The following is a 72,089-nucleotide window of genomic DNA, read 5'->3' as shown; positions in this document are numbered from 1 at the left end:
CCAAATCTACATGAAAGCTCATTACTCATCCCAATCACAACAATACAAGGAATTCTTTTGAACATAGCGCTTGGAACTCCTACTTTGCGATATGCGATGGCTCTACACATATTAAAACAATACAATCTCTAATCGCAAAATCACAAAATTGTGACACCTATTCTAAAAGACCATTGGAAAACTTGCGATGCGACATATATTAATTTGGCATTAAAGTTCACATTATGAGGATACGGTAATGCATTTAGAGGCAGTTATGGTTACAATCCTTTAAGGATATCATCCTTTGTGACTATGTACTATATGAGATCTTTTGATGCACATAACTACTTTTAGTCTGTAATTAGTGGTATTGGTTCTTCTCAAAGTTTTTCACCTATGTCACTCCTCTTTCTCATTTTTCAGTGTAAATCTAGAAATCACCTAGGCAGTTAAGATGTGTAAGAGAAATTGAAAGGCAAAGGTTCCCCTTACAGTGGAAGAAGGACAAGGAAAATTGGCGTTAATCTCAGACACCACCTATCTAGGCTTTGGCAAGACCTCATGGGAAGGCATATATACTTTTCTTGAAAATGAAGATCCGAAAGAGATAGAGGAAGAAGCAACAACTGATCGAACTGATAAATTAGAAAACATGCTCAATGATTTGGCCAGCTCTTTCCTCCATCGAATAACAGCCCATGCAAATATTTCACCATATAATGATATGGTAAGATGGGTAATTGAGAGAATTAACATAAAAGATAGAGCTTTCTTCAGAGTTGATGGAAGGATCTTTGGATCCTTCAAACTAGAAGATATCAAGAGAATGTATCACCTGCTAGATCCCCAGCAACACTACAACAAAGAATTCCTGGAAGCTTTCGCCAAGGAGAATGACATTGAATCAGATCCTATTAAGCAATGGAGACATTTTCCTAACAAGCACAAACATGAATCATCTGGTATGTATTCCATGTACTCCTTGGCATCCCCATATTGTTATGCTGCTGCTATGATGTGTAAACTCTTCGGAAGCCCTGATTCTACTAGATTTTCTATTAAGATGGTTCCATTGATAGAAGCAGTGATAAACTCCTTTTGTCATGGACTAGGCAACTATCCTATCGGACAAAATAGCTAGTCAAACATTGGATTATAGAAAGAACAGATTTGTCACTACTTGAGTCATGCCCCCATTCCATATGAGTGCTTACATAGTTGACACAATTTGTTCTAATTCTGACTTTCCCATACTAGGTTGGAAATGGATTGTTCAAGACCCAACCCCCATTCATATTTACCATAAATACTTATGGAAGTCTGAATACAAGAATCATTTATACAAGATTTTCCATGGTTTTATTTTACCCATCCATCAAGCAATCTTTAATAAACCTACTCCTCGGTTATCTAACGAGGCTAGGATTGATTTGACCTCAATCAACAGTTGGTTTAGGGAAGAGACGTTTACCTATGTTAGGGTTTTTGGCAGTATTACAAATCCTCATGTCCTTCCACTTTACATTCCAGATAAGATTTTAGCCAGGGAGGTAACCTACCAGATAGTAGAAAAAGGGATGAATAGAAATCTTAAAGACTCCAAGAAATAATTATGGCCTGCCTTTCCCATTCGCTGCGGCACTTACTCATTACATGATTTTAAACATGCCAAGAAAGAAGAAAACAAGACAAAGGATCTAAGTCTAGCCGTTATCCCTAAAAGAAAATATGACCCAAAGAAGGTTGCTTTCAATTTCACCACTTGGATGAAAGTAAATTCTTGCATGAGTAAGATGAGTTTGATGTCTTGTTTGCTTCAGCAAAATTATTCTCAAAAGTAAGTCATTTGGAAAAATTCAAATTGAGTGCTGAGAAAATAGGGAAATTCATTGAATACAGGACACAGAGGTTACTTACAGTACCTCTGGATTTGTTTGTACTACACCAATCATTCAACAGGAAGAACAGAGTGGAGAGCAGGAAATTGAGAAGGTTTCTGAAGAAATTGAGTTAAGTGATAAGGCCAGTGAACAACTAAACATTGATGTTCACATTGATCCCATATTGGTTAAAGAGTGGGAGAAATTTTATCAACAGATCAAAAGTCAGAATGATCCTCGAAACATTATCACATCTGTGCCTACTGAAACACAACAGCCCATTATTCCTGATATTGTGATCGAAGAGACACCCAACAAAGAAACAAATAGAAAAGAGATAGAAATAATCACTGAAAATCCTTTAGGGAGATTACATTGAATATTGAGGAGATTCCACCCTTGGATGTGTTTTACAACCCAAAACACAGGGTTGTAGTCAAGAGGCAAGGAAAATGAGGAAAATAGATCAAACATCATCCATAGCTCCTCAATCTGAATTTATGAATGTCATATGGAAAGATTCAGAGGTCAATCCTTTTGAGGATTTGACTAAGTTATCTCAATTTGCAGGTGCATACACAATTGCTACAATTGATAAGGCAACTGAAGTGAATCAATTGATCAAAGAAAAGGATCAAAAGATTAATCAGCTTGAAGAACAGTTGGCAGCAGAGCAGCAAAAGGTTAATCGGCTTGAGGAACAGTTAACAGTAGAGAAACAGAAGAATGAGCAGCTCAAAGAACAATTAAATCTAGAAAAGTAGAAAATTGACCAGTAGGCCATTCAGAGACAACAACAGTTGTCTCAAGAGCTCGAGTAGCTTAAATTTATGCATCAGCAAGAGATTAAATCTAAAGAAGAGCAAATCACACAGCTACAATTCTCCTTGGGACAATTCAAAGATTATCCCAAGGTTGAAGAGTTCAAAAAGGAAGCCTTAGAGGCAAATAAGGCTTTATCTCAACAGCTGAATCTACTCTGCCAGAAAATATCTTTTATTGATCCATTATGCATCATAATGACATCACTGATTGACCAAAAAGTTAATACCGGGTTAGAATGTTAAGATGCGGATGATAAAGTCACAAGTTTTCTCTCCTGGAAAAGCACAGAAGATGGAAGATCTGCTAACTTACCTAAAATTGAAGAGTCTCATAAAGAGATATTGTTTTCGGAATGAGAAACACAGTTGATAAAAGTAGAAAGAGCTACCTCCAGGGCTAGGACTATAATGAATAATTTTATTGAGTTGGTAAATGATAACTTATATAGTGCCAATTTAATTTCTGATTGTTTGCAGGAAAACTTCCAAAGGCGAAAGTTTTAGAGAAGCAATGGAAGAAATATTTCGACACCAAGAGCGGCTTAATAGAGTACAAGGTCTTAACTGGGATGCACATTGGTCCTTTCTGGTCAAGCTACACAACTAATAGATGACTATCAAGTGCCTTGTTGATGTCATTCATCGCATGATGCCCGAGCTCTCAGATGCCACATATGCAAGAAAGTTACACTCCGGGATGAGTCATCCTCCAGAGATCCAAAGCATGCTCTCAATTTGTCGGTTAAAGATGCAATAGAAAGCCTAGATGCGATGAATCTCTTCAAAGCTTATCGTAATTCTATTTTTGAAATCCAAATCCCATATTTTGATAAAGGCAGTTCCAATAGCTCTCAACAATTTTTATGGACATTTTGTTTTAATTTTACTATAAAGACCCTTTCATGTCACTTTAGAAAGGGTCCTTAATTTGTATAAAACTAGACTTGAGAAGTTTTCACTTTTGCACTTCTTAATTTTTTTTTATAAGCCATGGATCGAGGTTTAGACTTTTTGTAAAATAGCTTCATAAAGACTCACACTTTTGTATCTCCTTGGAGTTTCCAGAATAAGAATATTAAACCAGACTGCTACTTGCATAAATGAGACTCAAATGCATTTGGTACTTCTATCATTGATATTTTGTCTTGTTTTATATAATTAACATTCCATTGATTTGCTATTGTTGATGTATTCTTTTAGACAACTCTGTGTTATTTCACTTCTAAATGATTTAGAGTTGTTATATTTTATACATATGTTAGTGATAAATATTAGTATGTTATGCGATATGTTTTCATGTTACTTTGTTTAATTTCTTAAACAAAGTAATCATTATTTAAATGCATATTTCTGTAGATAAGTAAATAATCTACATTATTATTTGTCTACTAGGAATCATCAAGAATCACATTATTATGAGATCACTCGGGTTATATAAATATATTTGTATATTTTAGAGCTTATAGATTAAACCACCTATCATCTTTTTTATATATTTAAAACACCCATTCATCAAATCATACTTTATTAGGAAACTGGTCCCATAATATCCAGTCTGAGCCGCCATACCAAACAGATAAGGAGCTACACTAAGGTCCAGACAGGGTGGTTATCCCCCAATGTTGGTGGTATAATTTTAGAGGCATTAACAGAACCATAATTCTGGAAAAACATAGGCAGAACCATGATTGAGCCAAATTCTTAGGAGGGTGAAATTTTGCCAGTGTCCAAATTGGACAAACTTTATGTCAATCCTACACCTCTCAGCGACATGAACCTGATGGTGCAATTAGAATTTTGATATGAGCAGCAGATTTTTAGGTGACCCAGAGGAGGGAATCTTTGAGGAATCTAGGGGGAATCTAAAAGATTCCTGGAGCCCCAAATTTCCACTTTATCAGAATTCAAAATTGGGATAGTCGATTTTACATTATTCGATGCCACAAATCTGATGGTGGATTTAGATTTTCCATTTGATCATTTAATGTTGGAAATAATACTGAGAGGGGGGGTGAATCAGTATTATCAGATCAATCAAACTTTTTCAATGCTCAGAAACATATACGCTACTTCAGTTAGGTGAACCAGCGTGTACACGCTACTGTGACTAAATAAAACAGCGTATAAGAAGAAAACTCATAATTTAGTTGGCTTATTCTTCAGTTAAATTCATCAGGACATTATTCAGCACATTAACAGTAAGCAGGTGCAGAATAATAGAACAGATCAAAAAGCTACACACATGAACACCAAGATATAAGGTGGAAACCCAATGTGGGTGAAAACCACCTGCTGCAAGTTGTCTCTATCTTTCTTTAATATGAAACTTCAGTTTACAATCTTTTGTACTGGTGCAGCCTTATACCAGTACGCAGGCTACAACCTGCAGAAGGCTACAACCTTCTCTCGTTCTCCAAACTTCCTTGGAAGGGAGCTCCAACCCCCTTTGCTCTTGTACTAGCCAAGATACTAGTACGTAGGTGCTGACCTACAATCTTCTTTCCTTCATGTACCACCTTTCATACATTTTCAGACTGGATATTCCTGAATCACAACATTCAATCTGTAGAACCCAATTCATTCAACTTTCATAACAGATCCATGAAGCATAAAACAACCAATGCTAGAATTATCAAATTTTGAATCACTGAACCACTGAACCCTGTCAATCACCAGATACTAGAACCCAGAGCAGTCTACAGAACTCTGTAATAACAGTCAGATCCAACTGCAAACCCAAAAATCAAGCTTTAAGAGATATACGCTACTTCAATGAGCGAAACCCGCGTGTACACGCGTTTTTACTTAAGCCAACCTGCGTACAGATCTAAAAATAGATTCACTCAACTTGCAGCTGTACCAGACATCAGTTAGATCCAGAACATAATATTGCGACAATATGCAGATCTAGAAATACGCATAATCAACCATATCATGATAGTGCATTTCAAACCATTAGATCCCGATCTATCCTTAGATCTAGTCTTCCATCAACCGATGTGATCTCTCCTTGGCTTAGATCAAGCACCTCAGAACCTGCATATCAGATCTCCTTCTCTCTTAGATATTCAAGCCTTGTCGAAAGATGATATTGCCTAATGATCTTCTTCTCCTTATATAGTCTTAGGCCCTTTACAATACCACGGCCAAAACCATAGTAACACAATACCATCAACTTCAAAACTAGGGATCGACACGTTCGTCGAGACACCATGGTCCAAAACCATAGGCACAACTTCCAAGGACTAACCACCATGGACCAAAGGTACGTTTTCACATACACGCGCTTTTACTGAAGCCAACTTGCGTGTACACGCGATTGGGCTTAACGAACCTGCGTATATCTCTTTCTTGTCCTGCTGTACTGAGATCTGTCTTCTGATTAAGTTGCCATCACCTGTACCAACCTCTGAGCACCTGTACCAGCCTCTGAGTGAGTTGCCATCAAGGACAACACTTGAAACATAATGCCAACAATCTCCACCTTTGGACTTGATGGCAGCCACCACACCAAGTCACTCTCCCCCTTTGACATCAAGGGCAAAGGGGTGTGCTCCCCCTGAGGACATGCTGATACCTCTGCTTGCTGTGCTGACTGATGCTCCCCCTGACAGTAGGCCAGATCTGCAAAAGATGTTCTTCAACAAGAACCAAGACTTAGACACTATAAGGGACCTTCCTATCACCAAAAGACTCAACACATACATCCATACTCCCTACCAAGAGGGGACATATCAGAAACAACCAATTATATTACAGCATTCATCCCAGGCATAGTGGGGAAACCAACATAGGCCGTTACATGACCTTGACACCATAAAAGAGATATCACAAGAGAGATACATGACATAGAGACAACAGATCTAGACCAAGACTTATGAAAGTCACCAGCAGCATATGATAAACATCTTTTTAGATCAGCAACCAGGATTTCTTTCTGAGCTCCTTTTCCTGAAATCAACAACCAAAACATCTGAATGCCAACAATGCTTTATGAGACTTTTAAGCTGCTCCCCCTGAACCTGTGCCTGCTGCACCCCCTGAAACCGTGCCTGAAGAATTCTGACATACCCATTGCTGTTCAGAACTCCAGAGTTTGCCCTTGCTGTTCAGAACTTCATATACGCGATTTATCCTGTATAAAACAGCGTATGTACGCGGATATTCTTACTGCAACAAGCGTCCAGTATACACGCGACTTACCCAGTATGAATCCGCGTATATACGCGCATATCCCTTCAGTAACATGCGTATACCAACTTTTTGTAGAACAAACAAACTTTAACAACAAGATGAAGCATCAACTACTCCCAGCTTTTGTCTGAGATATTCAAAAGTTTCCCTGGGCAGTGGTTTTGTGAAAATATCAGCAACTTGTTCCTTAGAAGGAACATACTCCAACTTGACCTTCTGCTCAAGCACTTGTTCCCGAAGAAAATGGTACTTGATTGGTATGTGCTTGGTCTTTGAGTGCATGACTGGATTCTTTGAAATGCTGATTGCACTTGTATTATCACATAAGATAGAGACGGGTGGAGTGCAAGTGATTTGAAAGTCCTGCAAGGTCTGCATCATCCAAAGAAGTTGTGTGCAACAAGATGCTGCAGCCACATATTCTGCTTCAGCTGTAGATAAGGCAATCGAACTCTGTTTCTTGCTGAACCAAGATACTAATCTGGAACCCATGAAGAAAGCACCACCACTTGTGCTTTTCCTATCATCCACACTTCCAGCCCAATCTGCATCTGTGTAAGCATGAAGAGTGAGATCTGTATTTCTAGGATACCATAAGCCATAGTTTTGGGTCCCTTGAAGATATTTGAAGATTCTTTTGACTGCCTGAAGATGAGTTTCCTTTGGGTTGGCTTGAAATCTTCCAACCATTCCTACTGCATGTGTAATATCTGGTCGAGTACCTGTCAAATAAAGCAAACTCCCAATCATGGATCTATAAGTGGGTTGGTGAACTGCTGCTGATTCATCATTTGCACTGAGGCTGCATCCTGTAACCATGGGTGTACATACTGGCTTTGACTCTTCCATGCCATACTTCTTCAAGATCTGCTTGAGGTATTTGGTTTGAGACAAGAAGATACCTCCTTCATTTTGTTGGATTTGCAATCCAAGAAAATATGTCAATTCTCCAAGAAGTGACATTTCGAATTCTTTCTGCATAACCAAGGCAAAGTTTTGACTCATAGTCTCTTCATTGCTGCCAAAAATAATATCATCTACATAAACAACAAGAATTAGCAATTTGTTATTTTCAACTTTTATATAGAGATTGCTATCTGCTGATCCTTTTGAAAAGCCTTGTTGGTGAAGATATTTGTCCAACCGATAGTACCAAGCCCTTGGAGCTTGTTTGAGTCCATAGAGTGCCTTTTTCAATCTGCATACAAGGTTTGGATCATTCCCAAGAATGAAACCATCTGGCTGCTCAATATATACTTCTTCTTCTAAGTCTCCATTCAGGAAGGCTGATTTCACGTCCATTTGAAATACCTTGAAGTTTTGAAAGCTTGAGAGAGCAAGGAACATTCGGATAGCCTCAAGTCTTGCCACAGGAGCAAAGGTCTCTTCAAAATCTATTCCTTCTTGCTGTGCATACCCTTTACAAACAAGTCTGGCCTTGTTTCTAATTACTTCTCCATTTTCATTTAATTTATTCTTGAAGACCCATTTTGTTCCTATTACATTCTTATCTTTTGGTCTAGGAACTAATTCCCAAGTGTTGTTCCTTTCGATTTGCTCAAGTTCTTCATCCATTGCTTTGACCCAACATTCATCTTTGCATGCCTCTTTCACATTTTGTGGTTCAGTGGAGGAGAGTAATGCCAAGTAGCTTGAAGCTTCTGCAAGTGTCCTTCTTGTTTGTACTCCTGCTTCTTTCTGCCCCACAATCTGAGTTTCTGGATGATTCTTTTGAACATATCTGGATGGAGTCTTCTCTTCTATTCTTGTCTGCTCCTCTGGTTCTTCTTGAGATTCTTCTTCTTCTTGAGGTTCTTCTTCTTCATCATTTCGCCTTTGAGAGTAACCTTCATCTTCTTCAATGTCTTCATGATGAACTTGCCTAGGAATATATCCCTTCTCATCAACCACTATATCAATACTGTCAACAATTCTGCCAAGTCTTTTATTGTAGCACTTGTATGCTTTGCTATGTGGAGAATAACCAAGAAGAATGCCCTCATCTGCTCTAGGTTCAAGTTTGCCAAGTTGCTCATCAGTATTCTTAATATAACATTTGCTCCCAAAGATTTTGAAATGCTTCACGGAAGGAGTTTTACCACTCCAAAGCTCATGAGGTGTTTGAGTGCTGTTTACTCGGACATTTGTTTTGTTAAGAATGATAACAGCAGCATGTGCAGCTTCACCCCAGAAGGTTGCAGGAGTACCTGATTCATCGAGCATAGCACGAGCCATTTGTTGGATAGTTCTGTTCATTCTTTCCACAACCCCATTTTGCTGAGGAGTTCTAGCTGTAGAGAATTCTCTTCTTATCCCATGTTCATCGCAGAAATCGAAAAATTCATTTGATGTGAACTCCCCACCTCTGTCAGATCTGAGGCACTTAATTTTGTGTCCTGATTCATTTTCAGCCAATGCTTTGAAGGATTTGAATTTTTCGAATGCTTCATCTTTGTGCTTCATAAGCCCTAACCAAACAAACCTTGAGAAATCATCAATGAATAATATCAGATATTCTTCTCCTCGAGGTGTCCTTTTCCTAAATGGACCACATACATCTGTATGGACTAGCTCAAGAGGCAAGCTAGCTGATCCTTCCTTCTCTGGAAAGTTAGTTCTGGTTTGCTTTCCAAACTGACAAGATTTGCATATGGTGTTGTCTGGAATTTTGATATCTGGAAGATCGCGAACTGCCTGATATTTGCATGCTTTCCTTATTTGTGAGAAGCTTAGATGTCCCAACCTTCGATGCCATAACCAGTGCTCTTCATCCTTGCTAAGATAGCATTGTTGTTGTCCTTCTTCAAATATGTACAGATTATTTGGAGTTCTTTTGCCTTTGAGAACTGTTTTACCTGTATCAAGATCACGAACAAGACATCCATTCGATCTGAAAATAACCTCGGTTTTTTGATCACACATCTGGCTGACACTTAGAAGATTATGCTTCAATCCATCAACATACAAAACATTTCCAGCCTTGACCTTTTCTTTCAAAGGAGCAATACCTTTTCCTTTTATAGTTGCAGGAGTATCATTTCCAAAAGAAACTTTCTTTCCCTTTTCTAAAGTAGAATAAGATTCAAGTTTTTCTTTATCACCTGTCATATGTTTCGAACATCCACTGTCAATGTACCATAGATTTTCCTGTCCTTCTGCATAAAATGCTATCCCACATCTTTCTGTTTGAGGTTCCTTTATTCTCCATGTTTTGGTGCTCGTGGCTTGTTCCTTTTTCTCCTGAAACCTGCTCCTGCATTCAGAGTCTTTATGACCAAAATTATTGCAAATAGAACATTCAACTTCATTTTCAAGAACCGAAAAGTTGTTATAGGTCCTTTTTGTAATCCCTGTCATACTTCTTTGTTTTTGAGCTTCCCTAGTCATGATTGTTTTATATGCAACACATTGAGCTGCTTTGTGACCAAAGTTATGGCAAGAAAAGCATTGTCCATTGAAGAAGCTTCTGCGGTTATTGAATCTACCAGCCAACTGATTGTAATTTCTATTTTCATCTATTCTTGAGCCAAACTGAGAAGATTTTACCTGTGGTTGGTTGTAGCTTTTGTTCACCCTTAAGAAGGATTGTCCCTGATAGTTTCTGTTTGTAATTCGTCCCTGCTTTACCTGATTATCTTCATTGTTCTTCTGCTCATTTCTTCTTGCTGCATCAAGATAACTTTTTGAGGTGGATGCTTGAGAGGTTTCTCCATTATAGCCCAAACCTGTCTTGTTTAGAGGAGACCGCTGCACATTGATAATCTCATCCAAAGTTTCAGATCCTTTGACAAACTTAAGATTAATAGCTTTTGTTTTCTCAATTTCTTTTCTGAGACCAACAATTTCACCTTCTAGTTTTTCAAGATGTTTTTCCTTTTCATCAATTTGAAATTGCAAAGTATCAATGATCACACTCTTTTCTTCTATGCATCTCTTGAGTCTAGTAATTTCATTATAGAGATTATCCACATCTACAGCATCCTCATAATCATCATCTTCAAATGCCATTAACAGCTTATATTTATTACCTTGTTCATCTTCATCACTGTTTGATAAGCCATCACTATCTTCATGGGTGTAGTAGCTTTTCTTATTTGCACTTTGTTTCTTGTTCCATCTAGCAGGTTCTTTTCCTTTATCCTTATAAGGACATTTTGCAGCATAATGACCTACTCTTCCACAAGCAAAGCATTTGAAAGGTAGCTTACCTCTGAACCTTCCAGAACCCCTTTGAAGATTTCTGACAAAATTTGATTCTTCTTCCTCTTCTTCTGGAACATGGCTTGCTTCATAGTAATCTTCTTTTCCTGATGCCTTAAAAGCAGCTTCCCTTCTGTCAGATGGACCTCCCTTTCTCATTTCATAAGCAGTTAGAATTCCATGTAGCTGAGACATAGTGAGAACACGGAGATTTTCTTTTTCTTCTATTGCAGATACTTTAGATTCAAACTTGGGGGATAATGATCTTAGAATCTTTTGAACTACTATAGTCTCTTTTATTTCTTCACCCAAATTTTTCATACAATTAACAATCTCATCTACCCGAAGAAAATAATTAGCCACACTTTCATCATTATACATCTTGAGAGTCTCATATTGAATCCTGAGAGTTTGAAGTTTAGCTTGCTTTACCTGTTCATCTCCTTCATAGCTAGTGATCATTTTGTCCCATATCTCTTTTGCTGATTTGAAGTGCATGACCTTCATGAATTCTGTTTGAGATATACTTCCTAATAGAGTACTGACTGCTTTTGCATTTGTTTCATATGCCTTTTTCTCAGCTGGATCTGTAGGAGTAGCTGAAGGAAAAGCATAGCCTGTTTCTACAATGTCCCAAACTTCTGTACCAAGAGATTGAAGATATGCAGTAACTCTTACCTTCCAATAATTGAAATTTGTCCCATCAAAAATCGGTGGCCTGATTGATGCTTCTTTCTCGTAGTTGCTCATGATGAATGATCTTCCTTCAAGCGATCAAGCTTCTCTGAAGGACCTGCTCTGATACCAATTGTTGGAAATAATACTGAGAGGGGGGGTGAATCAGTATTATCAGATCAATCAAACTTTTTCAATGCTCAGAAACATATACGCTACTTCAGTTAAGTGAACCAGCGTGTACACGCTACTGTGACTAAATAAAACAGCGTATAAGAAGAAAACTCATAATTTAGTTAGCTTATTCTTCAGTTAAAGTCATCAGGACATTATTCACCACATTAACAGTAAACAGGTGCAGTATAACAGAACAGATCAAAAAGCCACACACATGAACACCAAGATATAAGGTGGAAACCCAATGTGGGTGAAAACCACCTGCTGCAAGTTGTCTCTATCTTTCTTTAATATGAAACTTCAGTTTACAATCTTTTGTACTGGTGCAGCCTTATACCAGTACGCAGGCTACAACCTGCAGAAGGCTACAACCTTCTCTCGTTCTCCAAACTTCCTTGGAAGGGAGCTCCAACCCCCTTTGCTCTTGTACTAGCCAAGATACTAGTACGTAGGTGCTGACCTACAATCTTCTTTCCTTCAGGTACCACCTTTCATACATTTTCAGACTGGATATTCCTAAAGCACAACATTCAATCTGTAGAACCCAATTCATTCAACTTTCACAACAGATCATGAAGCATAAAACAACCAATGCTAGAATTATCAAATTTTGAATCACTGAACCACTGAACCCTGTCAATCACCAGATACCAGAACACAGAGCAGTCTACAGAACTCTGTAATAACAGTCAGATCCAACTGCAAACCCAAAAATCAAGCTTTAAGAGATATACGCTACTTCAATGAGCGAAACCCGCGTGTACACGCGTTTTTACTTAAGCCAACCTGCGTACAGATCTAAAAATAGATTCACTCAACTTGCAGCTGTACCAAACATCAGTTAGATCCAGAACATAATATTGCGACAATATGCAGATCTAGAAATACGCATAATCAACCATATCATGATAGTGCATTTCAAACCATTAGATCCCGATCTATCCTTAGATCTAGTCTTCCATCAACCGATGTGATCTCTCCTTGGCTTAGATCAAGCACCTCAGAACCTGCATATCAGATCTCTTTCTCTCTTAGATATTCAAGCCTTGTCGAAAGATGATATTGCCTAATGATCTTCTTCTCCTTATATAGTCTTAGGCCCTTTACAATACCACGGTCCAAAACCATAGTAACACAATACCATCAACTTCAAAACTAGGGATCAACACGTTCGTCGAGATGCCATGGTCCAAAACCATAGGCACAACTTCCAAGGACTAACCGCCATGGACCAAAGGTACGTTTTCACATACACGCGCTTTTACTGAAGCCAACCTGCGTGTACACGCTGATTCTCCTTGCTGAACCTGCGTATATCTCTTTCTTGTCCTGCTGTACTGAGATCTGTCCACTAGTTAAGTTGCCATCACCTGTACCAACCTCTGAGCACCTGTACCAGCCTCTGAGTGAGTTGCCATCAAGGACAACACTTGAAACATAATGCCAACATTTAATTTTTGGCCACTTTTCAAAGTGAAATGCAGGTGTCAGCATTCAACATGGGAGCAGTCATTCCATGAGATTCGATGCCGCGAGATTGATGGTACGGCCAACTTCAATAGTTTGACATTCTTTTCATTAGATAGCCCCAGGATGTGAGGTATATGCAGTGTGTTCTTGTACTTCTTTTTACTATGAGATGCATTGTGCTGCATAGATCCATGTTTGATGTTTGATGTGGGATCTTGTTTCCTTACTTGTTTCATGGTTCCTGCTTGATGCGATGCAGAATCATCTGTGGGATGTGCTTTTTCTCATGATTCGTCATGTTTTGTTTGAGATCCCTTTGTTGTTATGTTGATGGGATACTCATGTGTCGCCATGTATGTTTGCATTGAGATCCCTTTTATGCCATGTTGGTGGGATGCTCATTATCATCATGATGAGTTTAGGTCATACTGGTAGGAGTCATTTTTGAATGAGAGTTCCTACAATGGAACATCTCTTGGAGCCACTCCTACGTAAGGGAATTTTCCTTGTATGATAGTGACATCACCACCTATGTACATCATCATTATTGACAACGCTTAATGTAGCGGCCTACGCCATCTTGACACCGGGGCCTGGAGACGTAGTTCCTCCTCGACGAACTCTGTTATCAATGTCTTGTTATTTTATGTTGTTGATGATTGTCATGATCCTTCTTCTTTACAACATGCATATATGTTCAATTATGTTATTTTAAATGCAATTGTAATCACATCACGAAAGTAAGAGATCTTGGTTAGAGTTGAGTCAACTCGGATCAATAAATAATGAATGCAAGACCTAATCGATGCTATGATAACTAATGTGAGAAGGTAGATACCCTTCTTGTTAAACCTCAAATAATTTTCTAGTCCCTCATGTTCAGACTTGCATTCATGACCTGTAGGTGGCATATCTACTAAGTGTTCGACAAAATATCAATCTCGGTTAGGGATAGTCAGGTGAAGTCCTAGTTCTTGTTTTGGTTTACAATAATTATTTTCATGTATTTTATGAGTTCTAAAGTTTCATAAATATCTAGGGAGAGGCTAAGCCCTAACCTTAGAAAGTAGCCTTAATTCTCATAGTCGTTGGCACAACATTGGTACAAAAAGGTCACAGTCGCACTTATACAGTCGTATGGGAGCGACTAGGAACCCATAGTCACATGGAGGCCTTAGAAAGGAAGCAATTGGGGGTCTAGGTCACGGAAAAGGTAAGTTGTCTCAAGGATTGGACACCTAGAGGGGTTGGGTTACTACTGAGAGTTCTGTGGGACCTGAGGGAAGTCAATAAGGTTTAGTTGTGTTGACCCCATTTCCTTAAGGTCATCTATGAAGTTAAGTCATATCATAGTAACCCCTCATCTCATGTTTACACTGGGTAAGCCAATGAAAGTGGGTAGATGTGACAGGAGGAGATACCACAGGGTGGTATCAAAGCAGGTTGCACTCTCTTGGGTCATACACTAGTACAAAATAACTAATTAGTCACAAAAAAAATGACTAAAATTTGCATACAAATGACCAATTTTTAGTTGGTGACCAATAGTGGCTAACTTAGAGTATCTTATAACTCGACCAACATCTATTCGTATTTAGCTTAACCATTAATTGGTTGTCTCAATTTTATCATCTAGTAGTATATTTAGTCATAAACTTAGTCATGATTTGTAATCACAAATTTATCATTTATAATATCCATTTATCTTTTTTTAATAATTTCATATTCATTATATAAATGACTAATTTAGTATTTTATATTAATTTCATTTGCTTTCATTAATAATCATTATAAACAACTAATTTAGTCACTATATATTCATTTTATTTGTGTTCATTATTAATCAATATAAACTACTAATTTAGTAGTTTGAGATTGATTTTATGTTTTCATTATTAATCAACATAAATTAATTAGTATGATTTTGAGACAATTAAAAACATGTCATATAATGTGCATGTTCATCTAATATAAAAAAACAAAGTTGCATATGTTAATTACAATACTAAACAATATCAAGTATAACTATAAATAATTTCAACCACATAAATTATATTATATGAAATGTCAAATATTACAATATGAGTTTCCAACATAATATTGGTTGGACTACAATTTACACATCAAATATTGTTTCATCGCTTCAAAACATTATCATTGTGTTGCCAAAGCATTGCAAGTGAATTCACCAACTCTAAAGACTTGACCATCAGTTTGCATGTGTATGTCTCATGTGGGATATTAAATTTAAGGGTATCACTAGACCAATTCTCTTCTCTCTTTTTCTGCATTTTTCGATCCTTTAAGTATTAATATTCCAATCAATGGAAGTAATACAAGATTTCACACAGATAAGAAGTCAATAATCACAAGTCTTAGCTTTGAAGAGATTAAACATGCAAAGATAGCGATGCATTTGATTATACATCATTTAAAAATGAAAAGTAAAAGAATATATATTACTGCCCATCATAACACATTATTAAGATAAGGAAAATCAAAAGCTTTCACATCTAGACTAAACATAAATGTTACATTATGACTAGAAACATCTTCAAGACAAATATAGAGTACCTTTGACTATATTTCATATCAATACAAGGGTGATGCATGGGATGGTTCCATCTCTACACCAAAGAAACAAAGACAATAAAAAATTTAGTTGTGTAAATGCCTACTTCTAGCATTTCATGTTGGTTCCCAACAACCAAATATCAATAGATTCTAAATTGGCTAGAAACAAATAGACTTGAAGGAAAAGTTAGGAAAAAGGAAATTAAGTTGATTCAAGAACCAAATGCTCATGTTTTTCAACAACATACGTTTAACCATGACCAAATCGAGTTAGAAACTATAATGTTCACTTATTATTATAAAGATAAAATTCACCATTAATCATGGACTACTAAAGATTTATCATAGAGATGCATACCCTAGTAAAGAAATGGAGTCACAGAAAGAATAGAAGATACACTAACAAGTAAAGCCTTTTCTTGTGGGATTGATCCAATGATAAATACCGCAACCTACAATAACCAATAGAATATCATACTAGAACACAAATATATGAATCAACTTTTATTTGAAGCATATGTATGATAGTTGTTCATTGTGGGCCTCATACTATGATATGACAGTTGGGGTTCTTGGCCTCATGTTATATTCAGAGATGGTTGGTAGGTACTTTTATGTACTTTTTATGGAGAGTGTTGGTTGATGCTCATGTGAAAATTGTTGCATGTTGTTGTTGATTATGATGTTGCTCATTGATGATTGTATGGTTCTGTTATGTTGGCATATTGTTGCTTGCTCCTAGAAGTTGTTGGATAGTATGATGCTCTGGATGATGATTGGTATATTTTTTACTTGTTGCTAGTAATATGAAAGGCAAGGATGTTGGTTGATATGCATTATTTTTCAAACATGTAGAGATAATTTGTTCAAGTGCATGTGCTTCAGTTCTTGCTACCTTATCAAATGGATTTGACAATTTTTTATTGATGTCAAAGGGGGAGTGATAGAGGAGATTGGTCTAGAGGTTGTGTATGGTTTCCATTAATGCCGAAGAGAAAAATTATTGTCATTATCATGTGCATGGTTCTAGGTAGCTTATGTTGGCATTGGTTCATAATGGAAGCTAGCTCATGTCGGCATTGATTTCAATCCTATGTAGACTAGTTGATGTTTGGATGCCTTACTTGTAGCATGGTTGCATCTAGTCGAGTTAGCATTCAAATGATTGTGCTGTCCCTGATGTCAACTGTATGATGTCAGACTTGATGATATAGCTTGTTGGTTGTATGGTGTTCATGGATGGAGTTTCCAAACTTGATGAGTTTCCATACTAGGTCTTCATCTAGTTAGTCATGCTTATGCTCATGAGGATGAATTGTTCCAACCATGTGCTAAATTGATGATGATTTTTTAGAGATGCTTCAGTAATGTTTGCAGCTTGTGCAGATGTTTCTTAAAGAGTGGAGGACTCGTTGGCACTCTTGCCAACCTTGTTTGTTAGCTTCTAGATCAAATTGGCATTGAAAATTGGGAAACATGTTTGATCCATTTGAAGAGGTGTCATAGAGCTTATTTTTGGGTTAAGGGGGCCTGACCCAAGTTCAAAGTTGTTCAATCCAACCAAAAAAACCCTAACTGCTAGCCCTTTCAGCAACAACTTGCATAGCGCAAGCTACAGTCTCACCTAAAGCAGTATTGATGGATGCTAGAACCAGGTTTCTGGATCTAGAGATAGTGTGATAAGCGGTCTTAAGATCTTATAACTTAGATCTACCTTCACGTAGATCGATATCCTTCTGGGGCTCATCATTGTAACTTGGGTAAAACAACCTCTAGACCTTCGTGAAGGTCCACGATCAGTCTTTATAGACCCTAAGGAAGCAGTCTATCTACTTTTGCACGCTAATCAATAACCCTATATCTACCTTTGCACAGATCTATCCAACCCCTCATTAATCCTTAACTTTGCGAACACAGCTAATTACTTAAGACATGCATAAATATTATAGATTCATTAGATTCACGTAGCATTTATAAAAATTTCCATAGAAAACATATTATAAAGCGACAGATCGTAACATAAATAGAAAAAACATTAATACTAAGATGCATGATATTGCTTCAAAATCAGTCTTTATTAAGCTTCAACATTCAGATTATAGACTCCTTTACCCTACGCACTCAACTGCAGGGGTCCATGCACTTAGTTGCGGACTTTCCAAGGCCTCCTGCGTACTCAACTGCAAGATTCTTCCCCTTTTTCCTAAGTACAAGAAGTAGAGCCTTCCTACCTTAACACTTGCCCAAAACAATATTTATCTTTACCCCAAGTTATCCACTACTATTAATTCCCTTCACTATGACTAAATATATAGCATTTCCAATACAATATCATGGTTTTCGAACCATGGGTGAGTCTCAAAACCAACCTATTTTCTTATCCAAACAAGGGGCTAAACCCCTTTGACTACTATCTAGATGTGTGCTCCACATCCACATTTTGTAGAGACTTTACATCTTTTTACAAAACTTTTACAAAAATTTGTGTTGACTAACACCAAAACTAACCCTAGGGACACTATCCCAACATGCCTGCAGCACAAATATTGTGACTCACCCTCAAGTCACTCAGCTGACTCCTCGATCTTGCTGCAGAGACCACCGAGCTCAACATGTAATGTTGTAACTTCGGCAATGCTCTGCACCGTGGCCTGCTTCACTTCTTCCAGCAACTTCTCTATTGTTAAGCCTTCTACTGCTAGGCACATTGTCCTCTGTGTCTGCTACAACACCTTAAGATTTTCCTAGAGTGATAGAGTAAGCCGGTAGGATTCCTCTAGCCATGACTATAATATGGCCTTTATAAGGGCCTCTTTTCTCTGTAATTCTTTTGTTTGTGCTTGCATCTACTTGCTTTCCTGTAACTTCGTGAGGCATTGCACTAGCACCGAAGTGCACACAATCACTCGGACCTCATCATAATTGCGCTGTGTCTCCCTGACATTTGTGTTCAGCCTCTATAAGTTCGAATCCTCCTGCAATTTCATCCACAACTCCATTGCTTGGTCAAACATCATTGCACAGTCTGTGATTGTGGTATCCAATGTGTTCATATTCTCCTTGATTACTGCTCTGCATTTCTCCCGAACCTCTGGTAGAGTAGTGGGTTGCAACTTTAGCTGTAGCTCTGATATCTTCATTTGAAAATCAAAGGTAACCTTGTTTTTCTCATCCTTGATGTGCATACCGCAACAACGAATTTTCTTACTTTTGTTGAAGCTGCGACATCCTTCAGGATGTTCAATTCTAGAACTATATTAGAGGCTTACTCTATGGTTGTTTCCAGGCTCTGACTTCGTGTCTACAACTCCTCCTTTTCTTTCAGAGCCTAAGCTTTCTCTGTGAACATTTGCTCACTATTCACCTCAAACTCACTCATTACTATGAGGGTGCGTTGCTCTCTGATCCTTAGCTTGTCCGAGACCCCCTGATGCAACGCATGGAGCATCTATAGCAGAAATGTGCCCAAGTTGACTCCCACGTCCTTCACCGCACCTAGCATAGCGTGGTCCTCCTATGAATCCATGTGAACATACCCTTTTCGTAAAGGTATCACTCTGAGATCCAGAGTTTGTTCTAATTATGCTATTGTTCTGCTCCCTTGCACCAGGATTTCTTGCACCCTGCTCGCTTGCCCAACGCTCACTTGAATCCTGCTAGTATGGATCTGCAACTCAAGTAGATCCTTTTGGATGCTCCCCAACATCTGCATATACTGTTGCTCGAACTACTGCAACAACTCTGTTGTGGTATCACAGACCTTATCACTAATCTCATCGAGATCACCTTCTCTAAGGACCATCGGGTCGATGTGCATCTGCTTATCTGGCTTATGATTTTTCCGTTGTCTAACATTCTACTCCTTTCCACACCTCTTTAAGGTGAAGGGAGTTCTCTTCTCCTCTCCACCGCCTCCTTCCTACCTTGAGAGTTCCTGCTCATCTGTGTGTTGCGAAGTCAATTCTTCGACCTCTTCATTATCTGGGCATTCTCTCTCAGCTTGTTCTTTTGCAACGTGCTCTTTCTCATCGCATTCCTTCGAAGCACATTCTTTTTCCGTATCTCCCTTGTCAGTGGCTTCTTTCTTCTTTTTCTCAGCCAGAGCTCGTGCAGCCATTTGAGCTTCCTCCTTATGCTTCTACATAGTGGTCGACTATGCAGCAGAGCTCTTCACACCTTTTCTTGTACGTACACTAACCTCCATAGGTTGACACCACTCTTTTGGCCAACTCCCCACGATCTCCTGAACATCCATCTTAGAGACCGAATATGGCAGTGTGTGCCATAGGTTCTTTGGGTCCTTGCACGCCCTGATTGAAACATTATGGAAATCGACCTTGAACTCTACGAAGGCCATTAATTGCACAAACAAGGTTGGGGACAACCTTGGCCTCTAACTGATAACCATTCGAAGGTCCATCTCCATCAAGATCCAGAAAATTTTCGACTCCTTGATCCTTTCTGGATCCTTTGTTGCCCACAGCAAAGCGAACCTCACTACCTCGAGTAAATATTTCGTCTGCATGGGAAACTGACTGTCCTCCGGCAATCTCCAAGTTAATAAAACAATATACAATAACAACCACTCATAGTGGAAGGGCTTGCTCTCCTCTTGAGCTTTGCGTCAGTTTGTGAGGAACTCCTTGCATAGATACTTCGCCTAGTTGTATTGAAATCCCTTCACACATTGGGCAGCTAGTGATACCACTGGCGCAAGAACTTTGTCCGCGCGACATTTCCTCATGATTTTACCTGTAAGAATCTAGGGAGTAAACTGCACTGCCAGGTCTTGAATAGAGTGGATAGAATATCTAAGCGACTTCTTATCGATCCCATATTCGGCCTTCATCTTGTCTTCTAACTCTTTCTCACCACTTTTCCCTCCATACTCCTTGGCAGGGTCCACCCCTTTACAACCATTGCCCATTCTGACATCAATTTGGACGGAGGTTTCTATAGATTTCATTACAGGTCTTCCAAAGTCCGGGAACAAGTTAGCCATCATGGTGGTTGTGGCCCGACCGTCGAAGTATGCTCATTTCTGTGCCCTACCCCATCCGTTTACACCAAATTTGGTCGCTCAATCTTTCATGGATCAGATTTTCAAATTGCATGGCATGCCCACTTCTATTGTGTCCGATCGCAACCCGATCTTCACCAGTAATTTTTGGCAAGAACGTTTCAGGATACAAGGTACTCAACTAAAACTCAGTACTTCCTAAATTTCTAGAAACTTACCTTAGGTGTTTCACTTCAGAAAATAAACACCTTTGGGTACAGTGGTTACCTCTGGCTGAATGGTGGTATAACACCAACTATCATGCCACCACCAAAATGACTCCCTATGAAGTAGTATATGGTCAACTTCCGCCTTCCCCTACTTCTTATCTCAAAGGGTGCTCCAAAGTACAAGCAGTGGATCAACTCCTACAACAATGTGCAACCATGCTCGCCCATCTTAAAGAGAACCTTCATCAAGCTCAGAACCGCATGAAGCAACAGGTCGACCAACATCGCTCAGAGCGCCAATTTCAAGAAGGGGATCAGGTCTTTTTGAGGTTGCAACCATATAAGCAAACATCACTCAAAGACAAGGGTTGTCAAAAGCTCTCTCCAAAATTCTACGGACCATACCAAGTACTACAGCACATTGGAGAAGTGGCTTACAAGTTGCTTTGCCACCTAATGCAAAAATCCATCCAGTTTTCCATGTATCGTGCATCAAGAAAGTGATTGGGAACAATTGCCGAGTTCAAACCAGTCTACCTGAATTGGACGAAGAAGGGTCAATCTGGCTTCAACCCGAACAGGTTCTAGACACACGAGATAAGCACCTACGTGGCCGCATGATTAAGGAAGTCCTCGTCAAATGGAAAGACACCTCTCAGGAAGATGCAACATGGGAACCAGCCACTATTCTTCAGCAGTTTCTGTAGCTTCAGCCTTGAGGACAAGGCTAGTCTTAAGGGGGAGGGCATGTTAGGGTCCCACCCTAACCCCCTTATTTATGTCATGGGATCACGTCATAGTCAAGAGTCAATAAAGCCCATATTGATATTTGTAAGTGGTTAACCCGCAATTAATGACGGGACCACAGTTAGTTGGAAATGGGCCGTAGTATTAGATAGATGGTATTAATAAAACCCACGGTATTGGCCCGTGGTATTGCATGTATGAGTCATATATAAAGGATAGAGACTCCCTGCGAGGAGCATCGTGTCTTATTTTGTAGTCGAGCTCTGCTCTATTGGAGGTTGCCCCCTCAAAGAGGCAAGTGAACATTACTCTCTGAATAATAAAATTATTGCTATTCTGTGTTCTGGGTATCTTTTCTTTACATATTCTGTATTTGGGTATCATTTTGCAGGTTAAGAGCATAACACTGTAGGAATTACAATGGCTTTGAAATCCCAAGAAAAGTGATCCTAGAGAAAAGGGGATGACAAGCCTGTGTAAAAAAATAAAACATTCACTCCACCTCATCATCCCCATGCCTTTCAACACCATGATACCCCTGCATCCATCCAATAAGTCAATTAATATATATATATATATATATATATATATATATATATATATATATATATATATACAATTTTCAAAAAGAAAAAAACAAATAGAAGAAGGTGAGAACAAAGGACAGAGGGACAATACCTGAAGGCTATACCTCTCACCTACCATTCACTAGAACCCTTCTCTACTCATGTCAACAATCCTCATGCTCCAAAAGTGAAAAAAAGTATGAAAGTTTAGGGGAGAGGTAGCTATAGGACATCCTGTAGGTTTCCTGTAGGAAATCCTATAGCAGCCTATCCCACAAAGGAAACTTCTCAAGGTTGCATCCATCTTCAGCACAAAGATTCCAAGGTTGAGGAAGCTCCTCCAGAGCTCAGCAGCAGCAGAAAGATCACCACATCACTCTCTAGCACCTGCACATCAAAAGAAACCAGCATCAAAAGAGGCCAATACAAAGAAGGATATGCAGCAAATACACAACACAAGAAATCATTCTCCAGCATGCATCATCATCAAAGCATCTTACCCATAGGTATGTCATCTTACTCATGCTCTCTCATTAGCATGATATAATAAAAAATGTAGGATTATGTAAGAGTTGGTTTTATAAGCAAAGGTGGCTAGTTAACTTGGCCACCTTCGACCAGTCAACAAGGAGAAAATAGTTAGACCACTCCACATGTGGCAGCAGTCAAATCAGAAGAAAAAGGAGATAAGGCCAAAAATGGTTAAGTTATGGAGGAACGAAGTGGGATATGATTACGAGGTAAGGTGGAATGATGGACTAATAGTGGGACCAACGGTCCAAAAGGAGGTGCTCATACTTAGACAGCCAGCACACCATCCCACACGATCAGCCATATAAGGAAATAAAACACTGATTCCCATGCAAAGAGAGCATTAGCAATCTCGAGAATTCATCGAAAATAGGTTTCTCTCAGCCTTCTTGAAGCAACACCTACAGGAGACAGTTAGCATTTTCTAGCACATGAGACCTATAGGATCCTACTGGAAAACCTACAGGATACAGAGCAGTCAATATACATGATTATCAGTGGGCACTAAGGGAGGAGAAATCAAAGGTTGTCCTCAACAGAACATGACCAGTGAGGTAGGAGGTATACCTTCCATGTTTTCCTATTAAAAAGAAGAAAAATCATCATTTTATTAAATAAATTGCGATCTAGGAGAATTGCATTGCAAATTTACCACTCCATCATCTCTCACCCACCAGAATTCTTTATTATTATTCATCCAAGCCTCCACAAATACCAGGGAAAGATAACAGGGGGTTTTAACAAGAGAGAACCCACAAACACAGTGAGAATTCACCAACATCCTCGTGTAGTAGAAATTTTCACAAGGCACCAATGCATGGGGTTCTTTGAGAGGATGAGGGGATATGATGATGAGGTGGCTAGAGAATTTTCTCTCTCACTCATAACCCTCACTAGGAGACATGCCACTGTTGTGGTGAAAGGCCTATCGGTAGAAATCACCCCCAAAGTTATAAGGAGCATCACTACACTCCCTTTAGGGTTACCTTGGAGAAAATAAGATAAGGGTAACAACACCCTTGCAAAGAAGAAATTCTTTTTGGAAGGGGAGGAGCCAATGGATGACAAAAATGGGGTGAGAAGGGGATGCATTCCATACCCTTGGAATGAAGTTAGTTACCACCTCATTAAATACATATCATGTGAAGGGAGATACAATGTGGTGTATGGATACCCCTTGAGACTCCTCCAGGAACTGAGATTTGGAGTAGACACGCCTCCTCGAAACACATTAAGCATACCCTACTTTCTTCTTCAATCACTGATAGATATGAGCATCAAAGTGCAGGAGGGAAAACACCAACAACTATCCCATCATGGGTTGATCAAAATTATCCTAGAAGATGTTCTACAAAAGTTAAGACTCCCTATCACAGGGACAACTTTCAAAGACATGCAAGTAGAGGGAGAAAATCGAGCTCTCGAATATGAAAAAAGCCCCACTACCAGTGAGAGGGATGAAGAAACAAAAGGAGAAAATGAAGGGGAAAGGGAGGATGAAAAAGAGGAGGAAAATGAAGAAGAGACAGAAGAAGAAACAAAAGAAGATACAGATGAGCAGAGTGAAGAACTAGAGGAAGAAGAGAAAGAGAAAGACAAGGATAAGAAGGAGAATGGAAAAGAGGAAACATAATAGAAGGAATAATAGCGGTCTATAGCTCAAGGAAAAGAAAGGGAAGAATAACCAAGGGTATCTCTATAACCCACAAATAAAGAGGTAGCAACTGTTCTTACTTCCCAAAGTACACCTATCAATTCAAAAGGGAAGCGACAAAGACAAACCCCATTGTACTTTAGAACAAGGAAGAGCACAACGATTAGGCAGGGAAGACCTCAAATCCCCACCAAAACTCCTATTATCATTGAAGACTCACTAAAGTAGCAAGAAAATGCAACTCCTCTAGAGAGAAATCAAGGAAAAGGATCATCAGGACAAGCCTCTCCCAAATATCCCATCACCTATGTTAGGAGGATTGTCATAAGGTCATCCTCATCAAAGGGAAAATGTCTCCTATAGGAGACACAATAATACCTACAGGAAGCAGAGGCCATCCTACAAGAAACCCTATCAAACCTACATGATGTACAGAAAAGGGACCAAGAAGGTATCACTCCATAAGAACCAAAGGAAGAAGACCAAGAACTGAGGGAACCGAGTCCACAGCCCATCCTCATCTCCTACTACAAATTCATTGAAGGAGGTAGGGTAATCCCACAAAATTTTACCATTCCCTTATTCTTTGAGCTTGAAAGAGAGAGGGCAAGGACTCACAAGTGGATGCAAATTGTCAAGTCAAAAGGAGTCGAGGATGTAGGCCAGATGGAGGAAAAGTTGAAAGAGATGGGCAGAGAGCTGAGAAACATAAGGGATAGAGAAGAAATGATGAAATCTCACTTAGAAGAAGAGAATTCATGGATAAGAGGACATCTACAAGAACTGGAAAGCCATTTGGAAACTATGGCCAGTTTATCCTTGGAGGCAATCCAGTATAGGATGCCAGCAAAGTCTTATGCCTTGTATCTCAAGGAACAATGGCTACAATTCCAAATCAAAACTTTAGCACAGAGAGACACTATGCCCTTCCACGACTATATGCAATTCATTGATATCTATGATCAAAGCACCTTGGAAGATAGAGAAAACATGTCTGATTTTTACCTACACAACTTGGCCTTGACAGATTTGAATGTGTGGGACCCAAATTCAAAACTAGGAGACTTGCAATTGATGGCCTTAGCATCATGGATGAATTATGAGGAAGCAAGAGAGACAAATATGAAAAAGGTAATGACAAGAGAAGAGACAAAACCCCTCATGATCAGGGTTGAACAATCTAATCCAATGGTTGTCATCAACACCCACAACCTCATTGCAAATGATCCTAAGCTTGCACCTAGGTACCTTGTTGTACAAAAACAAGCAATGATACACTTTGAAGACATGTTCAAATTTCTAGGAGATGACAACATGCAAGCTTGCCAAAGGAGGTGGAACACCTTACCTCACAACCTGAAAATCAGAGAATACCATTCTCCTCAGAGAATGAGAGAGGCACTAAATAGAACACCCATCTATAAGCAAGCTCTACAAAGACTCATAGTCAATTGGATTGTCTTTACACTGAGTCCACCACTGCTTTTAGGAATTTTAGCAGGGGCGAGAGAAGAAGAAGAAAGCAGTGGGAAGAGATAGAGAGGAAGGCAATATTTTATTCATAGGAGGAAGAAACTACATCAGAAGCATTGGATGCCAGGGAGGCCACCAGAGCAATGAAGGACATGGATATAGATTAAGTTTCTCAGAGGATGAGAAACACTTTCAGTAGGGGGTGATGATGAGCCTCATCATTGGGTAACTATATGGACCTTAATACACCTCCAATCTCACTAAAATAAACCCCTCTCATAATTCCTTAGGTGTTTTAATTATATTTTTCTTAATGAGATGAGTAAAAGTAAGATATTATGTTTTATGGTCTAATGTGCATTGATTGCAGGTTTTTGGGAGCAAATCATGGAAATTTTGGTTAATTAAGATCAGGAATTCGAATGAGACAAGGAGGAGAGATTATATGAGATAGATCCCCCTCATTAAATCCTTACTCATTCGAATATTCCTCAATCAAATCACACTAGCTCGGAGTTGCAAGCAATCGAGTCATGTAGACCATGGGCAGTTGAGCCAGTGACAGTTAGGAACCAGCTCATCTTGAGTTTGGGAGCCAAGCCTCCGTATATTTAAGGAAGTTGTTGTAGACTTCAGTTGTAAAAGAAAGAAGGCCTAGAGCCTCATTAGGATTCAAACTGTTTATGTAAGAGCACTAAGCATTTTCGAGTTAAAGTTGTGTGGGAAAACACTGTTATGTAAGTTTTGATATGATAATAAGAATGAGCATTTCCTTGATCCAGCATTGAGTTGACTCAGAGGGCTGAAGCTCTTGGGTTAGGGTCCAACCCTAGCAGCAAAGGCTCCTCTTCTTGTACTTCTATCCTTAGGTTATTTCATATATTAATTGTTGAATTGATTTTAGCATTGTTTCATTGCAAATAGTGGTGAAGTTAATTAGTTTGCTTCCATTTGTGCATAGCTTTAGCAGTAGCTTTAGAGAGATAAAATAATACTAAAAAGGCTGATAGTAGGTGGATTTAGCCTCACTCCTCCCTTTAGGGACCATGGTTTGAGGAAAAACTCCTATTTAGCCCCAAAAAGACAGAATTCTGATTTCTTATGGAATTTAGGGTTTTCTACTACTTAGGTTAGCATATTTTCAGTTTCCAAGAATAGGTTTTAGTTGTTATTTCTGATATTTCCAGCTTTGTATTAGATCTCATGGCATTTCACAATATTCTGCAAGTATTTCCATGCATGAACTAGGAAAATAAATAATAGAATTATGTTTCTTATGTTGATTAGAAATCTTCTTTGTTTAACACGATTCATCGGTAAATGCCAGTGATGTATGTATTGCAGGAGCTTTCAATAGTACAGGAATATCTCATGTTAGCATCCCCGGCCTAACCTCATTCATCCATGATCACCAAAAATCACTAAGTCCATCAACCAATTCATCATTTCCTAAGAACAAATTTCGAGTTTTGTTGAGCAAATCCAACCATCTCAAAAACTTTGTTTTGAGATTTGAGGAAGTCCTAGCCACTCCCTTGCCTTATTTCTTCCATCATTCACCTTCCCTAGGCCCTATATCACCTTTCTAATCACTCCTATTGCTTTCAGCCAGATCCTATAGGAATACAGGGGATCCTGTAGGAGCATTAGGACATCGTGTAGAATGACTTGTAGTGGCCTGTTTTGAGGCCGATTTGAGGGAAATGCATCTAAGAAGTTAGGAGAAGACCCCCACCTACCTCCCAAGCCATCTGACCTTTCACAACAATCTCTAACCCACCTGCCACATCACCAAGAAGATTTAGTATTCATATTTTCACAAAAAAGGACAAAAAGGAAAAAAGGGTTATTGTGTTCATTATTATGCACAACAATAAAGTGTTTGGTTATCTTAGATTGCATGCCTAGGATAGTTAGGATTATACACATGTTAGCTTATAATTCTTCTGAAGCAAGATCTCTTAACATATAGTTAGATGAGTGGTGTGTTTAAAGCATTTATTTCAGTCTTTCATTGCTGTAGTAGACAATATTTCCATTCTTCCAATTAGGGTAAAAGTCCCCTTTCTTCATTGGTAATCAAACTTCTTCTAAATCAATAGAAGGTTGGTTTGAGAAACTAGAGTGGTCTATTGCCAGCTTAGCAGTGACAAAGAGTGGACCCATTGCATCTGCTTGTGTATACAACACTGTCATCTCCAAGTTTGTACGAACACTGGGTTGATAAAGTAAAGTTGGTATCCCCAAGAGTTGCAACATTCTTCCTGCAATACTGGTGTTCATTAGGTGGCTCTACTAAGGGTGAGATATCCATATTAGCCAATAGTATCACCCACGATATGGAACTAAGACCTTAAAGGATGAGGTAGTGTGTGATATTTCCAACATTGTGATGTCATTTTAGGCCAACAATACTTGTGGAAGTGCCATGTTGTATATGAGTCTAGACCACATAACGTTATTATTACTTTGGGCAAATAGAGATATAGAATGTTGGAGATAGCTTCAGCTACCACCATTTGTTTTATATCTAATAAGTAATGTAGGAAGGTGATATCCCATACCGAGAATTTTTTCTTCTTCCTAATTAACTCTAAGTGAGAATAAGGTTGCAAACATGTCCATAACCTGCACATTAGGCCTCTCCACGTAGAATAAGTAAGTGGAAAAAGGTCACAAAAGAATTAAAATACATCTTGTCCTCACCCATTGGTGTACCCGATTCTCTATGAGCTCAAGTGTTCAATCAATCTCACCCCTCGTGAACCTCTATGTAATGGACCAATTTACCACTTCTCTCTTCTAGAAAATGAATAAATAAAGTGCCATATGCAAGGGCTACTGCAAAAAGGGAACTTCTAACCATGATCCTCAACATACAGATGCCTAATTGTTCTCGTGCAGAAGAAATATAGGACCTAATGACTCAACATTGATTATAGGGCCCTAAATAAAATCACAATCATGAAATGCTACCCAATACCCTCAATTCACAATTTTTTTAACTGACTTAAGGGGACCAAGTACTTCAATAATATTGATTTGAATTATGGTTACCAATAGGTCCAAGTAAAACAAACTGATGTATGGAAGACAACTTTCAAGTCCAAAGAATGTCATTTTCAATCCTTGGTCATGCCCTTTAGTTTGAAAAGTGCCCCAACAACTTTCATGAGGTTGGTGGATGATATCTTGTAGCCTTTCACGAATATTATTTTTGGTGATATATCTAGATGATATCTTGATCTTCAGAAATAGTTTGGAAGAACACTTATGGCATATTAAATAGGTCCTTCACACTCTGCATCAACACAAGCCATATGCTAACTTAGAAAAATGCTACTTTAATATGAAGACGGTCTAATACCTAGGCTACATTGTTGATGATCATGGTGTCCATGTGGATGTAGCAAAGATTTAGGTCATTCGTGATTGGCCATCCCCAAACACACTAACTAAGCTTCAGAGTTTCTTAAGCCTTACCAACTTCTATAACAAGTTCATGTTGAGATTCTCTCATATTGCATGGGCCCTCAAACAAGTGACTGAGGGTGGTGGCAAAGAAAATTTAATGTGGGGAAGTCACAATAGAAAACATTTAACGATTAGAAAAACCATCTATTCTCATCCCTAATGCTCTCCTTACACAATCGACAAAAATATTTTGAGATTGAGATACATGCTTTATTTTGACTATGTTGTGGACACAGTTCTCACTCAGCGTGCTCATCTAGTGGCCTGCAATAGTGAGACACTATTAGGTGTTTTCCATATGTACGCTAATTGAGGAATTACATTATTGGGGAGTAGATAGTCATCCAAATTAATCACATGCTTATATAGTTCATGTAGATAGAAGGAAAATTGCTGAATGAATGCCATAAAAACTGGTCCAAATAATTGTAGCAGTTTCATCTCAATATCAAATATAAGACAAGGAGCACCAATCACATATTTTTAGTCAACACGTGGTTGCAACACTAATTATGGTGCTCCACTCCTGTAGACATGAAGCCTCTAGGTGTTTCCAACTTTATGAGATAAATCCTAACTTTGCTACCACATACTAAATTCTAAGCACAAGCATGATTGTCACTGATTTTTACCATAAGGATTGATTATTATTCCATATAGGCCATCCATGTGTTCCTTGAAGTGAGCGCACAAAGTTTATTTGGAATCTCATTATAGTTAGATGGTAGGACACTCTTTTCATGCAAAAGTAAGTGGTCATGCTAAAAAAGTATTTATATTAACCAAAACTTTGACGGGATGACAAAAATGAATGTCCATTGCATGCTCTAAAAAGTTATAAACTTTATGAAATGTGGTATAGAAACATTTCTTCAGTAAGCAATCTTAGTACTTTTGGTTCCATATAGTACGCCTTGATTCCTAAGGAACAAAGAAGCAAGCTTGATGCAAGGAGTTCATAATTCTTCTTCTTGGAGTATTCAGATACCACCAAAGCACATCATCTTTATGATGAGGTAAATAAGAAGTCTGTATTGCTAGATATGTGATTCTTCTTGAATCTTCTCGTTGATTTGGGGTAGCATCGAATGTGCTCTAGCCACGAAATTGGGTGGAGAGGTTGGGGCACATGAGACCTCCAATACCCAAAAATGGTTTGCACAGATTCTAAACAGATCAGGAGATATTAAAATAATCAATATTTTTAATGGAGTCCCTAAGTCTAAACTTAGGGAAAATAAAATATTAATGTGTATTAATATGAATCTGTGTTAGAGTGGTCCAAAAGACATGGATCAAGCCAGATCTAATCTTAGCCGTTGATTAGGGACTTAATCTTGGCAATTGATATGTCAACAGGAAAAGTATAAGAGGAGGCTTGAGGGTCACTTAGAGAACACACCAGGTGATCAATCATTCTATTCTCTAGAGCAAGGTGTGCTAAGAGAGATAGAATCAGTGATTGGGAGAGAATATGAGGGCCATTGAGTATAGAGAAATAGAGAAGGTGGAGATTGTGCCGAGAGAGCAGCGCAGTAGCCAAGGAGGGTGACGTAGAGCTAGCAAAGGCTCACGCAGGGTCACATAGAGGTAGCCAAGTGTTGCGCAGAGCACCAGAGGGGCCATTGCAGTTGACGGAGAGGCTCCCAGAGTTGACGCAGGGCCTCCTGGGCCAGACGTAGGACTAGAAAGGCTAATGTAGGGCCAGGGTGAGACAGAGAGGGGATATCGCCAGATTGGGAAGATGCTGGGGTTGCAGGAGCAGTTTTGTGCTGAAGAGCTGTCGGAAGGGTTTTCCAGGGTTTCAGCCAAGAGATTTGTCTCAAAATGTGAGGTATATATGCTAAGGAAATTCTCTATTGGGTAGGCCAATTTCAGCACCCATATTGTACTCTGATATTTCTTAATAAGAAAACCCTTAGATAGCTGCACCGGTTTTCCCACATTGGGTTTTTCTGGGGACATTAGTCCAAAAAATAATGGTGTCATGTGGCGTGTTTCTTCTTGTTCCTTTTAGTTGCTGATCTGTAATATGTTGAGCATGCACTAGTATTTATTTTCAGTATTTACATTGTAAATAACTTAAGGAAAATAACAAGTAAGTAGGAATAAATCAGATAAAGTGCATAGAGGGTTTCTAACTAAGTAAACTTAGAAACTTCAACATGGTATCAGAGTGTGATTGTAGATCACAGGAGGACTACAATACATCAGCCGAGTAGACAAATAGTAGCAGAAAATAGCTGTCCCGAGGTGACAGAAGCTGTTTCTAGCAACACAAAAGCCAAGAAGTGTGACACAGAGCCACGCAAAAGAAGCCGGGAGTTGCATAGAGCCTCAAAGAGGTCAGCGTTGGTGATACAGAGGGCCAGAGGGCTAATGTAGAGCATCCTAGGTGTTACACTAAAATTTGTCACCATGACTATTTGCAGTCAGTATGGCCCCATCAATTGTCATACTGTCCTCCTTGGCAAGTCTTATACCTCTGCTCCTCATGTCAAACTCCAAAAAAGAGAGAAAGTCTTTAAAAAGTCAATATAACTCTAGTTACGCAGTTTCTCTTACCCTTACCTGCGTGTATGCACCTCAAGTTCATAATACCTGCGTACTTGTACGCTCTGTCTATAAAGGGGTGGGTGCGTACTCCTGTAAAGGTCAAAAGGCGCAAGTTTTACTTCAAAAAAAATTTACTTATGGTCGAATCTAGAGCATTCTAGAAGATGGTTTGACATGGATTGAGCGCCTCCAGATGGTTCATGCATCCCAAAGAAAGAGGAACTTATCCCATGAAGAGGGGAGCTATCCCTTTGAAAGAGGGGCTTATCCCATTCATGGTGGACTTGATTAACTTCCTCCAAAGCATTATAAATACAGGCATTGGGCCAGAGGGAGGGGAGGTTGAAAGCTGAACATTCCTAAGGGTAGATGCTGTTGAAATTAGGACTCCCTTTTAGAGCTTGAGAGGAGAGATTCCCATCCTTTCTTAGCTTCATTTGGAAGTGGGTGAGCTGGTCAAAGTAAAGGAGAACTCTTGCTGGATCCTGGGAGGAACCTGCACAACACCAAGGCACTGGTTGTAATGGTTTCTTTTGTTTCCAATTAATACAATTAAGTTCATTTTTCTCAACAAGTTGTTATATATAATTTGTTTCATATACTCCTTGGTCTTTATGATGAATATGTTTTACTATATGAGTTATTCAGGTGCTATGTAATCGTTTTCTTGTTAGTGAATGCAGGCTTCAAGGAGAAGGAGTTCATCTAGATCGAAGAGGCTTGGCTGCTATAAACAGCGTTGGACTAAAGGTATGCCTTAAACACCTGGTTGCTTTTATTTTAAATGCATATTTAGGGAAAGATAGTGCTTGATTGTCTTGTTTGTCACTACAAAGCCTTAGCTTCTAGGGAGGTCGGTTTTCTCCGCAAAATTGACTCTTTCTGCATGACAAAATGGCGACTCCACTGGGGAATCCATGGATTTGATTGATTTCTCTTTTGATTGATACTTTGATTTGAGAAAAGTTGATTTCTTTCTAGTTTTTGACTGATTGACTCTGAATTTGGGTGGAATAGCTTAGGGTTGAGTTAGTTTTCATTTTTCTTGTTTTTGAGAGTAGTACACACCCTTTGCGTTAAGCACAGTGCGTACCTGTACGCACTTCAGCTTTGTACACAGAGCGTGGCCGCACCTGTGCAAATAGGCTGCCTACGTACCCTGTCAAAAGTTTAGAAAATTTCCATTTTTTCCTTTTTTACCCATTAGATTTTGTTTGTAGCTTGTTTGTTGCTACCCAGATCCACTGGTTACCTGTCAGAAATTTTCATCTAAGCTTGTTTCATTAGCATCGAGGGTTTTAGTGAAGTTCATAGAGATTCTAGCCCTAGGTTTGATTTTTGTATTGGTCTTGTAGTGACTCTGGCTTTAGAAGTTGTAAAAACCTTGGATCTCCCTGGTCTTTTCAGTCTTCTTAGGAGTCGGACCATTCGTAAAATCCACCTTTGTGAGAAACCTACCGTTGTGTTGTCTCTTTGCGGAATTTCGAGAAGGCTTGTCTGTAAAGCTGTGAATTTCATTCTTAAGAAAAAGAACAAGAGCTTTTTGTTTTTGTTTTTGACTGATTTATGATTCTGCATGAATTAGTCCTTGGTTGAATTGTAACCGAGTAAAACAACCTGGAATTATATTTTGTAGGCTTTCACCCCATTGATTTTTCTTTTAGGTAAATTTCTCTTAGATTTTCATAGATTTTAAAATTGATTTTTGTTAAGTAGTTTTACATGCTTTGTTAAAATAAAATAAAAACTATTTTGGAATTGATTTGCATTAGTTTTTCTTGATGAAATTAGTGCATTAGAGAATTTGTTATATTTTCTCTTAGTGATCAATTTTTTGCATTGTTGGAAGTGAATGGAAACTCTCTCCTTACTTTAGTTAGGATTCATTGAATTGAAAGGATTACATTATCATATTCGATTCCATTCAGTTGAGTTGGGTCATAACACCATTGGTTTCGTATCCATTTACCCATTTGAGTAATAACAGCCTTAACAACACAGCGCTTAATTAAAATTCATCTAGTAATTTTTACATTTCTAGGGCTCTGATACACCAACATACCTTAGGCTAGTGTCTTGGAGTAGGAGAGTAATTAACTCTCCAAGACAGTAAAACCAAACAAGTAGCTTATCTTGTGGTAGGATAAATCCAACTGTTACATTTATACTCTGGGAAAGCTCCTCTTAAAGGAGAAGCACGAGATCGTGTCCGAACTAGTGAGGGGATCAATCCTCTTTCATTGGGAACGACGCCAAATATGCACGTACTACAAATGGTAAACCTCAGATTAACCATTGTCGAGGAGAATGGGGTCACTTGTCAGTAAACCTTGGATTATTGTCAAGGAGCCGGCAAGGGGATTGAGCTTGTTACTCTGCCCTTGCGTGTGTATCGGATCGTAGACTGTTCCCCCAGGTATATTTGTTGCTGTTGGTGACCTTAGTGACTATTATCTTTAGGGTTCTACCCAAGGTGATGGTGGAGGGAAGATCCCACTGTACTTGGAGCAGACATCAGCTAGACTCATTTGGATCTTCTGGGGGGTTCACTTCACTCGAGACGATTAAAGTGGAGGAACTTGGTCCAGTCTATTCATTAAGCAGGTTGCCGAGTAACTGTTCCACCTGCCATTTCTGTACTGAATTCTGCGATGTTGGATTTCATCACCAAATAGTGTTTTCGGTCCGGAAAGTCACTGTTTGTGTGTGGTTTGACTCCTAGATTTGATAGCGCGTGTTAATTTGTTTGTTTTTACTTTTAGAGACCATAGGTGTTAATTGTGAATTTTAATTATTAGGTGTAAATTGTGAATTGTTAATTTTAGTTTTAAATTGTTAATAAAATTCACTGAAGTTGAATATAATGGCAAATGTTCTGGAATTTACCAACCTAGGAACCCCTCCTAACGAGAATCCTAGTACTTTTCCTTACTTTGGAAATGTTGGTCCTCCTTACATGGCTACTTTGTCATTACCTGGATTTACAATAGGATTACCGATATGGTTATTTTCAACTTCGTTGGCCCCAAATACTCCAATTGTTCCACCTAAACCGAATGCTTCACCTCAATAGAGTTCACCATCTCAACATCACCAACCTTCTGTTGACCCTTTACCTTCTTCGCCTAATTTTTCTTCCTCCATTTATTCCTCTTCGCGTGGTAAAAGCCTTGATGCTAGTAACTAGGTGTCTAAGAAGAAGAAGAAAGGGAAGAAGAAGAAGAAGAAGAAGAAGCAAGATAAGAAAGAAGTCAACCAACCAACCATGGCTATAAGTGTTAGTTGTGTCGAGGAAAACTCCAACATGCATCGTAAACCCAAATACCCTTGCAGGCTTTGTAATGGTGACCACTTCCTTTTCAATTGTCCTGGTATTCCAAAGGTCTTGGAACTATGGTCAGAAAAATCTCATCAACTTTCCATTGATCCATCAACCAGTGATAGTCAGGTTCCTGGGAAAAAGGGTAAAGTTAGGTTTCCTTGTAAGTTATGCTGATCCAGGAGGATATTGGTGGCCACCTGCCAAGTCCACCTGGACCCTCACCATTGTCTTTCTCAGCATTTTCAGTTTCCTTAATTATAGCACAACTTACTATTTTTAGCAGTTTTTCGGGTCCTGAACCTCCGGAGCCGTTTTGAGGCCCTAAACGACGTTTTTTGGGGAATCCGGGGGAAACATGGGCCCATTGAATGGACCGATGTTTCTCGTTCCAAAAATGGTAGTGCTCGAATAGATCTTTCTAACGAGCTATTGTACGCGTCAAACGGAGATCGTATGCCAAACTTACGACCCCGGGAAGTTGATGTACCAATTTACCCCAAACAGGGCCCACAGTTTGGCGTTTCATCTCCTAGGGTTAGGTTTCGGAATGTTAAGGGTTTTCCATTGTTTCTCAACAATAGATAGGCCTTTGAGCCTCATTGTAACACAGTTCAGAGGCATCTAGACACCACATCTCTTCTCAGAGATAAGCTACCATCGCCCTAGCTGGTTTATTTCCATTTCTGGTTGTAAGCATATTTCAGTATTTTCCATTAATGAAATGAAGTATTATTTCCGCTGCATCTTTGTGTATATGGTTATCTCTGTAATTTGTTGCGTTCCTGTTTAAATCTGGATCAGTGGTATCAGAGCGGTCTGCTTTTTCTCTGTTTTTCTTTGCATGTCCCCAACAAGGTCGGGATATAAGGAGTTAGGGCTTGAACTGGTTGAACCTTTGCAAGACCAGCCTCGCAAATCCCGACGGCCTCCCATGGCGGATGAGAAGAAAGACGAGGGGGCAGGAGATCCCATCAAAATCTTGCTCGAAGAAACCCTTGAGCGACAACGGAACGCAATGATGGACAACTTTGCCCAGATCCTTCAGCGGCTACCCAGAAGCGACGCAACGGCTTCCAGCAGCTACTCTGGAAACGCCACACCCTTTAAGGTACAAGTTAATTTTGAAATCCCCATATTTGAGGGTCAGATAGACACAGAAGCCGTAGATAAATGGTTAAATCTGCTAGAGGGTTATTTTTCTGTTCATGAATTTTCGAGTCGGGAAAAGATTATTTTTGCTCTTCTCAAAGCAGCCCCCCACGTCAAGGACTAGTGGCAAACCTACTGCGAGCAGAAGGATGAAAGTACTGGCTCACTATTTTTAGCCGCACCCACCTGGAATTCATTCTAGGATGCCATCAAGGAGCAGTACTACCCTGTTGGAAGCTATGAGGATGAATACACAAAGTGGACCACGCTGCGGCAGGGAAGGGACCAAGACGTGCCGGAGTTCACCAATATTTTTCATACCCTTCGCACAAAGTTGGGTATCAAGGATTCAGAGCAACATTTGATACTCAAATACCGTGGCTGCCTGCACAAGTACATCCAGGAAGAAATACAATTCCTGAACATCTCCTCGCTCGGCGCAGCATACCGATATGCCGTCAAGGTCGAGCAGAAGTTTAAACAAAAGAAGCGAGACTTTGGATCTGCGAATCCAAAGCAGGGGAAAGGTGCCCCTAAACCACAAAACAAAGGACAAAGCCAAGGCGGGATAGCCCAAGACAACCAGTCGAAGCTGCAAGCAAAGAACAGCGCCGCGAAGCCGAGAAAGGACATTGGAAAATGGTGTGAGTTCCATAAGAGCTCCACTCACAACACAAGTGAGTGTCGGGCCAAGCAGTCACTGGTGGCTGAGCTAAAGGTTTCAGAATCATATGCATGTTCCGACTCTGAGTCAGAACCCGATAAGGGGAATGAAAAAGGGAAGCAGATCATCGATGCGGATCCCAATGCCACTGTTGTTACCGCCAAGATCCAGAAAAATGAACCCGAAGATCCAGAGGAGGAGGATCGTCTCTTCCACTCCCAGATGTGGGTAAAGGGCTCCTCGATACAGTTCATTGTTGATAGCGAGAGTCAAAAGAACCTCATTTCGGTAGAGGTCGTGAAGCGGTTGGGCTTACCGACCACAGCACATCCACAACCATACACCATTCGGTGGCTTCACCAAGGATGGGATCTTCGCATTAGCCAGCAGTGTCGCCTTCCATACAACATCAAGCCCTTCACGGATGAGGTATTGTGTGACATTGCTCCCCTTGAAGTTTGTGATGTATTACTAGGACAACCATACTTGTGGAAGCGACATGCTGTGTATGAATCAAGGCCCCGTGCTATTATTATTACATTGGGAAATAAGTTGTACAGGATACCAGAGGTAGCACCACCTACTGCCATCTCTTTGATTACTGCAAAACAATGCAGTAAGATCATTTTCAAAACCAGGAAATTTGTTTTCCTGATGATACGCCCTCAAGGAAAGAAGAAGACAGTGGCCGCGGCATCTAGACGGGGTCCCTCTGCACGACAACTACAGATGGACAAGGTTGTGGAGGAGTACGAGGACATCTTCACCTCCCCTGTAGGGGTTCCTCTACACTGTCAAGTCAAGCACTCCATCGATCTGACCCCAGGTGCGCTGCTACCCAATGGACCAATTTATCGGCGCTCCGTTATGGAGAACAATGAAATCAAGAGGCAGATTCAGGAGCTCCTGCAGAAAGGTCACATCCGTCCGAGTTCATCGCCTTGTGGGAGCCCGATCGTGTTGGTACAGAAGAAGGATGGGACGTGGAGACTCTGTATTGACTATCGGGCGCTGAACAAGATCACTGTCCGTAATAGGTACCCGATCCCGCGGATTGATGACCTCCTAGACCAACCAAAGGGGACGAAATATTTCAGCAGGATCGATCTGAAGTTAGGATATCACCAGGTACCAATCGAACCCTCTGATGTGTGGAAGACTGCCTTCAAATCCAAGGAGGGCCTTTTCGAATGGTTGGTTATGCATTTCGATTGACGAATGCTCCTGCAACCTTCATGAGCCTAATGGATGACATCTTGCGGCCATTCACCAACTCCTTTGTAGTAGTATACTTGGATGACATTCTGATCTTTAGCCAGAGTTGGGAAGAGCACCTCCACCACATCCGACAGGTTCTCCAAGCACTGCGGCAACACAAGCTATGTGCCAATTTGGAGAAATGCACTTTTGGCATGACCCAGGTTTAGTATCTGGGATACATCATTGATGAACAGGGGGTGCATGTCGATCCAGCCAAGATCCAAGTCATTCGGGATTGGCCCTCTCCAACCACTCTAAGAGAGCTCCGCAGCTTTCTAGGTCTTGCCAACTTCTACCGCAGGTTTGTGTTGGGGTTTTCTCATATTTCTTGGCCCTTGAGTCAAGTCACCAAGGGAGGGGCGAAAGCAAAATTCTTTTGGTCTGAATCTCAACAGAAGGCATTCATGGAGTTGAAGGATCGCCTCTGCATGGCACCAGTGCTCGCGTTACCAGATTTACAACAACCATTTGAGGTCGAGACAAATGCCTCTGACTATGCTATTGGGGCAGTCCTTACTCAACATGGACATCCAGTGGCATATCACAGTGAAACACTTTCAGACACAGTCCGGAAGTACCCCACTTATGATAAAGAGATGTATTCCATTGTACAGACCTACCAACAATGGAAGCATTAAATTTTGGGGAAGGAAACGGTCATCCACATAGACCACCGACCCCTGCAGTTCATACAGACCCAAGGGAAATTGCAGAATGATCACCATCAGAAGTGGTCTACATACCTGCAACAGTTCCACTTGAATATCAAGTATAAGAAGGGCAACACCAATAATGTTGCAGATTGCCTCAGTCGACCACCGATCATGGCGTTAACCACTGTGCTCAACTCTTGTGGGCACGAGACTTCTAATTGGCCACTTCTCTACAAAAGCGACCCAGAATTCGGCCACACATACCAGACACTCTTGGAGGGTCGGCATGTTCCAGATTTTCACCTCCAGGATGCCCTATTATGCCACCTCGGTCACCTTTGTGTTCCTTCGAGAGAGCATGGCAAGATGATTTGGGAAGCACACTACAGTTGGGCTGCTGGGCATTTCGGGGTTGAGAAAACAGTGGCAGTACTGCAAAATTATTTCTATTGGCCCAATCTTCGACAGGATGTTGGGAAGTACATCAGATCATGTACTGCCTGTGCCATTGCCAAACCGACCATTAAGAAGCACGGCCTCTATACCCCGTTGCCTACTCCTAATCAACCTTGGGAATCCATCTCCATGGATTACATGTCAGGCCTTCCTTCCACTAAGCATGGAAATGACTGTGTTTTTTTGGTCGTCGACAGGTTCTCGAAGATGGCCATTATGGTGGCCTGCAAGAAGAATATCACAGAAGAAGCCACTGCTAAACTCTTCTTTGAACGAGTGTGGGTGCACTTTGGGATCCCACAGTCTATCATCTCAGATCGGGACAGTCGGTTTCTCAGCACATTTTGGTCCAGTCTCTGGTCAATGCTGGACACCAAACTCACGAATTCCACAGCCTTCCATCCTCAAACTGATGGCCAGACAGTGGTTGTCAATAGGATGATTGTGCACATTCTGCACATGTATAACTCAAATCATCCACGCACATGAGACGAGAGCCTCCCCTATGTTTAGCACAGCTACAACCGATCTCTTCATAGCTCCACTGGCCATAGTCCTTTTCAGGTGGGTTTGGGATTCCAACCACTATGCCCCATTGATGTGGCCATGCCGCTTGCAGCTACTCACATAAATTCAGCTCATGTCCAGTCCGAAACAGATAAGGCCACCAGCTTCATTGAGCGCATCCAACATATTCTCCAGCAGGTCCATGACATTCTTGAGAAATCAAATGCCAAGTACAAGCAGCGACATGATCAACATCGGGTGCCACACAAGTTTCAGGTGGGCGACAAAGTCTGGTTGCACTTGCAAAAGGAACGCCTTAATGGAGCCTATCGGAAATTGAGACCACTCTGATATGGTCCTTACACCATTACTAAGGCTATGGGAGACAATGCATTTGAGCTCAACATTCCTCCATTCCTTGGCCTGCACCCAGTGTTCAATGTGTACCGCCTTCGGCCATACTTTCCACCATTGCTAGAGACATCCGACATTGCAGAATAGCTCAAACCCACAGAATTAAATCCAGATTGCATGGAACAAGCTGCAACTGATCGGATCATGGACACACAGATCAAGAACACTCGCCAACAGAATATCCAACTGTATCGAGTTGTCAAAGCAGGCCAACTCCTTCAGCAGGGCAAGTGGCTCACCAAGGAACAAGTTCAGCAAAAGTTTCCTCATCTCATGGAGGAGCTCAACGCAATGGGGACCATTGCTTCCTAAGGGGGGAGGAATGATCCAGGTGGATATTGGTGGCCACCTGCCAAGTCCACCTGGACCCCCACCATTGTCTTTCTCAGCATTTTCAGTTTCCTTAATTATAGCACAACTTACTATTTTTAGCAGTTTTTCGGGTCCTGAACTTCCGGAGCTGTTTTGAGGCCCTAAACGACGTTTTTTGGGGAATCCGAGGGCAACATGGGCCCATGGAATGGACCGATGTTGCCCATTCCAACAATGGTAGTGCTCGGATAGATCTTTCTAACGAGCTATTGTACGCGTCAAACGGAGATCGTATGCCAAAGTTACGACCCCGGGAAGTTGATGTACCAATTTACCCCAAACAGGGCCCACAGTTTGGCATTTCATCTCCTAGGGTTAGGTTTTGGAATGTTAAGGGTTTTCCATTGTTTCTCAACAATAAATAGGCCTTCAAGCCTCATTGTAACACAGTTCAGAGACATGTAGCCACCACATCTCTTCTCAGAGATAAGCTACCATCGCCCTAGCTGGTTTATTTCCATTTCTGGTTGTAAGCATATTTCAGTATTTTCCATTAATGAAATGAAGTATTATTTCCATTGCATCTTTGTGTATATGGTTATCTCTGTAATTTGTTGCGTTCCTGTTTAAATCCGGATCATATGCAAAGGGAGTCATCAAACTCACATTTGCCCTCACATGGATGAAGCCTCAAAACTGTTGGAAAACCTTACTGTTCCACAACAAGAATTTCCAACTGGTTACCGTAAACTTTCTCCCAACCTACCGTCAACTGACGGGGTGATTGATCTAATTTCAAGTACAGTCAATCACACTCTTCCATTGGAGATTGAAACTCATATCACTCAGGTTGATGATCCATTAGTTGATCAAGTGGTCGATTCAATTTCACATTCGGTCGATCCCACTTTCCCTTTAGAGAGTGAACTTCATACCGTTGAGGTTCTTCTTGTTACATCAGATTCTTCTATGACGGGGGGCATTTCACCTGTTCATACAGAACCCCCTCCAAGTACTGAGGTCTTTTCCTTGGATTGCAATAGACTGACAGAACCTCGTCTTCCTTCCTCCATCCCTTTCCAAATCATTGTCAAGGTTGGTGGTAGGGACATACATCGTACTCAGGTAGATGAAGGTGCTTCTGTTAGTATTTTATCCTCAACTGTTTGGAAAGCTTTGGGTTCCCCTCAGCTTGCGCCTATTACGCAGAATCTGAAAGCTTTTAATAGAACCATTAGTGAACCTTTAGGGATCCTTCCTAAGTTTTCTATTACCTTGGAAGGTAAAACTGTTTGTATTGATCTTATGGTAGTTCGAGGTCCCTTGGATTTCAATTTACTCCTTGGGCGAGACTATGTTTATGCAATGAAAGCTATCATATCGACACTATTTCGCGTGATGTCTTTCCCTCACAATGGCAGTATTGTGACTGTAGACCAGCTTTCGTTCCTTAGTCCTGTTTCAACTACCAATAATATGACACCCCTAAATGTTCCTGATTCTAAAGTGGTATCTACCCTGCCACGGGTTAATTATGTGGCAACTGGTCCCATGTTTTCAGTTACCGATGTAAGTGAGCCTCTCACTGTTTGCTCATCTTCCTTTGATTTAGATCCGGTAATTGACATGGAAAACCCTATGGGATTACTTGAACACGATGTTCTTATCCCTTTTGAGTCCCTTGACATGTGTTCCTTCCAGAGAAGCATTCTTCCTTCTGATGAAGACCTCTTGGAAGCCATGATCAAGGTGTGTCCATTGACATGTCTTTCTTCCAGTTGGAAGCCATGATCAATGAGTATGAGGACAGTTCTTTTCCTGTGTCAACCTCGTTAAAAAATGAATCAGGGGCGAGGATAGTTTTTTCCTGTATCAACCTCGTTAAAAAATGAAACAGGCTACCATGAGGACAGTTCTTTTCCTGTGTCAACCTCGTTAAAAAATGAATCAGTTGTTCAGAGGACAGTTCTTTTCCTGTGTCAACCTCGTTAAAAAATGAATCAGTTATTTGAGGATAGTTCCTGTTACTGAGTCAACCTCGTTAAAAAATGAATCAGGTTAGAGGATAGTTCTTGTTACTGAGTCAACCTCGTTAAAAAATTAATAAGGTTTGAGCATAGTTCCTTGTCTTATGTCAAGCTCGTTAAAAAATGAAACAAGGGTAGGTTAAGTAGGTAGATTGTAGAGAATAGTTATGAGCATAGTTCCTTGTCTTTTGTCAAGCTCGTTAAAAAATGAATCAAGGATTTTAGAGCATAGTTCCTTGTCTTGTGTCAAGCTCGTTAAAAAATGAATCAAGGTTTTTTAGAGCATAGTTCCTTGTCTTGTGTCAAGCTCGTTAAAAAATGAATCAAGGTTTTTTAGAGTATAGTTATTTGTTAAGTAGAATGTAGAGAGTAGACATGAGCATAGTTCATTATCTTGTGTCAAGCTCGTTTAAAAAATGAAACAACGGTTTTGAGGATAGTTCTTTTCCTGTGTCAACCTCACAAAAAAAATGAAACAACCCCAACGAGTCTTTCCAAGATTTCGAAAGTAAAACTTCATTTCATCCACCTCATTGAATGCAATGAAGCTTGGGGGGCATGTACCTCGTTTTGCGTCATTATGTTGGGGGCATGTGAACTTATAACAAGCATAGTTTTTCGTTTCAAGCTTGCGTAAACATGAAACCGAATCCGAGCATAGTTCTTTTCCTGTGTCAAGCTCGTTAAAAAATCAAACAAATCCTCCTCTACTTGAGTCGAGAGTTTGACTAGATCTCATAAATGTTAAGTTGTATATTTAGGTTAGTTATTTCAGTGTTTTGCATAATTTTCTTACAGTTTTAGGTCGAGTCTTTCAAATGATCTCATACATGAACCTTCATTCCATCCAGCTTGTACTTAGTTGAATGAAATGAAGCTGGGGGGCATGCGCTCTAGCAGTTATGCTTAGGGGGCATCAAGCACAGTTTTCTCTCTGTTTCAAGCTTGTGTAAAAATGAAACTACTTTGAAGCATAGTTTTATCTCTGTTTCAAGCTTGTTTAAAAATGAAACTATTTTCAAGCACAGTTTCCTCTCTGTTTCAAGCTTGCGTAAAAATGAAACTACTTTGAAGCATAGTTTTTCTCCGCTTCAAGCTTTTGTAAAAATGAAACCTATCTCGAGTCAATTTCAGTTATTTTCAAGACTCGTTAAACTCATGAAAATCCCGAGATTATTTTGCTATCTTTCATTCTCGTAAAACAAATGAAAATACCGAGTTCTTTCCGTCTTTTCCTGCTCGTAAATTAAATTGAAAGTCGTCCATATGAGTACATTTTTATCATTTTTTCGAACTTGTTAAAACTTACGAAAAAGTAAAACCGTAGAGTCACCTTTAAGCTCTTTTCTGACTCCTAAAATGTGAAAAGATTGCCGAGTTTTCTTTTTAGCTCGTTAAAACGGAATTAAAAAGACGGTCCTCTTACAACCCTTTTCTGACCGTAAAAACATGAAAAGATTGCCGGATTTTTGTCGTTTCAAATTCGATATTGGAAATAAAACGACGTGTCCTTGATCGCTTTTTACTTTTCAGGTCAAAGACACTAATCATGAAAGTACTCCTTGGTCGTAAAGATCAAGTGGTTCTCTCAAGTATTATTTTATACTTTTTCGGGCTTGGGAGACACAAATTTACGAAAAAGGTCAACCCTGGAGTCTTCTTAAGTTTTTTCAGACTCTCTAAAATTGAAAAATGCTGCGTTTCTCCTATACTGGACTCGTTAAAGTTTCACAGTAAAGGACCTGTTCGATTACAAACAGGAACGGACCACTCCTTCTTAGTGTTCGAATCTAAACTAAGTTGGACTCATCCGAAGGATGAGCTTATAATCAAGAAAATGTTATCCTCCTCAAGCTTGTCAAAAATAAAGAGGTACTTGCCAGAAATGGTGGGGGAAAAGGGAGAAAAATGAGCCTGTTTGTCATACTTTGTAACCACTCTTGAACACGACACTTTTATTCACCTGGGTTGGGAAATCCTTTGCCTAACAGTTGATCGAACCACATTGAAAGTCTTAAGCCGGTTTCTGGGTATTAACTTTGGGTCAATTGTCACCAAGCCATCTATTGTGTCGTTATGTGTTCAAGAGGTCACTGCCAATAAGCAATTCATCTGCAAAATATCTGTCATCCATCTTGACCATCCCTGAGTCAGTCCTTGCAACTAAATTTCTTCAACTTGATCTATGATTTCGTGTTGTGGGCTTGCCTGCAACGGATCGCTTTCTATCGACATCAGCACATTATCTAGAAAGATGATCTAGGAATCGTCAGTACCTTGAAATCTACATGCCTCAATGGCAGGTTTCTCGCCTTTGACGACAGTTTACATCATTGACTTTCGATCGAAGGATTCCGTGACATGTTCGACATCAACACATTCATTCACATCTCATGGATTGTACTGGGTACTTTGAGAGCCATTGACATCACTGGTGGTCTCTCTCACACTTGTTAACAATTTACATCATTGACTGGTAATCAAGTGGTTTCTACCATGTTCGACATCAACTCATTTATTCGCATGGATAGAATCGTACTATTTCGGGAAGTAGATATGAAGACCCTGGATCTAGTTTCCACCATCTAGGCTACGAGGAGTTTTGTATTCATTATATAGTAGACTAATCATAAACAGATGGCTGCGTCCATACTGTGTCTACATGATTCTATGATTATGATGTACTGTGAAATCATTCCTGTATCAGAGCAGTAGTTAGTTTGTTAGTTAAAGTTTTTGATCTGAGTATGAGAATGCCTACCTCAGCGATGATATGATCTCATATATGTCTTTTGTGTTGAATATTTGCAGGTTCCGACTGGGCTCTCCACAAGATAATCCTTGAAATTATAAAGTGCTTCACCCTTCCTAGATGATATGAAACCCTAATCTACTACAGGCTTCGCACTTTAGGGGGCAATCTGTTACACTAAAATTTGTCACCATGACTCTTTGCAGTCAGTATGGCCCCATCAATTGTCATACTATCCTCCTTGGCAAGTCTTATACCTCTGCTCCTCATGTCAAACTCCAAAAAAGAGAGAAAGTCTTTAAAAAGTCAATATAACTCTGGTTACGCAGTTTCTCTTACCCTTACCTATGTGTACGCACCTCAAGTTCATAATACCTGCATACTTGTACGCTCTGTTTGTAAAGGGGTGGGTGCGTACTCCTGTAAAGGTCAAAAGGCGCAAGTTTTACTTCAAAAAAGTTACTTGTGGTCGAATCTAGAGCATTCTAGAAGATGGTTTGACGTGGATTGAGCGCCTCCAGATGGTTCATGCATCCCAAAGAAAGAGGAACTTATCCCATGAAGAGGGGAGCTATCCCTTTGAAAGAGGGGCTTATCCCATTCATGGTGGACCTGATTAACTTCCTCCAAAACATTATAAATACAGGCATTGGGCCAGAGGGAGGGGAGGTTGAAAGCTGAACATTCCTAAGGGTAGATGTTGCTGAAATTAGGACTCCCTTTTAGAGCTTGAGAGGAGAGATTCCCATCCTTTCTTAGCTTCATTTGTAAGTGGGTGAGCTGGTCAAAGTAAAGGAGAACTCTTGCTGGACCCTGGGAGGGACCTGCACAACACCAAGGCACTGGTTGTAATGGTTTCTTTTGTTTCCAATTAATACAATTAAGTTCATTTTTCTCAACAAGTTGTTATATATAATTTGTTTCATATACTCCTTGGTCTTTATGATGAATATGTTTTACTATATGAGTTATTCAGGTACTATGTAATCGTTTCCTTGTTAGTGAATGTAGGTTTCAAGGAGAAGGAGCTCATCTGGATCGAAGAGGCTTGGCTGCTACAAACGACGTTGGACTAAAGGTATGCCTTAAACACCTGGTTGCTTTTATTTTAAATGCATATTTAGGGAAAGATAGTGCTTGATTGTCTTGTTTGTCACTAGAAAGCCCTAGCTTCTAGGGAGGTCGGTTTTGTCCGCAAAATTGACTCTTTCCGCATGACACCAGGGCTGACACAGATCCATATGGGGTGACACAGAACCAACGTGAGGCAGAGAGGGGCTGACACAGTTCACAGAGAGGTAGTTGCTAGAGTCTAGAAGGTTGCGAAAATATTGCAAAGTGGAGCTGGTGAGGTATTGTAGTCATAACAGTACCTGACAGAGCAGGGCCATAGGAGATTTTACCAACGGTTTCTAGCTGAGGAACCTGGATCAACAATGCAGTTGCACAAGACGATCAGAGTAGGGGGCATCTCGACAAGTGGCAAGAGGATTTCTAGGAGGGAAATCAAGACTCAGAGGGAGTCCAGAAGAGAAATTCCAAACAGGAAGTAGAGACTAAAAGGAGTCAAACAGAGAACTTCCAGGCGGGAAGTAGAGGAGCATCATGGCACTGTACCGGGTAAGAGACCAGGATAGTCTGGACGGAGCATCGAACTTCGCATTCTAGAAGGCTAGATTCTTATTAGTGCTTGACAGGAATCATGTCAAGAACTTCGCCTTGAAAACAATAGCTATCCCAGTTGACCCAAATGATAATGACAAGTACAAAGAGTCGATTGTGAGGGCCAAGTGCATTATCCTTGATGGAGTCAAGGATCATGTGGTACCACATATAGTTGAGAAGGAAACGGCAGTTGAGATGTGGGAGGCTCTCAAGAACCTGTACCAGTGTACTTCGGTGCAAAGAAGAATGCTGCTCGAGAACCAGATGAGTTCATATCAGATGAAGAAGGGTCAAATGATTGACTCCTTCCTCGGAGGACTGAATGAGATCCAAGATCAGTTGACTACTATAGGAGCAACACCGGATCAAGAGCTTATGGTGAGGACAACCCTGAATGTTGTCTCAGAAGAGTGGGATGTGTTTGTCCAGAGCATCCTGGGCAGAGGGACTCTCCTACCTTGCGACGAGATGTGGGCAGCTCTTCGCCAAGAAGAGATCAGACGACAGTCAAAGATAGGTAGCAGCAGCAAAGGGATCAAGGTCAAGAAGGAGGAGGAGGATGTGTCCCTAGCATCTCAGGGAAAGCAGGAGAAGCAGAAGAAGAAATATCTCTCCAAGATCAAGTTCTTCCACTATGAGGAGACGAGTCATTATGCAACCCAGTGCCTAAGGAAGAAGAGTAAGGGAGAGTCTTTCGAGACTAAGGCAGTTCCAACACGGGTAGAGAAGGAAGTTTTAACAGATGATGATTGTGCCACTTGAGCGGAAGTGGGTAGACATTGAGCTGTAGTCAAATGGACTACAGGCGATGAGGGCCAGGATCCTCGAGGTACCCAGTGTCTTGGATTAGACCTTGCTATGGGAGCCCCGACAAGGAGTAGCAGGACTGGCTAGGTGTGTAGAGACAGATGCAGATGGAGTGGCAAAGAGAGATACAGTGCAGGAGTCCCATGATAGCGCAAAGCTAACAGGCTGCAGCAGTGCGAGAGGCACAAGAGTATTGCACCAATGCAGGAAGGCATAGAGAGGTGTGCAACAGTGCAAGATTCAGGGAGTTGTTGCAGCAGTGCAAAGGTCAGAGAGAGGGAGCACTTATCAGCAGTAGAGGGAGCTTCAGCATCAGTGGGTGTTTCTAGCCCAACAGGGAGGTTAGTTGGGAAATCAGTTACTTACTTCTCAGTAACTAATTTGTAGTGCAGTAGTGGGTAGCACGATGCAACATGATGAGAGGAGGTGCAGTGTAGATGCAATGTTGGGAGAAAGGACCCAGCAACAACATAGATGCAGAGGGACTTGCAGTGCAGATGTAGTGCTAAGAGGAAGGACCAGCAACAACATGGTTGCAGAGGGAACTGTCGTACAAATGCAGTAGTGGCAATGGCAGAACCATGGGCAGTAGTACAAGATGTAGCAGTGCAGAGGATGTTGGGTAGGAAGGCCTAGCATCAGCGCTGGTATGATGTTGGATGATCAGAGTAATACTCAACGAGGAGTATTGGTAGAGCACAGTCCTCGCTAAGAGGGAGTGTTGATTTGGGGTAGCATTAGATGTGCTCTAGCCACAAAATTTGGTGGAGAGTTTGGGGCACGTGAGATCTCCAATACCCAAAAACGGTTTGTGTAGATTCTAAACATATCAGGAGATATTAAAATAATTAATATTTTTAATGGAGTCCCTAAGTCTAAACTCAGGGAAAATAAAATACTAATGTGTATTAATATGAACCTATGTTAGAGTGGTCCAAAAGACATGGATCAAGCCATATCTAATCTTAGTCATTGATTAGGGACTTAATCTCGGCCGTTGATATGTCAACAAGAAAATTATAAGAGGAGGTTTGAGGGTCACTTGGAGAACACACCAGATGATCAGTCATTCTATTCTCTAGAGCGGGGTTTGCTAAGAGAGATAGAATCAGTGATTAGGAGAGCAGCTGAGGGGAATTGAGTACAAAGAAATAAAGAAGGCAGAGATTGTGTCGGGATAGTAGCACAGTAGCCATGGAGGGTGATCCAAGTGGCTCCAGAGAGACACATAGGATAAAGAGGGCTCAAAAATCAAAGTGTTTGGATTATGCTCGAAACGGGTTCATGTTAAGTATCTCGTCATCGTGATCGTGGTGGTGTGAACAGTTCGTCAAACCAAGCTCATATGCGAAAGATAGAGCTCTTGAAAGTTTGATATGATAGGAGAAAAGAGGGGCCCATAGTGTGCCATATGGTATCCCAATAAGCACGTGGGACCCACATGGCAGCCCATCAAGCATTGACACTTGGCGTTCTTTCATTGGTCTCCTAAACCTGCATAAGAGACAGAAATCATTTTTAAAATATGGAAAATGTTTATTAAATAACCATGTAAAAAAATTCATTTTAATATATAGTTATTAATAATTATATAAAAACAAAACATATACTTGTTTAGGATCGGCGGCCATAACCCCCGCCGAACCCTTTAACAACCATCACAATCGGAACAAATCGCATATATGTTTAAAATCAGTGGCCATAACCCCGTCGAACTTTCCAAACTATATATATGACACATATATATATTAGCCATGTATATCAGGGTGGGCGGGCCATCAGCAGTGGACCCTGCCCACACCCTATCGCCCTAACCCATAATATCGCGTCGATATATATGCCAACACATCTGTTTAAGCACCGATCATCGATTTAATCGGTGTCGATCAACTCCGATCGCAGATTTAATCGGCGCCTATTAGTGTCGATCGCTGATATATGGGCCATCGATACAGCGTCGATCGACGATTATGAATATCGATCACTGATTTTAATGCGCCAAAAGTGGGAGTTAAGGGACCGGTGGGCGTTGAACCCACCCGGCCCGGCAAGTGGGCAGCCCAGATATAACAAAAAAATAAATTAAAATATATGTAACTACGCCAATGTAAAACCATTCACCCAACCATAAATGGTATACGTTATATGCATGCATAGGAAGGTACAGGGGCGGGCCGCCCAAGGCAGGCCTAGCCAACCAAAAATTGGGTTATTTAAAATGAAGTTTGTGTATAAAATGAAGGAGGTGGGGTTTGACTGCCTGACCTCATCCCTATTAACCAACACTCTTACCAATCCTCCTAACCAATTACATTGGTATATCCGCCCAAGATTTTGAATATAAACTCAGTATTTTTTACCATGCACAGAGTTCGAGGAGGCAAAAGGCAGGCATAAATTTTGACGTAGTTAATTAATATTTTAATGCAGGAACCATGAATTTTGCAGGAGGGCAAAAAATTCACTTTGTCAGAAATTGACAAATTTTATATGGTTTTTACACCTCTCATCACGACGAGTGCAATGGTGTTGTTCATTTCTCCATCTGGGTTGCATATTTCTAGTCGATCCATGGCGCAGAATCTTTGAGGAATCCTGAGGGAATCTAGAAGATTCCTTGAGCCCAGAATTATCAACTTCTTAGAATTCGGATTTTGGATAGTCGATTCAGTGCTACTTGATTCCACAAATGTAATGGTGCACTCAAATTTGTCATTCTCTCATTTCTTCCTCTAGTAACTTTTCTAAGTGCCAGTGTAGATCTCCACATTCATGTGCGAGCGGTCATCTTCATACGATCGATGCCTTGAGATCGATGGTCTGAGTAGCTTTAGCAGTGTGACATCCAATTCTTTAGATGGCCCTTGGTTGTGAGGTATATTATGTGTTCATTTACTTCTTCTTTATGCATTATGTTGCACAAATCCTTGATTGATGTTGATGCAGGATCTTGTTTATTACATGTTGTCATGATTCCTTGCTTGACCTGATGCAAAATCTTCTATGTGATGCACTTGCTGTCATAACTCATCATGTTATGTTTTGAGATCCCTTGTTGTATGTTGTTGGGATACTCTTGTTGTCATCATGCATGTTTTGCATTGAGATCCCTTTTATGCCATATTGGCGGGATCCTCACCATCCATGTTTTTGTGTCATACTGATAGGAGTCTTTTGATTGATAATTCTAGTAGTGGAATATCTCTTAGAGCCACTCCTGCATGAGAGAATTTTTCCTTGTATGATCGCGACATCATCTCTTGTGTACATCATCATTATTGACAACACTTAATGCAGCGGCCTACACCATCTTGACACCGCGGCCCGGAGACGTAGTCCCTCCTGGACGAACTCTATTATCAACGCTTATCTTTTCATGTGTTGATTATTTTCATGTTCCTCTTTTTTTCCGAATGCAAATGTATTCATTAATCTTCTTTTAAAATGAAATTTAACACATCATGAAAGTAAAATTTCTTCGAAGGGTCCTTCTTTACACCTGGACCTGGATCAAGTGGTCTTTGTGTTGATGTGAATGGCAGTGTGAACAATGACAGAGGATGAAAGAGCGATGTATGAGACCATGGTCAACATTTCCAAGAGAGTGGAAATCATGTATGAAACTCTATAGAAAGAGACAAAGGGAAAGGAGCGATTGCAGCTTCAGTTGCAAGCCACAGAGGAGGCCATGGAAGAACTGAAGCAAAACAAACATAATCTTCAAATAGAGAATGATGAATTGAAGATGCATCTACATGAAGAGAAAGAGGAAAAACAAAGTTTTCTACGACAGTTGCAAGAAAAGGACGAGGCCTTGGAAAAGCTGCAGCGAGACCCATGTGAGGTAAAAAGTAGTTCTCCATCTTCATGTATGTTTCCTAATAATGATTTTGCTATTTTTGAAAATCATACCACAGGAATTGGCTTCAAACTGTTGAAGAGAATAGGATATGAAGGAAAAAGCTTGGGCATTAATGGCCAAGGCATTGTCAACCCCATTAAAGTAGAGGAATTACCCTGTCAGGCAGGACTTGGTATGTCAGGAAAGAAGTTGGGGAATGCACCATGACAGTTAGCGAACCACCAACAATGGATGATGAGAAACCCTCACCAGATATTTCCAAATAGAAATAGAAGGTAAAAGATGTTGATTTCCTTTCGATTTCATCTTCTCATAGTATGATGTCTGTTGGATATCTGGAGATCCCAATTACAGGGACAAACATGAGGCTCCTTACAAGGATGAGGCACGAGGAGAAAAAATAACTTGGTGTTAACAACCAAGGCATGACTCAACCCTTGGAGGTTGTGCACGAACATCAGTTTGCAGGCTCGAGATACACTAAAGGAGAGTGCTCGAAGGTGTCAAAGTCATCTGAGATATCGATGAAATCGTTGAGGAAAGAGAATGATGGGAACACATCCCCATCATCCCATGGCAGTTTCCATTGCAGGGAGAGAGTAGAGGAAAACTCTCATCGCCATACTGACATCAGGAAAAACAAAGGAAGGTATAAGCATTTTCAATCTTCTAATGTTCATTTTGATTATGATCATGTTGTTAATAATGAACGAAGATCAAGGCATCAAAAAACATGTACCTTTTGTGGTTTACTTAACCATACCTTTTATAAGTGTTGGAAAAGAATGAAAGCACTCATGAGGTGTGAAATACCCTCTCAACAGCATGAAAAGAAACAGGTTAAGCAGATATGGAGGAAGAAAGCCTACTGCAGTCATTGTGATAGAAATGGCCATCAAAGAGCCACTTGTTGGAGGCTCCATCCAGAGCAGCGCCTTAAAGACAAAGCGTCGGTGCGTGAACCAGGAAGAGCAATTGTTCAACAAGCAAAACCACCTCAAGGAGGTGACCCATTCACATTGATAAGTGAAAAATGGTTTCTAGACATGTTGTCATTTCATGGTCATTCTTTTGTAAATCATTTGTTGCATTTTAAAATGTAAAAGTGATTATGTGTTTCCATCACTTGGTCAGCAACAATGATGTCTGGTCATGTTTTGAGTTGCATTTTAAACTCTGAAACTGATGTTATGTTTCCATCACTTGTCAAAACAATAGTGTTTGGCCTTATGTATGTAAATCATGTGTTGCATTGATTATGTGTTTTCCATCACTCTTTGAAGCAACAATGATATGTTGGCCTTGTTGTCATAGCTAGGGTATTGCATGCATCTTTTTGTAAACTTGACCACCGAGTGTGTTTTATAAACTCATGGCAACTGTGGGATGTTTGGGTCTTTAGTTGGTCATGTGATTCCAACATGTAATTTGCAAAACAATGTACTACAGGTTGCAGAAGTAGTAGGTGTCAGCTCATTGCTTAAGGCTCCGAAGAACAAAGGTGAAGGAGATGGAAGCAAGAACTTTTCAGGATGCTTGTGATGTAGACAAGGTACAGATGAAGTTGTAGATTATTTCTCATGCTTTTGGAGGACCAAAAGCTCCTCAGTGAGGAGGATTGATCTAGGTGGCTCCAGAGAGACACAGGACAAAGACGGCTCAAAAATCAAAGTGTTTGGATTATGCTCGAAATAGGTTCATGTTAAGTATCTCGTTGTCATGATCACGGTGGTGTGAATGGTCCAGCAAACCAAGCTTTTATGCGAAAGATAGATCTCTTCAAAGTTTGACATGACAGAGGAAAAGAGGGGCCCACAGTGTGCCACATGGCATCCCAATAAGCACATGGGACCCACATGGTAGCCCATCAAGCATTGAAACTTGGCGTTCTTTCATTGGTCTCCTAAACCTCCATAAGAGACAAAAATCATTTTTAAAATATGGAAAATTATTATTAAATAACCATGTAACAAAATTCATTTTAATATATAGTTATTAATAACTATATAAAAACAAAATATATACTTGTTTAGGATCGGCAACCATAACCCCCCCCTAACCCTTTAACAACCATTGCAATTGGAAAAAATCGCATATATGTTTAGGATTGGTGGCCATAACCCCTGCCGAACCTTCGAAACTATATATATGTCGCATATATATATTAACCATGTATATCGGGGTGGGCAAGCCATCGATGATGGACCCGGCCCACACCCTATTGCCCCAACCCATAATATCGCACCGATATATATGCCGACACATCCGTTTAAGCACTGATTGAAAGCATTGATCACTGATTTAATCAGAGTCGATCGTCGGTTTAATCAGCGCCAATCACTGATTTAATTGGTGCTGATCAGCGCCGATCGCCGATATATGCGTTGTCGATACAACGTCGATCGTCAATTTTGAATGTCGATCGCCAATTTTAATGCATTGATAGTGGGAGTTAAGGGACCGGCGGGGGTTGAACCCACCCAGACCACGTGGCTGTCCCCCAAGCGAGCAGCACCGATAAAAGAAAAAAAAAAAAAAAAAAAAAAAAAACAACAACAACAACAATAACAACAAACAAACAAACAAACTTAAAATATATGTAACTTCGCCAACGTAAAACCATTCACCCAACCATAAATGGTATATGTTATATGCATGTAAAGGAAGGTATGGGGGTGGGCCACCCAAGGTAGGCCCAACCACCCAAAAATTGGTTTTTTTAAAACGAATTTTGTGTATAAAAGGAGGAGGTGGGGTTTGACCGCTCGACCTCATCCCTATTAACCAGCACTCTTACCAATCCTCCTAACTAATTACATTGGTATATCCACCCAGGATTTTTAATATAAACTCGGTATTTTTTACCATGCATAGAGTTCGAGGAGGCAGAAGGTGGGCACAGATTTCGAGGTAGTTAATTAATATTTTAATGCAGGAACCATTAATTTTGCAAGAGGGAAAAATTTTCACTTTGTCAGAAATTGACAAATTTTGTATGGTTTTTACACCTCTCATCGCCACGAACGCAATGGTATTTCTCATTTCTCCATCAGAGTTTTGCATTTTTTGTTCATTTTCAGAATGCACGTGGAACCATGATTTCAGCAAACACAGGGAGCAGAACCATGAGCCTTGAAATTTTCCCAAGCAGGTAAAATTTTTCCATGTCAGATTATAGTCAAGTTTATACTTGCTTTTCATGGTTTTCTACAAGGATCACAATGGCAAGATCAGATTCACCATATGGTCACAGATTTCCAATCTAGAAGATTCCTTGAGCCTAGAATTCTCAACTTCTTAGAATTCATATTTTGGACAGTCGATTCAATACTACTCGATGCCACAAATCTGATGGTTCACTCAGATTTGTCATTCTCTCATTTCTTCTTCTAGTCACTTTTCTATGTACCAATGCAAATGTCCACATTGATGTGCGAGCGATCATCTTCATACGATCGATGCCTTGAGATCGATGGTCTGAGTAGCTTCAGCAGTGTGACATCCACTTCTTCAGATAGCCCTTGGTTGTGAGGTATATGATGTGTTCATGTACTTCTTCTTTATGCATTATGTTGCACAGATCCTTGATAGATGTTGATGCAAGATCTTGTTTATTACATGTTGTCATGGTTCCTTGCTTGATTTGATGTGGAATCTTCTATGCAATGTACTTGCTGTCATAACTCATCATGTTATGTTTTGAGATCCCTTGTTGTATGTTGATGGAATACTCTTGTTGTCGTCATGCATGTTTTGCATTGAGATCCATTTTATGCCATGTTGGTGGGATGCTCACCATGCATGTTTTTGTGTCATACTGATGGGAGTCTTTTGATTGAGAATTCCAGTAGTAGAATATATCTTAGAGCCACTCCTGCATGAGGGCATATTTCCTTGTATGATCACGACATCATCTCTTATGTACATCATCATTATTGACAACACTTAATGCAGTGGCCTACACCATCTTGACACCGGGGCCCAGAGAGATAGTCCCTGCTGGACGAACTCTGTTATCAACACTTATGTTTTCATGTGTTGATGATTTTCATGTTCCTCTTCTTTTTTGCATGTAGATGTATCCATTAATGTTATTTTAAAATGCAATTTAACACATCACGAATGTAAAAGGTCTTGGAAGGGTCCTTCTTCACACCCGGACCTGGATCAGAGGGTGACGTAGAGCCAGCAAGGGCTCACGTAGGGCCACACAGAGCCAGCCAAGTCTTGCGCAAAGCACCAAAGGGGCCAGTGCAGCTGACGGAGAGGCTCCCAGAGCTAACGTAGGGCCTCTTGGGGTTGACACATGCCTAGAAAGGTTGACGCAAGGCCAGGGTGAGATAGAGAGGGGCTGATGCAGTCTAGATTAGGCAGATGCTGGGGTTGTAGAAGCAGTTGTTTGTTGAGGAGCTGCCGGAAGGGTTTTCCGGGGTTTCAGCCAGGATATTTCTCTCAAACTGTGAGGTATAGCTGCTAAGGAAATTCTCTATTGGGTAGGCTAGTTTTGACACCTAGATTGTACTCTGATATTGCTTAATAGGAAAACCCTCAGATAGCTGCACCAATTTTCCCACATTGGGTTTTTCCGGGGACATTAGTCCAAAAATTAATGGTCTCATGTGGTGTCTTTGTTCTTGTTTCTTTTAGTTGATGATCTATAATATGTTGAGCATGCACTAATGTTTATTTTCAGTATTTACATTGTAAATAACCTGTTAAGGAAAATAACAAGTAGGTAGGAATAAATCAAATAAAGTGCATGGAGGGTTTCTAACTAAGTAAACTTAGAAACTTCAGCACTTCCAAAACTAACAACATTGTTGACTGATATTTTGATCATTTGGATAGATTCATTCATGCAAACAATTATCATGAATTTGATAATGAGATTCCACATCTTGAAAGGGAGATCCTTATCTTGGATCAATCTACAGAATCTCCTTCTAAAGCATTGTATCCCCCTCATGAATTTCCAACCACTTCTTTAGAGTATAAAGACCTTTTGAGTGATGTGATTGATAGGAATGGATGGCTAAATATTTATGTAACCCCATCTTAATCAATAAAGAAACCTAGACATATCAAAATTTTCCCCCAAAATGACTCACCAAAACAATTGAAAGTTTTAATCTTGATGAATTTGGAAATATAGGAACCAGAAGTTCCACCAGACAAAATGTAGGTGATATAGATAATTCTAACTTAATTGATGATATGGATGTTTCATATTATTGTGAATTTAATTTTTCTACTAATTTTGAACCAAATTAATTTAAAGAAGCTACTTCTCATGATGAATGGAAATAAGAAATGTAGGAGTAGGATGGTCTCATAATTAATAGAACATGGAAGTTGGTGGACCCTCCATTGGGAACTAAAGAAATTGACTACAAGTAGATCTACAAGAAAAAGTATAAGTTAGATATATCACTTGGAAATTACAAATAAAGGCTCATGGAAAAAGGATTTACACAAAAACTAGGTGTCAATTATGAGAAGACCTTTCACCCCATAGAAGATGGGCCACCATCTAGACTCTCTTTATCATGGCAGTCTAAAATGGATGTGAATAATACTTTCTTTAATGGAGACTTGAAAGAGAATGTATTCATGTCTCATCTACAAGGTTTTGCTGTGAAAGGAGGAGAACAAAAATTATGCATCTCATCAAATCCTTATATGGCCTAAAACTAGCACCGCAAGACTAGTATGCAAGATTGACCAAGCATCTTCTAGAATTAAACTTCAAACAATTTAATCTTGTTGATGAAACTTTCTTTGTTCAAAAAAATGGAAAAATTGTTGTCTAGATTGTGGTATATGTAGATGATTTGTTTATAATAAGGAACATTGAAAACTATATTTCATCCATACAAAAATAGTTGAAGAAAGGATTTGAGATCATAGATTTGAGACATCTTCACTACTACTTGGTCATTGAAGTGAACCAACACCCAAAGTATATATTCCTTTCTCAAAATAAGTACATTAGAGAATTTTTGAACAAGTTTGACATTACTTAATGCAATCCTTTGTCTAATTTAATGGAACAAAATTTGAAGTTGACATATAAAGAAGGAAATGAATTTGAGGGTGCAACTATGTATAGACAACTCGTGGAAATTCTTGTCTACCTCAACACTACCAGAATAAACAATTGAAAGTTTTAATCTTGATGAATTTGGAAATATAGGAACCAGAAGTTCCACCAGACAAAATGTAGGTGATATAGATAATTCTAACTTAATTGATGATATGGATGTTTCATATTATTGTGAATTTAATTTTTCTACTAATTTTGAACCAAATTAATTTAAAGAAGCTACTTCTCATGATGAATGGAAATAAGAAATGTAGGAGTAGGATGGTCTCATAATTAATAGAACATGGAAGTTGGTGGACCCTCCATTGGGAACTAAAGAAATTGACTACAAGTAGATCTACAAGAAAAAGTATAAGTTAGATATATCACTTGGAAATTACAAATAAAGGCTCATGGAAAAATGATTTACACAAAAACTAGGTGTCAATTATGAGAAGACCTTTCGCCCCATAGAAGATGGGCCACCATCTAGACTCTCTTTATCATGGCAGTCTAAAATGGATGTGAATAATACTTTCTTTAATGGAGACTTGAAAGAGAATGTATTCATGTCTCATCTACAAGGTTTTGCTGTGAAAGGAGGAGAACAAAAATTATGCATCTCATCAAATCCTTATATGGCCTAAAACTAGCACCGCAAGACTAGTATGCAAGATTGACCAAGCATCTTCTAGAATTAAACTTCAAACAATTTAATCTTGTTGATGAAACTTTCTTTGTTCAAAAAAATGGAAAAATTGTTGTCTAGATTGTGGTATATGTAGATGATTTGTTTATAATAAGGAACATTGAAAACTATATTTCATCCATACAAAAATAGTTGAAGAAAGGATTTGAGATCATAGATTTGAGACATCTTCACTACTACTTGGTCATTGAAGTGAACCAACACCCAAAGTATATATTCCTTTCTCAAAATAAGTACATTAGAGAATTTTTGAACAAGTTTGACATTACTTAATGCAATCCTTTGTCTAATTTAATGGAACAAAATTTGAAGTTGACATATAAAGAAGGAAATGAATTTGAGGGTGCAACTATGTATAGACAACTCGTGGAAATTCTTGTCTACCTCAACACTACCAGAATAAATATTTCATTTTTTGTTGGAACTACATGGCTAGTTTATGTAAAAGCTTTGTGAAAGACATTAGTCTGTTGCAAAAATATTTATCATAAGTACTGGAAAGGAAATCAAGACTTTGGACTCAAATATTCACAGGTGGATGACTTCAATTTGATTGGATATTCAGATTCAGAGTTTGATGGAGATAGGGAAAATAGAGTGTCTACTTCAGGCTATATGACGAGTCTTGGACCAAATGATGTCTCATGGATGTCATGCAAATAGTTATATCTAGAAAATTCCTCAATAGAGGTAGAATATGTGGTAGGTTAAAAAGAAACAAAGGAGGCGTGGTTTAGAAAAATTCTTGAAGACTCGCAAGAGAAACAAGTGAACTCTACTCCCTTTCTTATTGATAATACTTCGACAATTAAGTTGGTCAAGAATCCAAAATTGCATAATTGAACGAAACATACCAAGACAAAGTATAATTTAGTTTAATATCATGTAGAGGCCAAGATGATTAATTTAAGACATCTTTCACAAATGACAAAGTTGTAGAGATACTCACCAAAGCCCTTGGAAGAGAAAAGTTTGAAAATTCCAAAATGATGCTTGGACTCACAAACACCCCTTTGGATTAACAGGGGATGTTAGACACCTAATTCTTGGGGATTTTGTGAATAAATTTTAGATATGTAAATAAGCAGAAATATGAATATTTAGAATAGGAAACCACCTGAAAAAATGAATCTCGAAAATCGCTCTTTTATGTCATGTAACTAAATTCACATTTATGCAATCACAACAATGTATATGAATTACTTCACCCTACTTGATAATATCTATAATTATTTGTGTTAAAAATTTTAAAACACCACATGAACAATAATTATTTAAAATAATTTAAAAAATTATGACTAAATTAATAATTTTAATTTTCCTATAAATTATAAAAAATTGGATCAAATATATTTTTAAGTTTTCAACATTATATATAACATTTAATATATTGTTACAACACTAAAAACATTTTTTATAAATGCATTTAGCATTTCCTTTTTATATAAACTGAGCATGGCAAAAGTGGAAATTCTATTTTGTATCTAGAGGCCTAGATTTAGAACCATGAAGTGTGATGCACATTAGTTTCCTTCATTAATCTTTTACATTGTACCTTATCATGATGGACTAGAACGTGGTAGAGTTTACTCTAATTAAAAGAAATACATGTGCAAAAAGAGCTGGCCCTAAAGAATTAAAAAAAAAAATCAAATTAGTAATAATTGAGATGCCAATAAAATTTGTAGTTTTTTTTTTTATTACATAGGAATCGACAACTAGAGTAGCTTCACAACTCATGTAACACGGGGTCGATTCTGACTGCTACCACTATAACCCCTGGGAACTGCGCCCGCCCCTCTCCACAGCTCCGGGCTAGTCTGAGGAATTTGAACTCGTGACCATCAGTACAGAACCTGCCTTTTTAATGAACTTCACCACATTGTGGTTACTAACTTGCCTACCCCCATGGGGCTATAAAATTTGTAATTATAAAAAACATTAATTAATAAAATAAAATAAATTAAGAAAATTAAGGAAAATTAAAAAATTAAAAAAATAAGAATATAAAATAAAATAGGAAGTTATTAAAAAAAACCTAAAAATCAACCAATCAAACAAATATTCTAAATAAAACCTAAGAAATAAAAACCAAGACATGAAGGTAAGTAAGAAATAAAAACCAATACATGAGGATACGATAATAACGAAGAAGATATAATAAAACAAATAAAAAAAATAGAGGATAAAGGAATTAATGAAAGCAAGTGGGATGAAAGATCAATGATTAGAAAACTAAAAGCTGGAAAGGTAAACTAGAGAAATCAAATAAAAAGGAGGACAAAATAGAGAATTGAAGGCAACACAATGTACGGGATGAAAGATCAATAAATAAAAAATTAAAAGTTGGAAGGATAAATTAGAGAAATCAAAATAAAAAGAAAGACAAAATAGAGGGATGAAAGATCAAAAAATAGAAAATTAAAAGTTGGAAGGATAAATTAGAGAAATCAAAATAAAAAGGAGGACAAAATAGAGAACTCTAGGGCAAGAGTGAATACAATAACAAAATAAAAGTAAAAGTAAAGAGAAAATTGAATAAAACTAATTAAGAAATAAAAGAGATACAATTAAGAAATAAAAGTTAGATATTAAAGGTGCTTGACCACAGGAAGGTATTGATTAAATAATAATAATGAGATGTTATTGTTTATTTATTAATAAAAGGAAAAATTTTAGACTAAATTATAATTTGATATATATATATATATATATATAAGATATTAATTAACAAAAAAATGAGATTAAATTTTACTTGTTTGTATGAAAACAAAATTAAATAAGTAATATGAAAACAAAAATAAATAAATAATTGTGTGTATATAGATGTATCAAAATATTAAAATATTAAAAAACTAAATAAATATAAATTTATTTTAAAATTAGATTTATCAAATATTAAGTAAGATCACTTCTTTAATATAAAAATTTAATACATTATATGAAATTAACAATTTAAAAAAAATACATTTTAGAAAATTTGATATATCTCCATACTTGAACTATGTTTAAAATATATATACTTATTATTCATTGGAAAATTATTTCTTAATAATATATGAATTAATGATATTATTAGTATTTATATTATTATAATAATATATGAAATATGTTTTAAATAAATTTGTATAATTTTTACATAAAATTATCAATTTTAAATAAAAATTAATAAAATACCATATATAATTATTTGAATAAGATGTATACAATTACAGTATAGAATATTGAATAAATGATTAATATATTGAATCACTATGTAAATTAATTCGATTTATCGTGAATAATAATTATATATATTTTATTTTAATATTATTATACTATAAAATAAAATGAATTAAATTTAGTAAATAATATTAATTTATTAAAATACGATTTATGTTAATTTTTATATACTATAATGAAAATACGTATTATTAATAATAGTGTATAAATTCTTTGAGGTGTCAAGTGCTCGAATGGAGGTGCAAGACATGGGCTTTAATTTACACGCCATGTATCATCAATGATATTAAAATTTCTTAGGAACGCTTTATTTGGCACTCCGTGAGTGAAGAGTTTCTTGAGTATAACTTGTCTTCGGATGGTCATGGGGCTGATTTGCAGGTTTTGGGTGATGAGGGATAGGGTTGCAAGGGGAGTAAATTCTAGAGGTGCGAAGGGTGGCTTACAAGTCAAGACATTCCATGCTCTTGATCTGAAGATGATTAATGTGTGCTATGTGTGGGAGAAGTATGGTGCAACATGGGCTCTGTTGGTGACTCAAAGTGCCATTTGGGACCCTAGGATGCATTGTGTTGCTATGGACATGGATAATTCAATGCAAGTTTGGTGTGTAGTGGCTTCTACATTAGTGTTTATCCTCTGTTTGGGTCTCGGGCCAGCAATCCTTGCTTTCGAGCAAGTAATTTTTTCTAGTCAGTCTATTGATGGTTTCAGCAATTACTTTGCTTTGTTTGGTTTTGACCACTCTATTGGCTCTATTGTGAGCATGGTGCTTGCTACTACCTGTGGTAAGCATTATGTAGTGTTAGGTTAGCAATTTGAGGGGAGTTTGTGTTGGAGGCCTCTGTTCAGTGGTCAAACAAGTGACCCAGGTTGGAGGCTTTAGGTAGTTGGGTCTATTCAATTCTTTGTATGTAAGGTGGATGCATTGGGGTCATGCTTGGGTTGGTATGGATTCTTTGCCAATTGATAGTTTTCTCTATTTTGGGCTTGTTGTTCATTGTTTAGGACCCTGGTTGGCTCTAGGAGGCTATGGTAGTGGGTGAATCCTCGATGGCACAACGTGAGGACCACACCATCGATAGAATGACATTAGTGCCAATGGAGGGCTCTTCTATTTCATTTTGGACTCAAGTCTCAGTTTCTTGTTTCTTTATTATTGTAATATGGTTTCTGATTTTTAGTGTTCCCGAAGTAGAGTGTGGGATGTCTTGGTTTTAGGATGGGATGGCTAGTGTGAATGTTAAATACCCCAAGGAAGTGTGTGCCTTCCCTTGTGGTGTTTTCTTATTTTTGGAGCAATGAAGTGGTGAAGAATTGGTGACAAGTAGAATAATTCTCCCTATGGTTGCAACCAGAAGCTATAGGCAGAGATGGAGAGTCTGTAGACATGTGGTAAGGTAGTGGTTTTGCTGGTGGCTTAACCTCGCCATGAGGGGCTTTCATTTTATGCTTTTGGGACATGGTGTGGTGGACCTCGTGGGGCTGGTTGGAGTATTGAAGTGGGTCATTTGAGTGGTGCAAGGATGAGCTAGCATTTGAGGGATTTTGGGTGTGGGGAAAAATCTTTTGTCTTGGCAGCTGGGATGTTGAATGGTAGTTGTGGTGTGGACCAAGAAAGGGTATCAGTGGGGGTCTCATACATTACTAGCAAGGACAGGTACAGAAAGGGGTGATCCCTTGTGACTAGTGGGTCGTGCATCATGTGGACTAGTAGGATGAAGGGAAGGAGCTAGAACAACTAAACACCATCTCCCTTGGATGTGTAGACATGCCTCTACCTTTTGACTCTCTTGAAGCACAAATTTGTTAGGTGATAATAACAGTAGAACAATTGTTAGTGGATCAAAACGATGACCACAACGAGGTCATTGGTTTTATGAATGATCTCTAAAAATATAAGTGGCACATGATGGATTAGATAGTCTCCCTTTGTAGACATTAGAAGTGGCTCTAGGGGTTGTTGACAACTTTGAAGGGAGAATGGCACACATGGAGGCACTTGTTCATGAAGTGTTTCGCCAACCAAGGGGCGATGACCCTAACGACTCGACTCCAGGTAATTTTAGTGTTTAATGATGACTTTGAGATGTCTTTTGATTCTTGGACAGTATTGGTCCACTTGGGCAATTGGACTTTGGTCGTCAAGTTTTCTCTTGTTAATGTCTATGTCTTTTTGTCTTTACCATTTAGCTAACAAAGCCGATAGGAGTGAGATCAATGTTGTTTTGAAGCTATGCTCCTCACGATGTAAATTTTCCTTGAATTAATAGAAATTGTTGACTTAAAAACAATAATAGTGTATAAATTTTTAATAAAAATATTAAATTTATTAATATGTATATTAATTAAAGTAAATATAAAAGACTAATGAGAAGATTTTATTATCTAAAAAAAATTAATATTGATAATAAGATCATCTTTCCGATTAATCACATTCTTGAGATTTGGTCGTTTTGAACCAACTAATGTGGTTCTTCCTTAGGACAAAGGTGAACCACATTAGTTGGTTCAAAATGTCAAGCAAATCTCGACAATGTGATTAATCGGAAAGACAATCTTATTATCAATATAGATCATAAAAGTCTAAGATCTGACATTAATATTATAAAATAGATGTATAAATTCGAAATTGACATTTATAATAAAATCAAAACATTAAAGATATATATATATATATATATATATATATATATATATATATATATATATATATATACATTGATTTGAGTGTTTATGCATTGATTTTAGTGCATATTTTTTAGCATTCAACATTGTTTCTTTAGTTGTGATTTTAACTAATACTCTACATTCCCAATAACTTGAGTAAATTTGAAATGATTAGATTGATCCTATACATATAAATACACAGTTTTGATTTTCTACACATTGCGTTATAATACTGAAAACTGAAGTAGATAAATTTATCATGATCCTTCTTAATAACTCTATAATTTCAACCAAGGGAAGTAACTAAATTTCAAATGATTGGATTAATCTTAGACACTCACACACATAAAATGTTGATCGTTTACCAATTATGTCAATATAAAACAAGATAAACTGAGTAAAATGAGTAAATTTCAAATAATTGTGTCAAGAAGCACATTTTACAATCCAACATGAAAAAAATATATAATTTAATCTATACTCAAAGTAAAATTGATTTTTAAAATAAAGACATATATATTCTAAATAAAAAAAATTAATATCAAATATAATAAAAATATTAATTTTGATTAAAATCATTATAAAACATTGATAATTTCTTCACTTTCGTGATACTTGCTTGGTTCGTTGTTATTATCACAACAATCCAATACTTGTGTGATAATGAGATTTTTTTTTTTTTGTTTTTTAAATCGATATTGACAGGAAGAAAATAAGAAAAGAGAGTAACGGGCTGCGGACAAAAGGCTTTTTGTCCAAATTGTTTACTGAGTGTGACATTTCATGTTGAGCAGCGCGCGTGTAAGATTTGTCATTTTATGTACACCATTGACGTGAGTCATTAGAGATAATAAGGAGAGTCACTCACTCGAGCTTTTCACAACTCAATGTCACCGATGAATCTTCAATCTGTCCAAAATCGAACAGTAGAAAATAAAATAGTTTTCGCTTCCGGAGGAAGTTCATCACTCACAGACAAATTCAGAAAAGTTGAACCGTAGAAAATAAAGCAGTCTTCGCTTCCTCCAAATAAAGGTCGCAATTCGCGAAAATTGAGTAAAATAGAACAGTCTGCGCTTCCTCCAAAAAAATATTGCTATTCGCCAAAAAATTGTGGAGAGCATGACGCGGCTTCGAAAAGTCCACACATTTTATTCCATTAACTACGTAGGCCACGTGCCCATATGGACCATCGACTTGACTCTCCACTTTGAAATTTCACGTAGTTTTCCTTTCCTCAACTATAGTTCATACTTTTAAAAAACAATACACCCATCTAAGAAATTATATTTCCGGCCCCAATCATGCTAATTGCCGAGAGGTGCTTTCTACCTTAGTATTCCAAAATGTTAAAAGATATGCAATATTTTTTTTTTATAATGTGATACAAAAGTTTTTTATTAATAACACAAAGGATTATATTGAGCAAATATAACTAATATCAGGTTAAAAGCAATGACTTGGGAGATCATGCCTCTAATTAGGTAAAACACATTAAGAACTATTTCTACCTATTAACTTATCAAAAGACTAAGGTGTTACATAAACGAAGAACAAAATATAAGACCAAGAAGTTGACACCTTAATATATTCATGGTCCAGTGCCAATTTTGTTGACAAGGATCATTTCACTATAACAAAATAATACAAAGTATCATCCATAAGCAAGTCAATACTAAACATTACCAGGTTTATAACAAAATATATCATTTGGAAACTTGCAGAGAAGGTGAGGAAGTAGAATACGCCTTCTTTATGTTAAAATGAGACCACAATTCATACAATTGCAAAATGACCATGATATTGACTGCCATGTTTCCTATCAAGGACTTTGAGGGTGCCACCCAGATTTCCACAAAGCAAGACCGCTGATAGAGAAAGACAAAAACTAAACCATCCATTCACACATCAGTCTAAGATAATAACTGGAGAGAGAGGTGATGAGTTATGAGAAGTAGCGACAATGCTAGGAGGAGAGGTGGTAACAAGAGGTGCATTGATGATTGCAGGAGGGTCATTGAGCTCCTTTTTCTTAGAGTCCAACTCAAAGACCACGTATTTCTCAATCCCACTCAATCGTGATCCAATATCGTCCAAGTTGAATTGTACATTCCAGAGCAGTCTCTTGATGTCCTCTTGCCATGCAAAAAGATTATAGTTATCCACATGCTTTTCTTTGAGAACCATGCACAAGAGGGTATCTGTCTGTAGATGCACTACCATTGAATGTAGAAAGTGAAGTCTTCCTTTTCGGAATTTCCACAAGTCAGGGATCCACATAAGACCAATTTCTCCTACCTCAGAATCAGAGTACTGGCAATCGCCAAACTCCTTTTATTCAAGGTGGAGAATTTATCTCATGACTTCAATAGGAATAGAATCAAAATACTTTGCCACTGACTCCCACCCAAACAATCTATGTCAGTGAGGAGTAGAAGTGCTCGTACCCCTCTACAACTTGGCAGTCTTTGTTGAGGAGGCATGTATACTGAGGGGAATGTGAATTTCTGACAAAGTTGAACATATTTATAACCAATAGGACACAGGAAAGAACAAACCCTCGACTCAACTAAACTCTACACAAACACTAGAAAGTCATCCCCAAAACCATACAAGTGGACCCCAATACCAATATATTGTGGACTATCCTGATAGTCCTCAATTAGACTCCCCTCAGAAAAGACTGAACACAATAGCACTTTAAGGTATAAAACCCATTTCAAAGTAAAACAAACCTCAACTATCACAACCACAACACCTTGAACCTTTAGAGGGATATAACAAAAGGTTCAACTCCTGAGACATGAAACACCCAAATTTCCCAACACAGTAAGAAACCCTAGTCTATAAGTGCAAGCAACAAAGGACACCTAGCCCCTATAATACCTTACTAAACTGAACATGAAGTTGCATCCATTAAAGCAATACAAAGAAACTACTAGGATAGAAAGCTCCACACATCAAGACTAGGAAATTAAATGAAATACATGTAGAATCAGTTCCTTGGAGCATCGAGGTCAGTAGAAAATGTCTTCAAATAATCAAAATATGGATCACAGAAGCTTGAGTTTGATTAGAACAACCACCAATTCGAAGGTTGACCCAAATGCTTTGTTATGCAAAAAAAAGATGAAAAAAATTGACCCACTGTGGTGCTCCCATAACTAAAGGAAAAGGGTTGAATATATGTTTTCTTGCCAGTCGAACTAGAACTAATGGTATATTGATGAAGGGAAAGAAACAAATATTCCCAACAGGCCGAGAGTACCCAAATTAATAACGAAAAGTAGTCAGGTGAAGAGTCATCCTCCCCACCACCCTAGATAACATTATAATGTGAGCACCTTGCTAAAATCCCATGTGTATATAATGGGAGGATGTCGAATGATGACCCAAAGAAAACAAATTTTTACTAGAGCACATCAGGTCCTGGAAAGGACATGTGTTAAACTCGACACATGTTTTAAAACAAGTGTTCCTCCCCTTTCTCATGTGCTCAACAATGAGATCACAAAACCCTTTGTGAGGCTCCCCAGAGGCATGGGCTAATCCTTCCAGAGATAACTAGTGCATTTGATCTGAAAATTGAAAAATGATGGTGTGAATATTAACAACGAGCCTCGTCTCAATTACAGCTACCTCTGAGCATTTAAAGTGAAGAGACAAGGGTTGTAGACCCCAACCATAGGATCAGTTTCCATGACATGCGAGGATGAGGTATGGATAGGTGTTCGGCATGGCACATGATTTGAACATCAATAGATTCCATACTCACACCCTCATTATCGATATGGATTAATGAATGTCTTTCCATGAAGCATTAAAGACACCCCCATTGGGGATACCTCTATCTGAGGAGGCTTTTTCTATTTCCACCCTCTACTTTATAAGATGAAAGTTGTCATGTGTATGAAAGATAGGCCATGATTCATCCAAATTAAGGTTATGATACTTGCACCACAAATTTGCTAGTGAATCTGCCACTGTATTCCCCTGATGACGAGTATGGTGAATAATAATATAGCCAAACTTTGAGATCAGAGCTTTGATACTAGAAACTACGTCCTCCAAACACCAATTATGCATTTTTTTTGTGAAATGTTGTCCGTTTAAAAGTTTTTGGATACAATGAATTATAGAATTTGAATCTCCATCCACTTGTAATAATTGAAAACATTTCCTAATAGCAATGACTAGACCTATCTCCACAACCAAAAAATCAATAAAGTTATTACTAGAAATCCCACATGACATCGAGAAAATTTGTAATGGTAAATAATTTTCATCCCTAAAAATCCCTTCACATCTGGAAGCTCGAGGGTTTCCTTTAGAGGCCCCATCAAAGCTCGACTTAATGAAGGAGCTCGAGGGCGAATAATAGGAATTCAAAATAGGAGGACGTGTGACTTTCTCCAAAAATGTTGCAGAAGGGATCATAGAAGGATCCAAATTGAGGTTCTTGAGAATAGCCACCTCAAACTTGTCCACCTTCCAGTTATCAGAAATCTAGGGAGATGCAAGGATAGTTTCTTGAATAACATTTTGACAAAGTCAAAATGTTTACGCTACATTACATTAATTTATGTTAAATACATGTAACACAAAGTAACATAATGTAATGTAAACATTTTGACTTGGTAAAAAAAAATTAAAATATTGTAGAGATGTCTAACTTAATGTAACATAATGTAATGTAAAAATTTTAACTTGGTGAAAATAAAATTAAAATAACAAAATTAAAAAATTAAAATAACCCCATAAAAGTTGACTTGTAGTATTTATGTGGAATATAATCTAAAGGGGGGAATTAAACTAGTCTAGATCCATATTAGTTTGATGTTATATTTAGATACATAATTAGTTGTATAAAATGATGGCGTTGAATCCATGTAACCTATAAAGGTAAAACATTTTTCTGGATATGTTAATGTTGGGAATTTGTATGGATTTATTTGATGGCCCCATGTCTTTTTCTATGCTTTGTTAATATCATTGAATGGATGAATACATAATGTATATATATGTGTAGAAGCTTCAGAGCTTTGCATTTGATTTGTTGGTTAGGACATTTCACCTGAACTCAAGAACCTACAACTTATAGTTACATCTGCCATAATGACATTAATTATGTCATAGATATTAGGGTCTAGGGTTAGAACTTCAAAGTTATTAGTTGGATTAATTATTTTAAGATATGTAAGGTTCTGAGTAGTGGATCAGGCCTGAGAGTTTCGATTGTATGCATTAGCAAGAGGCCTGAGACGAGAGAATACATCAAACATCCTTGCAAGGGTTTTCCTTCCCTTGGATGAGAGTAACATGTGAGCAGTTCAAAACCAGAGTTTGAATTGTTGTATTGTTGGGGTTTCATTCAAGGTGATTTAGATGTTTTTAATAAAATCTACCCTCCAATTTTACAGAGTTGATTCACTGGAAAGACTAGGAATATGGGAAGATAATAGTATATATTTTTTAGAGTGTATTTATGTTATTGTGTATCCCTAGGTTTTCCATGAGAATGTGAGTAGTTTGAACATTGTTTGATGTAGCTATTGCATGGACTAAATTTGGAGTCAGCTTTGACGTTGCCCACATGACTATGGTAAGTGAAGAGATGACCAAGGGCTATAAATGCATGTTTCCTGCTAGAAATGGCCTGACTTACTCATCACGCTCCTCGAGACTATTTGGTGATTCAAGAAGGTTTTCTTAAGAAGAGTCAGGTTAAGCATGACTGCGCAACTTACAGAACAATAGTTTCCTCTCCATTCTAATTACTATTTTGATAATCACTTTAATATAATATCTTTAATATGTTCTCTTAATTTATGTGTAATAATGATTATATAAAGCTATGATGGATTGAGGATGGTAATTTTAGAAATGAATAATGAAAAGGATTTCGGGTGAGGGGAGGAGGTGGGGGAAATATTAGGTAAAATGTAATAATATTACATTTTAACTAGTATTTCCCCCCACCCCTCGCCACTTTTTATTAGGTGGGGATGGTAGTAAATATCAGTTGGCATTTAATAATATAATATTATATTTTATCCAAAACTTCCTGTTACCCATCCACTTTTTTAAAAAAATTCTTTATATTTTAGGTTCATAAGTAAACTTAAATCCTATGTAAATATTCTATTCGAGGATGGTAGAGATGTAATCTTGAACATTTTTACTAGGTAAAAAAAGAAAAACATAATATTAATATTGATATTTATAATTAAAATTTAATTAATTATAGTTAATAATTAAACTCACCTAGATCCATCTTAACTATAGATCTATTAAGTGCCCAGAGGGATTAAATTTATTGAAATGCAAAAGTAGTTTAAAATGGAAAGAAATTTTCTCCCTCTACACAATTGGTGAATCCAAAATTAAGATGGATCTAGACTCGTTTATTCCCAATCCAATCTATATATCATACATTCTCCTAAAAAATCCTTCTATAAATATGAACCCCCGAAACCTACTTTTGATATCTTCGGTGGGGTCATCTATTTTAAATCAAATGAGTAATCGTTTAAATTGCTCATGACTTTAATTACAAGTGAATTGGTGATATAGTTGAAGTGTGGATGGTATTATAGATTCCATTGTCATAATGAAAAGCAATAATTAAATTAAAAAGAAAAATAATAATTTTAGAAAAATGATAATTAACCCAAAAAAATAAAAGTATGTGATGTTATATGTATTGATTTCATACCATACAAATATTCATGAATATAAAAATTTCAAATCTTTATTTATAAATGTAACAACTTATTTTTAAAATATTTACAATAGCTTTTACTTTGCAAAATATAAGATAAATTATTAATATTTATGTTTTTGTAGTTAATATTTCACTATATTTATTAGACACCTAATATGTTAGGATTGTTTAAATAAAATGTAAATATGTAACTAAGGGGAAATTCAATAATTAAAACCAACCTAGATCCATCTTAATTCCACATCTACCAAGCCCCGAGAGGGATCAAATATCTTTTCACTCTAAAAGAGGTTTGCACCTCAAGAGCTTTGATCTCTCGTAGAGCTTAGCAGATCTAAAGTTAACATGAATCTAGGCTAGTTTAATTATTAATAATTAATAATCATAAATATTACTTTTATTACTTTTATTTTATTTTTATCTTTATTTTTATTGTTATGTAATCTGATTGGGTCAATATGCTTCAATAACATAACATCACATTACATAACATAACCTTACATCATCTCTTCCATACTGGGATAGAGAGTGTCTCTCGACGCAATAAGAACCAGGTTTTGAAGATGAATAATGAAAGCCGCTCTTTTCTCTTATATAATTATATTCTCATTAATGTAATCATATCC

The sequence above is a fragment of the Pinus tabuliformis genome, chromosome 1_2 (genome assembly GCF_031772625.1).
Source record: "Pinus tabuliformis cultivar Carrire ecotype Pingquan chromosome 1_2, CPIR1, whole genome shotgun sequence".
Lineage (NCBI taxonomy): Eukaryota > Viridiplantae > Streptophyta > Pinopsida > Pinales > Pinaceae > Pinus > Pinus tabuliformis.
The sequence above is the reverse complement of the archived record's forward strand: the minus strand, read 5'-3'. Positions refer to the sequence as shown.